Genomic DNA, 72,089 nt, shown 5'->3' on the forward strand with positions numbered 1-72,089 from the left:
GAACACCACCGCGTTCAGCGACGACTTCGCGTAGGCATGTGCGTGTCTGTCTGTCTCTCTCCCCCCGTCTCTCTCTCTCTACATCCCCCCCTCCCGTATCATCTCCCATTCACAGAGATCGTCGCTCTTTCGTGACACCGCCATCTGTGAGCGCACGTCGCCCTCTGATGGCGCCTGCTGGACTTTCATTTCCAAGTGGAGCGAAGTTATAGTAGTTGGTTTTTACCCTTTCAACTGGTACAAAAACTGACACCTTTATACCAGGCATCATGTTTGCAATAACCATAACACAAGCAGTCAAAATGCAAACAAAAAGAAACAACTCTGATAATGATATGCACTGTCCTTGAAGTTGATTGGTCCACACCCGAGACAGCTTTTACTTAGAGCCTAGTCTCTATTGGTGTTGGACCAGATGACGCCAAAAGGCGTACAACTCAGAGACAGCGCACTATCAGAGTATTGAGAGCTCGGGGTAAGCATTTACACTCTGAGACATCCTTACCACTGGTAAAGGAGGTCTCATAGTGGAGCGAAGTTATCACGCATGTTGTGGTTCATCGTCATCGTCGTACATGGGTGTATTTATCGCTGCTGGGATAGAGTTGCCACCTGTCCGGGCAATCATTAACCTCCTAATTCAAATTAAGTGTAAGCTAGTGCTGTGTGATCCATTTACAACTATCACAATGATTTGCAATGCCCCTGTTGTATATGTTGGTTATCAAAATTTGTTATGTTGTATGCGTGCGTGGGTGAAATTATTATGTTGTATATGTGGGTTATGAATATTCAGTGAAAATAATAATAATTAAATGAAATTTGGCCAAATGTGTAATTATCCGGAAATATGTTAATTTATGTAATTACGCACATTTTAATTATGCCAATTCGAGAGGTAATCGTATTAATTATGCGAGTGGGTGTAATTATGATAATGCAAGTCGTTATGATAACCAGACCCCGCCTCGGTGATGAGGGTGGGTTATCGATCGGAATAAGGCAATTAATCGTATGCAGTTATGCAGGTGTGGTGTAAGTATGCAAGATTAACTTAGATTAACTCGGCATCGTTGTCTAGGTTCGTCTCATTCTCGCTTTAACATTCCCAGAGTGTGTATTCGTGGTTATATTTTAGGTCCCCGATTCACCCCGTTATCGCTTTAACATTTACTGAGTATGTGTTAGTGTGTTTATTAAGGTCACCAAGTTCAGATCTCAACGCAGAAGCAGATCTTATGCATAGATTTCAGGAAAGAATCACACAACCACTTCTGTATTGATCAATTTATTACTAATTCAACCTTAACTATGATATAGTATGCGAACTCTCAATCCCGGAACGTCAACACGGCATCAATACAGTATCATCAACGATTGTCTGATTTCACTTTGACAACGGCACATGGATCCCGCATAACGCGATGGTTGTTAGTGAGAGAGAGAGTCGTTAAATATGCAAACACTATGCTAAGAAAACCTTAACGTTAATGAATGATTATACTCAATATTGTTCACGCAGTACCGCACTCCTTATTGATCATACGCAACCCTTATGACGTTGTTAGCACCTTGGGTCACGGGACAGTTGAATATTCTGTAGAGGATGCGAGTACGTGCGGCGATTATGACTGAAAGATACTTGAAAGATTATACGGCGATAAACAAAACACAATCAAAAACAGTTATTATTCTTAAAGGCATCAATCTCAACAGATACATCGGCAGGTTATCTGACAACAGAACGGCTCGGAGTAAGGGCCTGCGACGGTGCTCCTTTTCCGAAGATCGTTATCTTATACCAAGTTTACTAATTGGGGACCAGATCACCTGATAAGGATCCGGTGGGCCACCACTCCCCACGTGAGCGTGGCTCGGCAGAAGGAGGTGCCAAGAATCAGTTCGTATTGATGGATCTGTTGGGAATTTATGCGATTAAGAGTACAGCCCACTAAATATTAAAGATAAAAATTACGAATACTCTTATAAACGACGGATGGCCATCACTCGGTCTCGTTGTGATGCCTTCCCAGCCACGGATGGCTTATGGGTTCGAGTGTGTTTGAGTGGTAAGAGTTGTCTTGAATAGTCAGTGTTCGGAGTCGATTCTTTACGTCAAACAGACGCCTGGTGGTCGTGTGGTGAGGGGGCGGTGCGCGTCATACGTATCAGTCGCTCCCCTGTCACCGTGGGGAACTGGTTCGGATGCCCGTTGATACGCTGTCGCAGTTCGGAACCCGGTCGGTAGGTGGCGCCCACAACTCGCTCGCAGCGTGCAGTGTTGTCGTCGACTAGGGTGTGCACGGAGCCTCGTCGCCAAACCGCGACCCTCACCACTCCGGCGGCAGCAGAGACCTCCGACTCGGCAGAGGTTGACCCACGCAGGCCGAGTTGAGCTGTCAAGCGGGTCTTGCCCGCCTGCAGAGGAGATGGGGAGCCGCTTGAGTCGAGCCCCGAGAGCCGGCTTTGGTAAGCCGATCGAACTCGGCTGAGTCCCAGACGAGCTGAAGATGAGTCGAGCCGACCCGCTGGTCGCACTCGCTCCTGAGCCGACCCACCCGGTCGAGCTCGCTCCTGAGCCGACCCGCTGGTCGCACCCCCCACGTGAGCCGACCCGCTGGTCGCACTAATTTCCAATGCTCAGGATCCTTTCCTTTATGCCGAAAAATCCCCCTGGATCCCGCCCACAAGGCGGGGCTTCTTTCGATTTTTGCTGTGTCAGGATCTGTCCGTAGGCAGGTGTGTCCATGTGTGTGTCCGTACGTCCGTATGTCCTTGTGTGCATCATTCACGGTATATTCCGTTGTCACCCTCCCTCCATAAAACCCACGAGCAAACAATCAGATGTTACAAATTGCCTCGAAGTCGTCTCTCTGTCTGGGTGCAATATTATCTCTTGTCTGGCCTTCTTCATGAACCCAAAACACAGACGTTACAAATCGTCTCATAGGCGTCTTTGTTCGTGTTGCACAACCTGGAGGGAGGGGCAACACTCTCTCCGACCCGGCGCACAAAGAAATGGTTAAGAAGTTTTAAATTAACATTTGTCCCTTACTATTTCACAGTTATGATTCTGTATGTAACCTAAGGTCTGTCGTTTCCCATCGTGGTGCTTGACTCAAGTGGAGGTGTTTCCCCGAGCGTATACACACTCCTATCCCGCGCTGCGGGGATACAAAGACGGCCGGGATCTCCCTTTCTCTCCGACCCTGGGTTTAACATCGTTTTTTTTTATTATGTATTTATTTCGACCTGGTGGTGATTCATCCCGTTATCCTGGCTTTTCCATAAGTTTTACTTTTGTCTTTTCATGCATATGCTTATTACTATTAATTTATTTCCGATATCTTAGGTTAAGGGGTAAGTTTCTTGATCCTAGGAATTCGTATTCCTTGGTGTCTGCATGGTTATATAAGCGGAATATAGTTTACGATGAATAGCGTTAACATTGATGTTATGTACGATATTATGTATTGTGATGTCTTTAACTTAACTTGTTTGTCAGGGCTTTACTGACACGAAGTTGCATTCCATAGCCCCGCAGTCTTTGCCCCACCCTATCTCTGCTCGCCGTGGTTGTTGCTGTCCAGCTGACGCCGTTAACTCAAGGCCTCATTAATTTCCGTCACTCCTTGTGTGTGAGGGCGGTTGAACCTTGGAGTCAGTTCTGGTTTTTGTCTGCCTGCTTCTTCTTGTGTCCCCTGACCCCGGAAGTTATTATTTCTACTTTTATGGCCTGTCGAAGCCCGACTCGCTGTTGCTGGGCTGGTCGTTCCCGGCTTTTTGCTTACGTTTGCAGTTCGCCGTGCTCTTAATTTCCTTCCCTCTTCAACCTTATATCGACTATTCGCTCCTGTCTGGGTGTGATTCAATTTTAACTTAGGAAGGTTCTGATTGTCATATGCTTCGGGTCGAGTTGTATAGAAAGTATTAAAGTATGGAAATAACATTTCATATTGACTTAATGATGGTGATGGTTCAGTAGGCGTAACTTGTGGCCTGGTTTAATTGGAGTGGGTGTAAATATCAATAACTTTAGCCTACCCTGTTGTTAAATTCCGACTTTAACGTTACTTTAATAGCAATACAGAATAATTGAGCTTTTTGTCTTAACTAGGCGAACGCGAACTTCTGGTGACCCCCGCAGCCTTGTTGTTCAGCTGGGTCTGCCTCCTTGAGAGATATACACCACTCTTATTCTTGTCTCACTGTGGCCACCCAACCTTCTGCTCTGGGAGTGTTATTCCTAATTTCAGGTCAAAGGCCCCCTCACGTTCAGACGTGCAGGGTTGTTTAAATCAGCTCCCTCCCCTGTGCACACAGCCTTGAGCTGACCCACTTATTTTCGTTCCCTCAGCTGCAGGAGGACAAGGCGTACTTCTACCTCCCCCCCTGTGTGCACGTGTTCCAACTAGCTCGGAATCCCTAAACACACAATCAGTGATGATTCCTGGCTTTCTGTGGTTGTGATTTAGACAAAGGCGCCTCTGTTTCTTCCATTGCCTTTGAGTCGACACTGCCCTATTATTTGCCCATGTGCTGAGGTCATAGAATTCGTTTTGACTTCAGTAATATTAACATTCAGTATTGGATTAGCAAATGGCAATGGTTCATTGATGTAGCTCGCAGCCTGGTCTCCAATTTGAGCGAGCGCGAGGATCGATACTTTAGCCTACTCTGTTGTTGAATTTCGAATTTTGACGTTACTTTAAAACCATGCAGGATGGTTGGGCTTTTTGCCTTAACTATGTCTGGCTGACACTCCCACTGTCTCTGCCGCCTGCACGGGTGACATGTGCCCGTTCATCAGGCCTTATCTTTCCTTGAATCAAGGTTGCAAATTCTGCCATCCTAGCCCTCCTCCAGTTCATTACTTAACAACACCTGGTGTTTTGCAGTTTGCTGCGCTTTTGGTGTGTTTCATTCATTAAAAACAAGTAAAAGATAATATATAAAAATCATCAAATATTATTAATCTCAATTTTGGAAGAAGGGTTAGTATACAACACCCCTCTATCTTAGTAATAGCGGATTTAATTTTCAGCTTTGTCAAGATCGGCCTCTGTGGATGAGGAGGCTCGTGAAGGACGCTGCTACTGGGCAGTTGGAGGATAGTCGCCCTCCCGCAACAGCGGAGGAGCGACGCTCACAACAACGGATGGCGCACCGGGCAGATAAAACGCAGCACGTTGGCACAGTGGTGAGCACAGGTGGTGCATCTGCCAGTCACCTCAGTCAGTCAACATATACCCTGGGTCAGTCTCGTAACCTCCTGCACAGAACGTGGCACAGCAGTCAACCCGTGACACCTGGGGTCTGTCCTGCGACCTCCGGCCAGCAGCCAGCCTTCGACACTTCACGTGGCCTCAAGGTGCACCTAGCCTGGCACAAGCACCACAATGAAGTCACCGCTGCTGTTGTGTTTGGTTTCCCGGATGTCCCCCCCCCCACATCTCGGGGAGGGGGAGAGGGGTGGGGGCGGGAGAGGGGCGGGGCGGGAGAGGGGAGGGGAGGGGCGGGGGGGGGGATGGGCGGAGAGAGGGCGGAGAGGGGGAGAGGGGTGGGGGCGGGAGAGGGGCGGGCGGGAGAGGGGAGGGGAGGGGCGGGGGAGGGGAGGGGAGGGGCGGGAGAGGAGGCGGGAGAGGGGAGGGGAGGGGCGGGAGAGGGGGTAAAGAGGGAGGGGGGGATGGACGGGAGAGGGGGCGGGAGAGGGGGGGGGCGGTGCTTTCAAATAAATTTTAGATTTTCTCTTTCGCCTGTAGTTTTTGTACAACAACCTTGAACTCATTAAATTAATAAAAAAAGAACAATAATACTTTGCGTTGCGTCTTTTCTCTTATTCTCTGAGACACGGCAATGACGAGAGCCCATCTTGGCTGGGGAAGTTGGATGGCGACGCACGTGGCACTGTGACCCAGCAGCACTGTCGACTGAGAGTTTATCTCAATTGTTACACGGATGATGATGATGATGGTTGTGATCCCGATTAGCCAGTAGCATAGCTTGTTTTTTTTGTTGTTGTACACGAGGAGATCGTGGTGCTGCGTGAGTTACAGCAGCAGGGACAACAACAACAACCACAAGCAGGTATAACACATGACGTTTCGGGCGCAACACAAGCGCCCGTCATCAGGTGGGACGGACGCTTGTGTTGCGCTCGAAACGTCGTAATTTATTTATTTTATACCTACGTGACTTTACCGAAAGAACCAAATAGTATGGATTCCTGCAGTCACGAAAGCTTCAAATCAAGATTGGAACAACAGACAGGTCGATATTTCAGAGAATGAGTACAGCAGCGGCTTTGAGCGATGCTGCACCACTAGCACGCGGGATGTTTAGCGGTCGCAAGGGAACATACGCGCGAATAAAAAAAACATCGTAGCCGAGGGTTGTGGGATCACAGCACGGATGCTGCTGCTGCTGCTGTAAAACTCCCTCCCCGTGAGTGGATGTCGAGGGGAGGTGTCGCACCCCCCTGGCTCGCCAGGAGAAGGCGACGCAGCAAAGTGTGGACTCATCTCCATCTGCTTTGGGTCTTTCGGTAAAGTCACGTAGATAGGTAATACAATCACGACGTTTCGGAGGCAACACAAGTCTCCGTCATCAGGTGGGACCGTCACAAACAGATTTGCTGCATCAATTAATTTAATTTAATTTTTTAACCTACGTGACTTTACCGAAAAAACTAAGAGTATGAATCCTTGCAGTCACGAAAGCTTCAAATATAGAATCACGTAGATAGGTTCAAAGAAAATAACAAAAAACTACTACGTTTCGATCGCAACGCAAGCGAAACCTCGTAGTTTTTTTTGTTATTTTGTTATTTTCTTTGAAGCTATCTCCGTGACTTTACCGAAAGACCCAAAGAATATGAATCCCTGCAGTCACGAAAGCTTTAGGTCAAGATTTAATCTCCATCTGTTTTATTTTCCATCTGCACGGGGATCGAGTGTTGCCCCTTCACGCAAGGCGTTGCTTCTCCCCGGGTGCTCTCTACCACGTGATATAAAGACAATAAAATACAAAATATGTAATTGAATTTTTTTACCTACGTGACTTTACCGAAAGAACTAAGAGTATGAATCCTTGCAGTCACGAAAGCTTCAAATCTAGACGAAAAAAATACAATAAACCCATCGTTCAAATACACCCATCGTTCGTTAATTGGCAGAAAACATCTTAACATATACAATGCAATGTAGCAGCCCCAGGAGCCTCCTGAATAAGAGTCAGACGAATCAGCGTGGCTCCTGTAGATTCATAATAATAAAAACAATTTATATCACTGAAGACCAAGTCCATAGCGCCGCCTTGTGGAAGGCTCGGGGCACTTCTTGTTTTCAACAGCAAATTGTCCAGCTGTGGATTGACCAGAGATGATGGTGGCGGTAATGATGTAGAAGTGGACAAATTATGTCGGTGATGCTGCTGCTGCTGCTGATGTTGCTGCGTTGGCAGTGGCGAATACGCACAGCAAACAGTAACAACTCAACACGCTCACCAATGACACGGTGGCCTTGAATAGAAACACAAACACATGACAGTACGTGTGTCATGGGCAATGGGCTTTCTTCATAGCAAATACAAATGAAGAAGGGGCATTGCCCGAAACGTCGCCCATTGTATATTTGCGCTTTTAAGGTCGTGTTATTCAGACGAATGTGTTGAACGCTGTTGCTGTTAATTACGACGCAGAAGTGGCCAGTTTCGTCGAGGAGGAAAGCGGATCAAACCCGGCGACAACCCGCCACGCCATGCAGGAGATACCATTCGACACGTACGGAGTCCACATCACCCTCTTGGCGCGCATGCTGTGCTCGCCAAGATGACACCAAGATGACACCAACATGACACCAACATGACACCAACATGACACCGAGATGACACCAATCGACGTTCCTTGGACACATCACGCCAGCAGGGTTGTGGTGGCTGTGTAAGCCCGGAACGCGACGCGTTCCATACAGAGCATCGCCGACAGATGCTGCCTTCCTAATGACGCGTGCCATCAATTGCCGACTGTGGCGCATGTCACCAGCTAATTGGACCCCGCCAGAGAGACGGATTCGCGATTTGCGGTTTGGCTTCTTGACCCAACCACAGCAAGGGCGCGGTGTTGTACTCCACAATGAAAACACTAAATATTTGTTTATTTTTTATTTTACCGGGTAAGGCCCAATGAGCTATTCTATGTCTTTTGTTTTGCAGAAGCGACCTGGCCACAAATGATAGCTCAACGAAGTGGGCTTGTCGTGTGGACAATGTATAGCAGCCAAATACTCTAAATGCGTGGTGTTGCTTCTAAATGTCGAGGAAAAACCGGAGGACCGGGGTAAAGATTCACTCGATCATGCGGAGAGAGAGGACACGGAAACTCCAAATATACAGCAGGCGTCAGGGTCGGGATCGACGCCATGATGCTGATGATAATGATGATTCGCAGAATAATCACAAGAACAACATAATTGCACATAATGATGCTACATGGCAGCGATTATTCACAGTAGTCAAATTTTGCTGATGATGAAGATGCAGCCAAATTAGTAATGATTACTTTGCACGAAATTACCCCTTGGTGCAAGTGGAGGTAATTATTTAACAATAATCACCAACTCCCTCTTCTAGAGGGGCTCTATAGAACTCCGTCGAGTGGAGGTCCCTTCGGCCAGTGGTGGCGACAGCAAAGCAATTGCAGTGGCTGCGCCTTTGCCAGATTTACAGAGTCTTCATCAACAGCAGAGGGCAGCAACACCACACGATACATTACACGCTCCCAAAGAGAAGGGGACAAAAAACGTACGGGCAGACCTCGCTTAGCGCGACCCCGTAGAACGCTGATTCATTATAGTGCTCTTTTTTCCTGGCATATTTTTATTCATTATTAAAATGAGAAAGTTAAAATCTACAAAGCGCTTATGAGTGCGAACACTCAGCAGCACTTGTAGAGAAACCCCACCATCCCCCATCATTCGCTCAGCCAATGAGAGCGACTTACACTCTCAGCCAACCAGATCCCCCTGCCCGCGATTCAATTATCACGATAACAGGCGACGTTTCGGGCAATGATCCTTCTTCAGAGCAGATGGAGAGACGACCAATAATTATTATGTAAAATGCAGCTTCCTCTATCCCTCTCTCCCGTGTGCCTCCCCCTCTCTCGTTTCCTCTCTCTCTGCCTTACTCCCTTCTGTCTAAGCAAGCATTAAGCCTCTCTCTTCCTCCAAAAGCCCCTCACCCCGAGGCCCACCCCCTGAGCCCCCCCCCCACACCATCCACCAACTTCTCCTACGTCCCCCCCCCACCCCACACTCGGCGTGCTTGGTGAAGCATTCTCCCCCACCACCTTCCCCCATTGAGCGGCGTGGCGTGCGCAAGGCGGTCTTTATCCAGCAGTGGAGAAGCTAAAGGACCGCTGTAAGATACGCAAGGTGCTAATGCGGGGGGGGGGGGACAAGTTGCAGATTCGGAGCCGCACTCGGCTCTTGAAGGAGCTGCGTTCGTGAACGTTGCGGATCTTGTTTTATTCTTACCGAATCCGAACAAAATTGCTCGATTCGTCGTTTGGGCTGTCGACCCCTGCCTGGTCTATTGCCCTGTGTTCTATGTTCGTTGTATTTGTCCTCGGTTGTTTTGTTTTCTGCCTCGTTTGTTTTTTGCATTAAAAGTCTGCCTCGTTTTTATTGTTGGGTCGTCTTGCTCACTCGCTTTGCATCCGCAGTCTCGTACGTTCCCTCTCGTTTGTGATTTTACTCCGCTGTCTATTGTCTGTCTCACTGCCTTTTGTTTGTCTCGCTGCCTAGTGTCTGTCTCGCTGTCTATTGTTCGTCTCACTGCCTATTGTCTGTCTCGCTGCCTATTGTCTGCATCTTACTCTCTCTCCCTCTTGTCTCGTTACGTTCCGTCTCGTTCCTTCCCTTAAGCCCGACGGTCAATGTTGGCATTTGTCTAACGGGACGAGCAGACGGAACACAGCTCTCTGGCACGGACAGCGTGCAATGCCACACTACCGCGGCCTGCCGGCAACGATAATGCGGTGAAGCTTTTTGAAGTTCCCTTCAAACGCATGTTAATTGGAAACAAACCCGGCGATCTGTTTGGCGTTTTTTTTCTACAATAAAAGCTTTTTTTATTTTATTTGACGCAGCAGCAAATGCAATGTCGCAGCACGAACAAAAGGCAAAGTTCCCCCGTGTAGCGCCTGCGGGCTTGTCAGGGGCAAGTGCCGCTAGCCGAGTAGCACCGCGGACGACGGCCCGCACGGCGCACGAGGAGCTGGGTGGCCAGCACCACGCCCTCGACCGCCTTTGTCTCCCCAGTGGCGATGTGCGCTACTACGATGTGCGCTACGCACAGCGCCAGGTGCTCACTCATAAGGCGCTCGTTTGAGGTCGAGTCGACCGAGTGCGAGGCCGATCATCGGCTCAGATGAACGTCATTGGTCTCGTGTCGTAGTCTGACCGTCGCCCGAAACGTCGCCTGTTTAATATACAGAAACTTTATGTAGAGAAATGTTTTCTATTAAGACCACGGTTTTATTGACGCACGTATTGAACGTTGAGTGACCCGCGGTCAGGGTAACGTGTCGATCTACCCGTAACGCACCCGTGTATTTATTAGTTTATTGGCGTCTGAATGCGCGGGTGGTTAAGTCCAGAGATATTAACGAGCGAGCGGCGAGCACCGCCTATGAAACGGCGTTGTTTTAGGAGGCGCTACGAACCCGCTCCCGTTGTATCTCTCTTTCTCTCCTTATAAGCTGCGATGTTCTGACCGGCTTGCGTTTAGGCTACGTTTAGATCATCGATCAATCGCTGCCAGAATCTCGCAGCGGCTTGAGGCCCAGCCATCGAACAAAGACGGCTGTCACCGCATCGCGCGCAATTCGCACGCGCTTCTGCGGCCGTCTGGAACGTTCTCCCTTGCGATATTAGGGAGCTACTGGAGCTGGGTGCGATTTTTAAATCGTCTAGATTGACGAACTGATTTCTTTAGAACTGCTTTGTGTGTGCTTTGTTTGTTGTCCTTCCCCAGCACCTCCGAGTAGCACGGCTGGCTACGTAAGCTGCGACGTTGAGTTAAACGCACCCACAAGAGGCAAGAAAACACAACGCATACAGACACACAAACGTCCATTCCTCCTCTGGGCGGCCCGGCGCGTCACCGCGACAGGCCGCTTGCAAAGCTGCGCGTGACGGATGTGAAATCAAGTGGAGTGGAATTACAGCCGCGAATGTTGCAGCACCCATTGCTGCGGTTATAATTTAATAATCTCCGACTCGTCGTGAGTGCACGCACGGGTCGCTGCGCGATGCATACATTATCATTCAATCTCACACGAGCGGCTGATGGTGTGCAAGCGGAGGTTAAAAATACACTTCCACTGACGCCATTAAGACTTCTATAATAAACGGATGGAATGACAAAGGTCCCCCGGATAGCCTTCGGCAAACTGTTGGGGCAAGTGCTGTAAAGCGCGCAGCAGCCGTGAAGGCCGGAGCGGCACACGAGGGTGTGGGTGGCCAGCACCACGCCCGACCGCCTTTGTCTCCCCGGTGCTGATCTTTACACATCGAGTCGACCTAGGCAAGCCCCAGGAATGTTTCAGATAATCGGCATTGCTGTTGGTGGCCGCGAGCGGGAATCGAACTTGGAAGTATGGTGCCCCGAGTGCTGGGTAGGATTCTTGCAATGCAGCACCGTGAGAGGTGGCCGCGGCTTGGATCTGGGGGGGGGGGGAGTGGGGGGCAAGGCCTTCGTCATCCAGCAGTGGAGTGACCATGGCTGACTGGCGGTGGATGCGGTGTGGCAGGGCATTCATAACGGGAGCGTCTCGTCGACCGTGACTCGATCCGATCGCCACACGCCCTGGGGTCGCATCCACGCTGCTTACCGCGACATGCGAGACTCAAAGCATTGCCCTGTCGTCAATTGGCTTGTTCAACTGTTGCTGGTGGGTGGCGGTGGGTGGTGGTGGTGGTGGGTGGGAGGTGGTTGTTGGTGGTGGTTTATGGTGCATGGTGGTGGTGGTGGGTGGTTGGTGGTGGTTTATGATGCATGGTGGTGATGGTGGTGGGTGGTGGTGGTGGTGGTGGGTGGGAGGTTGTTGGTGGTGGTGGTTTATGGTGCATGGTGGTGGTGGGTGGTGGAGGTGGTTGGGCCTAGTTACAATCATTGCGGACGATTGTAATGTGTTTTGTTCGAACTGATACGGCGGTGTGGAGTGAAATGACACTACCTGTGTTAGTTACTTAGTGGTGGTGAGTGGTGAGGGTATGGCGGCGGTGGTGAGTGGTGGTGGTAAGTGGTGGTGTGAGAGTCATGGACGTGTGGTGGTGAGCGTGGTGGTGAATGTGCTGGTGAGAGTGTGGTGGTGGCAGTGAGTGTGGTGGTGGTGGTGAGAGTGTGGTGGTGGCAGTGAGTGTGGTGGTGGTGGTGGTGAGAGTGTGGTGGTGGCAGTGAGTGTGGTGGTGGTATGCGTGGTGGTGGTGGTTACCACGTGGAGTCTCCCCACGTCTACCTGCATTTGTATTCTCACCGAGTGAACATTCTTAAACAAAGAGCACATCTCCCCAAGAAAGCACAAAGGTGGCGGGAGGAAGCTCCCTCCCCCTCTCCCTCCATCCCCTCTGTCCTGCCCTCCCTCCCTCTCTACAGTATATCGCAGCTTGGGCTATCTACGACAGGACCGATGCGTGGACGGGTTTTCAGAAAGCGAAATTTAAGACGCGCCGGACGCCCCGATTCCGAACTAGGGGGTTGGGGGGGGGTAGGAGTGGAACGTCGGTGGGGGTCGAGGCCTCAAATTAGCTCCATTGTCGCCTCGGGCATTGGCAGCAACACCCGCGTCAACAGCAGCGCCGCTCATGAAATGTGAAGCTTTTTTTGAAATAGTGCCCAAAACAAAATGACCAAAAAATTGGATTTCTCCGGTAGGTATGAATACATAAACAATATTGGGGACTCGATGGAGGGGGGCGGGGGACTAGGTTGCGGGGGGGAGGGGGGGGGGCTTCCCCCGTCGCCTCCCCCCCTGGATGTGCCAACTGGTACGAGGGCACTGAGAGTCAAACGTCTCCTAGGGGTCAATGCAAACGTGCGGCAAGAAGATATAGGCACACAGAGACCAATAGACTTACATAGAGACCCATACACTTACATAGAGACCCGTAGACTTACATGGAGACCCATACACTTACATAGAGACTCATAGACTTACATGGAGACCCATACACTTATATAGAGACCCATAGACTTACATAGAGACCCATAGACTTACATAGAGACCCATAGACTTACATAGAAACCCATACACTTACATAGATACCCATACACTTACATAGATACCCATACACTTACATAGAGACCCATAGACTTACATGGAGACCCATACACTTACATAGAGACACATAGACTTACATAGAGACCCATAGACTTACATAGAGACCCATAGACTTACATAGATACCCATACACTTACATAGAGACCCATAGACTTACATAGAAACCCATACACTTACATAGAGACCCATATAATTACACGGAGACCCAAACACTTACATAGATACCCATAGAATTACACGGAGACCCATAGGCTTGCACAGAGACCCGTAGACTTAGACAGAGATCCATAGACTTACATAGAGACATAGAAACCTCTAGACGCAGACAGAGACCCACAGTATTACACAGAGACCAATAGACTTACGTAGAGACCCATATACGAAGTGGGGGGGAGGGTGGGGCTGAAAAATCATACACCACTGATGGGTGATGTTAGCCATGAGCGGGTTTGTCTGATGCGCTAAGCACTGCGCCACCGCTCCATCCAAATGCCTCTCTAACGCGAGCGTTGTTACTCGAAGTTGCCAATGCGACGGAAACACGGAATTCGCGCGCCGACCACCGCGAGACATTTGAGTGTGAAACCCGTTTTTAGGGGGAAGAGAAAGTATAAAACGTGAAACTAATTTGGAGGGCCATTGCGTGGTTAGAATATTACAGCGGCCTAGTTTATCGATCGCCACGTGATGATTAGCCGGTGGCGGGTCGCTTCGAAGTGGAATACTTGACGCGGTCTGCGGAGGCCGATTTGTTGCAACGTGTTGACCCCTCCCATACGGGACATCTGCCACAAAGAGCTTTACAGCTCATCGGATTCCTCCTGCAGTAAACGTAAATGTTCTGATTTATTCTGATTGTTCTCCGTTGAGTTGTTGGGGGGGTTCAATAAGCTCCGCTTTTTATTTCATTATTTATTCATAGGCACTCCTGCGGCGGAGATTTACGACGTTCAGGTGCTGGACGTAGCCTCCCCCCCCGCACACGCAGCATGCACCTCACACAGTCGTGCATCACGTTTGGGTTTGGTGATCGATACTCGGGCTGTGAGACAGGCCACGTACCCAGCCAGCTATCCAGTCGGATAGCTAGACAGAGAGCCAGTCAGCTGTGTAGTGAGATAGCTAGACAGAGAGCCAGTCAGCTGTGTAGTGAGATAGCTAGACACAGAGCCAGCCAGCTGTGTAGTGAGATAGCTAGACAGAGAGCCAGTCAGCTGTGTAGTGAGATAGCTAGACACAGAGCCAGCCAGCTGGGTAGTGAGATAGCTAGACACAGAGCCAGCCAGCTGGGTAGTGAGATAGCTAGACACAGAGCCAGCCAGCTGTGTAGTGAGATAGCTAGACACAGAGCCAGCCAGCTGGGTAGTGAGATAGCTAGACACAGAGCCAGCCAGCTGGGTAGTGAGATAGCTAGACACAGAGCCAGCCAGCTGGGTAGTGAGATAGCTAGACACAGAGCCAGCCAGCTGTGTAGTGAGATAGCTAGACACAGAGCCAGTCAGCTGTGTAGTGAGATAGCTAGACACAGAGCCAGCCAGCTGGGTAGTGAGATAGCTAGACACAGAGCCAGCCAGCTGTGTAGTGAGATAGCTAGACAGAGAGCCAGTCAGCTGTGTAGTGAGATAGCTAGACACAGAGCCAGCCAGCTGGGTAGTGAGATAGCTAGACACAGAGCCAGCCAGCTGGGTAGTGAGATAGCTAGACACAGAGCCAGCCAGCTGTGTAGTGAGATAGCTAGACACAGAGCCAGCCAGCTGGGTAGTGAGATAGCTAGACACAGAGCCAGCCAGCTGGGTAGTGAGATAGCTAGACACAGAGCCAGCCAGCTGGGTAGTGAGATAGCTAGACACAGAGCCAGCCAGCTGTGTAGTGAGATAGCTAGACACAGAGCCAGTCAGCTGTGTAGTGAGATAGCTAGACAGAGAGCCAGTCAGCTGTGTAGTGAGATAGCTAGACACAGAGCCAGCCAGCTGTGTAGTGAGATAGCTAGACAGAGAGCCAGTCAGCTGTGTAGTGAGATAGCTAGACACAGAGCCAGCCAGCTGGGTAGTGAGATAGCTAGACACAGAGCCAGCCAGCTGGGTAGTGAGATAGCTAGACACAGAGCCAGCCAGCTGTGTAGTGAGATAGCTAGACACAGAGCCAGCCAGCTGGGTAGTGAGATAGCTAGACACAGAGCCAGCCAGCTGGGTAGTGAGATAGCTAGACACAGAGCCAGCCAGCTGGGTAGTGAGATAGCTAGACACAGAGCCAGCCAGCTGTGTAGTGAGATAGCTAGACACAGAGCCAGTCAGCTGTGTAGTGAGATAGCTAGACACAGAGCCAGCCAGCTGGGTAGTGAGATAGCTAGACACAGAGCCAGCCAGCTGTGTAGTGAGATAGCTAGACAGAGAGCCAGTCAGCTGTGTAGTGAGATAGCTAGACACAGAGCCAGCCAGCTGGGTAGTGAGATAGCTAGACACAGAGCCAGCCAGCTGGGTAGTGAGATAGCTAGACACAGAGCCAGCCAGCTGTGTAGTGAGATAGCTAGACACAGAGCCAGCCAGCTGGGTAGTGAGATAGCTAGACACAGAGCCAGCCAGCTGGGTAGTGAGATAGCTAGACACAGAGCCAGCCAGCTGGGTAGTGAGATAGCTAGACACAGAGCCAGCCAGCTGTGTAGTGAGATAGCTAGACACAGAGCCAGTCAGCTGTGTAGTGAGATAGCTAGACAGAGAGCCAGTCAGCTGCGTAGTGAGATAGCTAGACACAGAGCCAGTCAGCTGCGTAGTGAGATAGCTAGACAGAGAGCCAGTCAGCTGCGTAGTGAGATAGCTAGACACAGAGCCAGTCAGCTGTGTAGTGAGATAGCTAGACACAGAGCCAGCCTGCTGTGTAGTGAGATAGCTAGACACAGAGCCAGTCAGCTGCGTAGTGAGATAGCTAGACAGAGAGCCAGTCAGCTGCGTAGTGAGATAGCTAGACACAGAGCCAGTCAGCTGTGTAGTGAGATAGCTAGACACAGAGCCAGTCAGCTGTGTAGTGAGATAGCTAGACACAGAGCCAGTCAGCTGTGTAGTGAGATAGCTAGACACAGAGCCAGTCAGCTGGGTAGTGAGATAGCTAGACACAGAGCCAGCCTGCTGTGTAGTGAGATAGCTAGACACAGAGCCAGTCAGCTGTGTAGTGAGATAGCTAGACACAGAGCCAGCCAGCTGGGTAGTGAGATAGCTAGACACAGAGCCAGCCAGCTGGGTAGTGAGATAGCTAGACACAGAGCCAGTCAGCTGTGTAGTGAGATAGCTAGACACAGAGCCAGCCAGCTGGGTAGTGAGATAGCTAGACACAGAGCCAGCCAGCTGGGTAGTGAGATAGCTAGACACAGAGCCAGCCAGCTGTGTAGTGAGATAGCTAGACACAGAGCCAGTCAGCTGTGTAGTGAGATAGCTAGACACAGAGCCAGCCAGCTGTGTAGTGAGATAGCTAGACACAGAGCCAGCCAGCTGTGTAGTGAGATAGCTAGACACAGAGCCAGCCTGCTGTGTAGTGAGATAGCTAGACATAGAAGCAGTCAGCTGTGTAGTGAGATAGCTAGACACAGAGCCAGTCAGCTGCGTAGTGAGATAGCTAGACAGAGAGCCAGTCAGCTGTGTAGTGAGATAGCTAGACAGAGAGCCAGTCAGCTGTGTAGTGAGATAGCTAGACACAGAGCCAGTCAGCTGCGTAGTGAGATAGCTAGACAGAAAGCTAGTCAGCTGTGTAGTGAGATAGCTAGACACAGAGCCAGTCAGCTGTGTAGTGAGATAGCTAGACACAGAGCCAGCCAGCTGGGTTGTGAGATAGCTAGACATAGAAGCAGTCAGCTGTGTAGTGAGATAGCTAGACACAGAGCCAGTCAGCTGCGTAGTGAGATAGCTAGACAGAGAGCCAGTCAGCTGTGTAGTGAGATAGCTAGACAGAGAGCCAGTCAGCTGTGTAGTGAGATAGCTAGACACAGAGCCAGTCAGCTGTGTAGTGAGATAGTTAGACACAGAGCCAGCCAGCTGTGTAGTGAGATAGTTAGACACAGAGCCAGCCAGCTGTGTAGTGAGATAGTTAGACACAGAACCAGCCAGCTGTGTAGTGAGATAGCTAGACACAGAGCCAGCCAGCTGTGTAGTGAGATAGCTAGACACAGAACCAGCCAGCTGTGTAGTGAGATAGCTAGACAGAGAGCCAGTCAGCTGTGTAGTGAGATAGCTAGAGACAGAGCCAGTCAGCTGCGTAGTGAGATAGCTAGACAGAGAGCCAGTCAGCTGTGTAGTGAGATAGCTAGACAGAGAGCCAGTCAGCGGTGTAGTGAGATAGCTAGACACAGAGCCAGCCAGCTGGGTAGTGAGATAGTTAGACACAGAGCCAGCCAGCTGTGTAGTGAGATAGTTAGACACAGAGCCAGCCAGCTGTGTAGTGAGATAGTTAGACACAGAACCAGCCAGCTGTGTAGTGAGATAGCTAGACACAGAGCCAGCCAGCTGTGTAGTGAGATAGCTAGACACAGAGCCAGCCAGCTGTGTAGTGAGATAGCTAGACACAGAGCCAGCCAGCTGGGTAGTGAGATAGCTAGACACAGAGCCAGCCTGCTGTGTAGTGAGATAGCTAGACACAGAGCCAACCAGCTTGGTAGTGAGATATCTAGACACAGAGCCAGCCAGCTGGGTAGTGAGATAGTTAGACACAGAGCCAGCCAGCTGGGTAGTGAGATAACTAGACACAGAGCCAGCCAGCTGGTTAGTGAGATAGCTAGACACAGAGCCAGCCAGCTGTGTAGTGAGATAGCTAGACACAGAGCCAGCCAGCTGGGTAGTGAGATAGTTAGACACAGAGCCAGCCAGCTGGGTAGTGAGATAACTAGACACAGAGCCAGCCAGCTGGGTAGTGAGATAGCTAGACACAAAGCCAGCCAGCTGTGTAGTGAGATAGCTAGACACAGAGCCAGCCAGCTGGGTAGTGAGATAGCTAGACACAGAGCCAGCCAGCTGGGTAGTGAGATAGCTAGACACAGAGCCAGCCAGCTGTGTAGTGAGATAGCTAGACACAGAGCCAGCCAGCTGGGTAGTGAGATAGCTAGACACAGAGCCAGCCAGCTGGGTAGTGAGATAGCTAGACACAGAGCCAGCCAGCTGTGTAGTGAGATAGCTAGACACAGAGCAAGCCAGCTGTGTAGTGAGATAGTTAGACACAGAGCCAGCCAGCTGGGTAGTGAGATAGCTAGACACAGAGCCAGCCAGCTGTGTAGTGAGATAGCTAGACACAGAGCCAGCCAGCTGGGTAGTGAGATAGTTAGACACAGAGCCAGCCAGCTGGGTAGTGAGATAGCTAGACACAGAGCCAGCCAGCTGTGTAGTGAGATAGCTAGACACAGAGCAAGCCAGTTGTGTAGTGAGATAGTTAGACACAGAGCCAGCCAGCTGGGTAGTGAGATAGCTAGACACAGAGCCAGCCAGCTGTGTAGTGAGATAGCTAGACACAGAGCCAGTCAGCTGTGTAGTGAGATAGCTAGACACAGAGCCAGTCAGCTGTGTAGTGAGATAGCTAGACACAGAGCCAGCCAGCTGGGTAGTGAGATAACTAGACACAGAGCCAGCCAGCTGGGTTGTGAGATAGCTAGACACAGAGCCAGTCAGCTGTGTAGTGAGATAGCTAGACACAGAGCCAGCCAGCTGGGTAGTGAGATAGCTAGACACAGAGCCAGCCAGCTGGGTAGTGAGATAGCTAGACAGAGAGCCAGCCTGCTGTGTAGTGAGATAGCTAGACATAGAAGCAGTCAGCTGTGTAGTGAGATAGCTAGACACAGAGCCAGTCAGCTGCGTAGTGAGATAGCTAGACAGAGAGCCAGTCAGCTGTGTAGTGAGATAGCTAGACACAGAGCCAGTCAGCTGCGTAGTGAGATAGCTAGACAGAGAGCCAGTCAGCTGTGTAGTGAGATAGCTAGACAGAGAGCCAGTCAGCTGTGTAGTGAGATAGCTAGACACAGAGCCAGTCAGCTGCGTAGTGAGATAGCTAGACAGAGAGCCAGTCAGCTGTGTAGTGAGATAGCTAGACAGAGAGCCAGTCAGCTGTGTAGTGAGATAGCTAGATACAGAGCCAGCCAGCTGTGTAGTGAGATAGCTAGACACAGAGCCAGTCAGCTGTGTAGTGAGATAGTTAGACACAGAGCCAGCCAGCTGGGTAGTGAGATAGTTAGACACAGAGCCAGCCAGCTGTGTAGTGAGATAGTTAGACACAGAGCCAGCCAGCTGTGTAGTGAGATAGCTAGACACAGAGCCAACCAGCTGTGTAGTGAGATAGCTAGACACAGAGCCAGCCAGCTGTGTAGTGAGATAGCTAGACACAGAGCCAGCCAGCTGTGTAGTGAGATAGCTAGACACAGAGCCAGCCTGCTGTGTAGTGAGATAGCTAGACACAGAGCCAACCAGCTTGCTAGTGAGATAGCTAGACATAGAGCCAGCCAGCTGGGTTGTGAGATAGCTAGACACAGAGCCAGCCAGCTGTGTAGTGAGATAGCTAGACACAGAGCCAGCCAGCTGTGTAGTGAGATAGCTAGACACAGAGCCAGCCTGCTGGGTTGTGAGATAGCTAGACACAGAGCCAGCCTGCTGGGTTGTGAGATAGCTAGACACAGAGCCAGCCAGCTGGGTAGTGAGATAGCTAGACACAGAGCCAGCCAGCTGGGTTGTGAGATAGTTAGACACAGAGCCAGCCTGCTGGGTTGTGAGATAGCTAGACACAGAGCCAGCCAGCTGGGTTGTGAGATAGCTAGACACAGAGCCAGCCTGCTGGGTTGTGAGATAGCTAGACACAGAGCCAGCCAGCTGGGTAGTGAGATAGCTAGACACAGAGCCAGCCAGCTGGGTTGTGAGATAGCTAGACACAGAGCCAGCCAGCTGGGTAGTGAGATAGCTAGACACAGAGCCAGCCAGCTGGGTAGTGAGATAGCTAGACACAGAGCCAGCCAGCTGTGTAGTGAGATAGCTAGACACAGAGCCAGCCAGCTGTGTAGTGAGATAGTTAGACACAGAGCCAGCCAGCTGGGTAGTGAGATAGCTAGACACAGAGCCAGCCAGCTGTGTAGTGAGATAGTTAGACACAGAGCCAGCCAGCTGGGTAGTGAGATAGCTAGACACAGAGCCAGCCAGCTGTGTAGTGAGATAGCTAGACACAGAGCAAGCCAGCTGTGTAGTGAGATAGTTAGACACAGAGCCAGCCAGCTGGGTAGTGAGATAGCTAGACACAGAGCCAGCCAGCTGTGTAGTGAGATAGCTAGACACAGAGCCAGCCAGCTGTGTAGTGAGATAGCTAGACACAGAGCCAGCCAGCTGGGTAGTGAGATAGCTAGACACAGAGCCAGCCAGCTGTGTAGTGAGATAGCTAGACACAGAGCCAGCCAGCTGTGTAGTGAGATAGCTAGACACAGAGCCAGCCAGCTGGGTAGTGAGATAGCTAGACACAGAGCCAGCCAGCTGTGTAGTGAGATAGCTAGACATAGAGTCGGCCAGCTGGGTAGTCAGCTTACTAGACATATAGCTAACCAGCAAGCCAATCGGCTAACTGGACCCATCTCCAGCGCACTAACCTATTGGCAATCTAGACACATAGCCAGCCAGATGGCTCGTCAAGCAGCCAGTTAGTGCTCCAGCTAGATATTCAACCAGCCAGCTAACTTGTTAACCAGCCAGTGAGCCAGCCCACGATCCAGCCAATGAATCAGTCAGGCGACTGGTGGATCAGGTAGCCATCCAGGTGTCCACCGAGCAAGTCAAACTTCAAAACGCCAGCTGACCAGCCAATCAGACTAGTCAACAAGCAGCCATCAATATAACCCTCTCACTCAGCCAGCTATATACAACGCCGCCCCAGCAGCGAGACACGCACTCGCTCGCGCATCCACCCACCAACAAAATCTTCCACCCACTCGGCCATCATATCCCACCCACGCAGACACTCAGCGCACCCCGTCCTCTCGCTCCTCTCCCTCCCACCCTCCTCTCCCCATATCCTCACTCTCCCGCATCTATTCTCCCCCTCTCCCCCCTCTCTCGCATCCCTCCCTCTCTCTCTCTCCCTTTCCGCTACACTCGCTCACGCCGCTCATCATTACTCGACGTTCAGACGCCGAGAAGAGGCAGCGTCTGTCGGTCACGGGAAGACGTTCAACCGAGAAGAGAAGACCCGGGCAGTTATCCAGCCGTCCACCCGCCCATCGCTACCCACCCTCCCACCCGCATACCTACTAGGCTGACCGTATTCCTACCAGGCTGAGCGTATTCCTGCTCGCCTGCCCACCCACCTGCTGCCCGCCTGCTCAACTATCTTAACAACAACCTTCCTATTTCACCCAACTACCCAGACCACCTACCTGGCCTCCTGCCCACCTACCCGCCCATCCATCTACCTACCTGCCCACCTACCTGCCCACCTACCTGCCCACCTGTCTGCCCACCCGCTCAACCGGTAGCCCATCTCAGTGCCCTCCCTCCCAACTAATTCATCCACCCGCCAAACTACCTGCCCAACTACCCTTGCCCATCCACCTAGGACTGCCGTTCACTCAACTGCCTGCCCACCTGCTCGTCCACCTGCCCGCCCCGTCGCAGAGGCGTGAAGGCGACGCCGCCGCCGGGAGGAGAGCCACTCGAGTGGGAGACGACCCGAGTCCGGATCCTTCTCCACAGCGAGCCGCGCGTTATTGGTATGGCGTGCACGTGTGTGTGGGCACGTGCGGGCTCGCGCGTGTGCGTCGTGTGTGAGAGTTGTGTGTGTGCGTGTGGCTGTGTATACGCAGCTGGTGGCGCGCTGCGCTACGAACCCGGCGACCCCGAGTTTGCTTCCGTGACCGATTATTTGAACCGGTCATGGGCCACGTCTAGGTCGAATCAGCCTTAAATTAGTACCTGGTGCGGTGTTTAAACATCGCCACTAGTGAGACAAAGACGGCCGGGCGTGGTGCTGGCCATCCACCTCCTCGTGTGCCGTGCCGGCCTTCATGGGTGCTCGCGAACAGCTCTTGCCCCAACAGTCTGCTAACAGCTATATGGGGAGTCTTTGTCTTTGTGTGTTAATATGTCTTTGTATGACGTGCACGTTTGTGCGTGGGCACGTGTGTTTATGTGTGTGGGTGCGTGGATGTATACTTGGATGTGTGTGTAATATATGAAAGTGTGTGGTGGTGTGTGTGTGAAAAGGTATTGGTATTGCATGCACGTGTGCGTGGGCGCATTGTGATTGCGTGTGGGTGGGCGTGTGGGCATGCGTGACGATGTGTGAGTGTGGATGTGTGTGGGTGTATGTGTTGTGAGAGTGTGGGTGGGCGTGTGGGCATGCGTGACGATGAGTGAGTGTGGATGTGTGTGGGTGTATGTGTTGTGAGAGTGTGGGTGGGCGTGTGGGCATGCGTGACGATGAGTGAGTGTGGATGTGTGTGGGTGTATGTGTTGTGAGAGTGTGGGTGGGCGTGTGGGCATGCGTGACGATGAGTGAGTGTGGATGTGTGTGGGTGTATGTGTTGTGAGAGTGTGGGTGGGCGTGTGGGCATGCGTGACGATGAGTGAGTGTGGATGTGTGTGGGTGTATGTGTTGTGAGAGTGTGGGTGGGCGTGTGGGCATGCGTGACGATGAGTGAGTGTGGATGTGTGTGGGTGTATGTGTTGTGAGAGTGTGGGTGGGCGTGTGGGCATGCGTGACGATGAGTGAGTGTGGATGTGTGTGGGTGTATGTGTTGTGAGAGTGTGGGTGGGCGTGTGGGCATGCGTGACGATGAGTGAGTGTGGATGTGTGTGGGTGTATGTGTTGTGAGAGTGTGGGTGGGCGTGTGGGCATGCGTGACGATGAGTGAGTGTGTATGTGTGTGGGTGTATGTGTTGTGAGAGTGTGGGTGGGCGTGTGGGCATGCGTGACGATGTGTGAGTGTGGATGTGTGTGGGTGTATGTGTTGTGAGAGTGTGGGTGGGCGTGTGGGCATGCGTGACGATGAGTGAGTGTGGATGTGTGTGGGTGTATGTGTTGTGAGAGTGTGGGTGGGCGTGTGGGCATGCGTGACGATGTGTGAGTGTGGATGTGTGTGGGTGTATGTGTTGTGAGAGTGTGGGTGGGCGTGTGGGCATGCGTGACGATGAGTGAGTGTGGATGTATGTGGGTGTATGTGTTGTGAGTGTATGGGTGTGTGGAGCGGCAGCTTCTGTTCGGTAGGATAAATAAGTGGGCTAATCATGCGCAGCACGGACTGGGGGGAAGAGATTGACTGATGCGGTACAGGAGGATGTGGAGCTGATTTGACTTGCCGATGACTTGTAGCAGCAGTGTCAAGATCGCCCTCTGTGAAGGAGGATCGTGAATGACGCTCCTGGGGAGTTGGAGGCAATCGCCCTCCAGCCACAACGGAGGGCTGAGGAGCGACGCTCACAACAACGAGCAGCAGAGCGCAGGACGGCTAAGGCTTAGAGAGTTGGCACAGTGCTAGGCACAGGTGGTGCATCTGTCAGTCATATCCGAGAGTTATCCCATGGCTTCTGGGTCTGTCCCGTGACCTGCTGCTGGCGAGCTTTCGACAGTTCACGTGGCCTCAAAGTGCACTTAGCCTGCCACAAGCGCCGTGGTGACGTTGCGGCAACTTCGTGGCGGACGGCACTTGCTCCTCCGTGGTTACGTGTGAGTGTGTATGGGTATCGGTGAGTGCGTGTGGATATGTGGCTATACGTGTATGTGGTTCTATCTGAGTGTGTGTGTGATTGTCTGTATGGATAGGGCGGTAGTGGAGAGCTTAGCGCGCTACGCTACGAACCCGGCGACCCGACTTCGAATTCCGCGCACGGCAAACATCGGTGACGATTATCTGAATCGATCCTGGGTCTTTCCTAGGTTGACTCAGCCTTAAACAAGTCTCTGGTGTGGTGTGTATAACATCAGCACTGCGGAGACAAAGGCGACCAGGCGTGGTGCTCCCCATACCATCCCCTCGAGTGCCGTGACAACAGCACTTGCCCCAACAGTTTGCTAAAGGCTATACGGGGTGGGGGGAGTCTTTGTATATATGGGCGATATCGAGTGCGTGTGTGGAAGACTGAGATAGCGTGCGTGTGCACATGAGAGATTGTGTGCGCGCGTGAGAGAGAGAGAGTTTGTTAGTGGGGAGCGGTCGTGCGGTTAGCGTGCTGGTATTACAAACCTGGCGAACCGGGTTCAATTCCCGCTCACGGCCAACACCGGTGACGATTTTCCGAACCGTTCCTGAGCCTCCCCTAGGTCGACTCAGCCTCTAATGAGTATATGTAAACATCGCCACTAGGGATACAAATGCGGCCGGGCGTGGTGTTGGCTACCCACCCCTTCGTGTGTCGTGCCGGCCTTCATAGGAGCTCGCTAACAGCACTTGCCCCTACATTCTGTTCAGGCTATACGGGGGATCTTTATCTTTTTGTTTTTGTTAGCGGGGAGCGGTAGTGTAGCGGTTAGCGCGCCGCGCTACGAACCTGGCGACCCCGCTCAAGGCCAACACCACTGACGATTATCTGACCTCCCCTAGGTCGACTCAGCCTCAAATTAGTTCCTAGTGCGGTGTGTAAAAAACATCTCCACTGGGGAGACAAAGGCGCTCGGGCGCGGTGCTGGCCACCCCACTCCCTTGTGTACCTTGGCGGCCTTCACAGGTGCTCGCTAACAGCACTGGCCTCAACAGTCTGTGAAAGGCGTTGTTAGCGGGGAGCGGTAGTGTAATGTATGCCACCCGCCGTTGTGGAGGGCTTCATTGAGCAGTGGAATCATCGTCGTCGTCATCTGGGGAAGGTGGGGGAGGGGGCGCAGGGATTAGAGCTCACAAGTTTAATCTCTGTCTGGGGTGCACTTGGAACGTAATCCTTCTATAATACCAATTAATAATACATTGTAAAACGATATAACGACATGCAAATCTTATATTAATATTGATACAGTGATACGATTATGAGCTGGTGGTTATTATTCACGACTGTGAATGCGGTGCTCTTATGAACTTAACCGGGATTTTAACCCGCTGGCTTTCGCGTGCCGGCCTTCATAGGTGCGATCGATGTTATTCACGATAGAGTTTGTTTTGATTGGGGGGTGAGATCGCCTCCATGTAAAACGTCTCGTACAACCCTCCTCCACCCGACACAGCCAATCCGTGAGGTGTGTCACATGAGCAGAACGTGGCAATGGGTCGCAACTTCAGCACCACCGGTGTGCTGGAAAGCAAAGCCACGACGCACAACATTCCTTCCCTGGAATTGCCATCCAGAGAAGTCGCCGGTTTCGATCTCTGGGCGCGGCAGTCGATGACAACAGCCCCCCCACCGCCCCCCCCCTCCACCGCCTCGCTCCACGCAGCAGTAGACACAGCCAATTATTAAGGTCTGTCACGTAAACAAAATGTGCCAATTAGTTACTACTCAATGGGCTCAGTAAGTCAGTGCGGTGGGGAGAAGTGTGGGTGGCTTCCACACGTTCCAAGACGCTCTGCCACGAGCGCTGGAAGAGTCAGCCGAGCAGCATCGAAGGAGCGAGCGCATCTCTCCATCGCTTCCCTTCCCCCACGGGCATTGGCGCGAGCAAAGAAAGTGCAGGGTTGCGCCTTTGCCTTCGTCAGCTTAAGATATTTAATAAAAAAAAATTTGCAACGTTATTACTTTTTTCATTTCGTTTCAGCAACATTTTTTCGCCTTTAGCGCATTATGGAAAAATTCGCTTGGCGGAGTCCAAAATACGCGCGTGTCTCCGTAAACTGCAGCAGCAAGCAAATTACGTGGCTATATAATTTATTAGCGCGTGTTCAAAGTTAAAAGTCAAACGTTCATTATATAGTTTTATAGTCTTCGCAAACAATATATTATGGATTGCAAAGTGTTTTTATATTCCCAGCAACCATTTCACGTTGGGTGAACGTTGCATCAAAGGTTCCAACCGCTCGCCAACACTGGCAGACAGTTGCCACGTTTACACGGTAGTCATATTTTCAAGACCGCAGATCCATTCAGCGTTCACGTGGCACCAATGATCTGCAGTGCTACTTGGAGCATCTGGATGGCTATAGCGTTAAACATTAACACAATTACGAGCATCTGATTGGCTGCCATGGTGATCAATAGCTCTACTTCGAGCATCTGATTGGCTGTCGTGGCGACAGCCAAAGAACTAAGAGTATGAATCCTTGCAGTCACGAAAGCTTCAAATTTAGAATTAACATCATCTGATTGTCCAATCACATCCTCGTAACTGTTCCTCCACCTCCTCTGTCGTCATCATCGTCGTCATCGTCGTCGTCATTGTGACGTTGCACAGGCAGCGCCCGCCATGAGCGTGTGCAGCAGAGGCAGCGGCCGCCGGCGCAGCAGCAGCAGCAGCGTCAAGAACATCAACGGCGCCGTCGACGCGGGCGACGCGGGCAGTGACGGCGGCGGTGGCGGCGGGAACCCCTCGGCCGAGCCGTCCGAGTGCAACGAGGCGTTCCCCCGCTCCGCCTACCGCGACGTCTGCCTCAACATCGGCGGCGTGCGCTTCAGTCTCGACGGCGACCTCCTCTACCGCTTTGCCGACACGCGGCTGGCGCAGCTGTCGCGCTCGACGGATGCCGACGAGCGCCGGCGGCTGTGCGACGACTTCGACCCGCGCGCAAACGGCAGCGAGTTCTACTTCGACCGCGACCCCGAGGTGTTCCGCACCATCATCGACCTCTTCTACGACGGCGAGATCCACATGAACAAGGGCGTGTGCCCGCTCTGCTTCAAGGGCGAGCTCGAGTTCTGGAAGATCGACGCCGCCTTCCTCGACGACTGCTGCAAAAGCTCGTGCGTCGAGAAGGAGGAGGAACTCGACGAGATCGCGCGCCGGGTCCAGCTCATCCTCGAGGACCAGGGCCACGCGGGCGAGAGCGCCGCCACGCGCGTACGCAAGGGCCTCTGGATGCTCATGGAGAAGCCCTACTCGTCGCTGTTGGCGCGCCTGCTCGCCATCGTGTCGTTCGCCCTCGTCGTCATCTCCTCCGTCGTGCTCTGCCTCAGCACCATCCCCGAGATGCAGACGGTGGACGCCGCCGGGCGCCACGTGGAGCACCCGACGCTCAACGTCATCGAGACGGTGTGCATCGTATGGTTCACCCTCGAGTACCTGCTGCGCCTGCTCGCCGCTCCGCACAAGCTGCGCTTCGCCGTCTCCTTCATGAACGTCATCGACGTGCTCGCCGTGATGCCCTACTACATCGGCATGGCGCTCACCGACTTGGGCGAGGACGCCAACGGCCTCTCCAACATGCAGCAGGCCATCCAGGCGCTACGCATCATGCGCATCGCGCGCATCTTCAAGCTCGCGCGCCACTCGAGCGGACTGCAGATGCTCACGTACGCGCTCAAGGGCAGTTTCCGCGAGCTCAACATGCTGCTCTTCTACCTGGCCGTGGGCATCTTTCTCTTCTCGGCGCTGGGCTACACGGTGGAGCAGTACCACCCGGAGACGCTGTTCACCAGCATCCCGCACTCATTCTGGTGGGCCATCATCACCATGACCACGGTGGGCTACGGCGACATCTACCCCAAGACCAACCTCGGCAAGCTGAACGCCGCCATCAGCTTCCTGTGCGGGATCCTGGCCATAGCCCTGCCCATCCACCCCATCATCAACAACTTTGTGCGCTACTACAACAAGCAGAGGGTGCTGGACACGGCCGTCAAACATCAGCTGGACCGCATGGCTATGGGAGATCTGCTCAACTTTCCAGACAACATGAACGCGGTGGGAGAGTGCGGTGGTGGTGGTGCTGGTGGTGCTGGTGGTGGTTCTGTACGCGGTAAAGTGGTGAGCAAAGTTCACTCGTCGACCCCGCTGCTGAAACCGTCTCAGCACCAGCGATCCGTGAATCGCAACGTATGTTGAAGTGTCACGTCGGGATCATGGACAAGGTCTGATCGGCTGTCTCTCAGTCTCTCTCTCGCTGTTAATCTTTCTCTCTCTCTCTCTACCCATCTCTCTCTCTCTCTCGTTTATCTTCCGACACGTCCGTCACACTTCACCGATGAATGTTTTGTTCGCTACGGCGAGACGGATACATGTCTGGTGTCCGATTCAGAGTTTCCAGGGTACTGGACGTGCCAAAGTAAAATATAACACGATCCACAGAAGCAGCAGCAGCAGCGAGAAATCATCACGACCGCTGAGGATATCCACCAAGTCTCATGCGAGTGTCGTGATTTGAAGTGCCACTCGGCAGTTTGGAGATCAATCTCTTGGGGGGTCGAATGTATTTTCTGTTGGTGTTTATTATTAATAATGTTACTTTTTTTCCAGGGGATGGGGGCGTATTTGTATTAATGATAGCCGTGTAATTACAACAACGACGATGATGAATACGATGACGATGCTGATTATGATTTCGTCGGTCCCTCCGGGTTCGGAGGGCGATGTACGTTGAACTTCTTTCGCACCGTACGTAGCCAACCGTGCGAATCGGTGGGTGCGGGAGATGCACACAGCCGGTGGCTTTTGAGGTGGCCGGGCTGTCCAATTGTTGAACCACAGAGCTTTGGGTATTGGAGGGGGGGAGGGGGGCACGCAAACCCAAGTGGAAGTTGGATCCACAGTGCCGGGTTGGCTTCCTCCTGCTCTAGATTTGAAGCTTTCGTGACTGCAAGGATTCATACTCTTAGTTCTTTCGGTAAAGTCACGTAGGTAAAAAATGAAATTAAAATTAATAAAAAAAATAACGACGTTTGGGAGGCAACACAGTATATAAGGTCGTACATCTTGGGACTTCTCTCCACTTGATACAGATTTTTTGCTGTGACAGTTTTACCTGAAGACGGAAGCTTGTGTTGCCTCCGAAACGTCGTGATTTTTTATTTTTTTATTTTGTATTAATTTTAATTTCATTTTTTACCTACGTGACTTTACCGAAAGAACTAGGAGTATATATTCCTCCTGCTCACCATCGGACCATTGTTCTGCCGATGCACGGCCTACAGCGGCCAATCAGAGAACGCGTCAGAAGTAGAGGGGCGTGGCTTCATCCAGCAGTGGATAGACAATGGCTGCCGGTGGTGACGGTGTTGGTGTGGCCGGATGACACGATATTTAGATGGCACGAGCCGGTTGGAAAGCTCAAATGTCAGAATCAGCAGTCTCTCTCACACACGCACACGTGTTAAACACCGATTTGTGTTGATCGCATTTGTATACTCTGTATGATTAGTCATCTTCCGAGGTTTTCGTCACGCGATGTTTATGATATCGTGAGAGTGGAATTAATTGACCGGCGGTGATAGTTGTGTGTGTGTGTGTTCGTGTGTGTGCGCGTGTATGTGTATATATATGGAGGAGTGGTGGCGCAGTGGTTAGCGCGCTAAGGTACGAACCAACTGCGCGACCAATATCAATTGGCCCATATCTGAACACCGGTCTTGGGCATCTTCTAGGTCGACTCGACCTTAGGACATTAGAGTAGCCTCATGCGGTGTGTCGCAAACATCAGGAGCGGGGAGACAACAGCGGCCAGGCGCGATGTTGACCACCCCAACCCTTCTTGTGAAGTTCCGGCCTTCCATAGGTGCTGCTCACTAACAGCACTTGCCCCAACAGCCTGATAAAATATATACGGGGGGGGGGGGTCGTTGTCATTGTACATATCAACAGCGCAAATGGCAATCGAACACACGAACATTCAGTGAAGACAATTAAGGAACACAACACCAACAGCACAAGCGATATAACGTTGTTCGAATGTTTGTGCAGCTGTGAATCGGACTCCTCTCTCTCCTCCTCTGCCAGCCCACCCACCCACCCCCTGCCTGGCTCTCGCCTCCATCTCGATGTCACGGTGTGTGCTCTCCCTCGCACTCTCCCACCCGTCGATCCTCTCTCTCTCTCTCTCCCGAGCCGCTCTGGTCGCGCTCCCCACGTCTCTCATCTCGCCGGGCCCGCAGCACAAACCGCTCTACCTCATTCCACTGCTCGCCTCGTGCTGCCGTAATTCTGGAACACCTCCTCCTACTCTCACCTCTCGCCTCATCTCCCCCTCCTCGTCCTCCTCCCCCCTCCTCCTCCTCCCCCTTCTCCTCCCTGCCGTCCTCCTCCATCCTCCCCCCTCCTGCTCCCCCCTCCTTCTCACCCCTCCTCCTTCCTCCCCCCCCTCCATCCGGTCCCCCTCCCCCCTCCTACCCTCTCCCTCCTCCTCTCTCCCGTCCTCCTCCATCCTCCTCTCTCATCCTCCTCCCCCCCTCTACCCCCTCCACCTCTCATCCTCCCCCCCCTCCTCCTCCCTCTTCCCCCACATCCTCCTGCTCCACTGCTAACTTCTGCAACTCATTATCCTGCTGCACATTCTCGACCCCGCTCCCCCGTGCTCATGGCGCCTCCCGTGTCTTCCGACTTGATCAAAAGTCTCCGCTTATTTCTTTTTGTTTGTCTCGGCATCATTGCGTCACGATGGCGTCTCGCGGCAAGCGCTCATCCCGATGACCGGGACGCGTGTTGTGACGCCGCTTCCAGGAGCAGCTTTCAATAAAAGTTCGACGACAGAAGCGCGAACATCCTCCCTGTGCGTATCCTTTACACCGTTAACGATCCTAATGCTTCTCATCATAATCACGACGATTGTCGGATGTACACTCCCGTTATCACAAGGCAGAAACATCCCTCTGGGGTTTGATCTTTCCACCGAAGCTCACGGTCCACCCTAAATCGCATCCCAGTGCACAGACCGTGGCAGCAGATGCGGACACCTGATGCACGAATGGAAAGTGTAAAACCCTCCGGTAGTAGCGGTGCGACTGTGGTCATACAGAACAGACCGTAACGGCGTGTGACGACGCAATGCCCCGGGCCACAACTACGCAGAAGGAGACATCACAGCGGTTATCTGGGCTTGGCCGCCTTCGATGTGAAATTGAAGTCGTAGCTCTGCATCGACATCAACAGCCGTACGGAAGAAGAGGAAGAGGATAACACAACGCTGCATATTACATCGTAACAAAATATCATGACATCTTTCTTAACAATCGTCGTCATCATCATCATCATCAATCACGATCTGTCCACGGCTGGGTGAAAGTCGCTATCTCACGGTATAGCGATCCTACAATCCGTCTACCTCCAGCACACGAACCGATTCCACAGCAAGATGTTACTTTGACTTTGGGCACGATCGGTATCATTTTTGACCTGTGGCGAAACGACCAGTACACATTACGGCCGTCGCAAACAGCTTGCCTGCATCATGAACATAACCACCGATTCGCACTGTTGGCTAAGTACGGTGGGAACAAATGTCAACGTACTATTACTATTCACTATTTTCTTTAAATTTAATTTTGCCAGGTGAGGCCCACTGAGCTATGAAGCTTTTTTTCAGAAGCGGCCAAAATGTTTTATCTCAACGAAAGTGGCTCATCACCGTGTTGAAATTCATAGCAGCCAAATACTCTAAACGCGTGATGTTGAGGAGAAACCCGGATGACCCGGAGAAAAATCCACGCGGGGGGAGAGAGAGAGACACGCAAACTCCAAATATACAGCAGGCGTCCGGGTTAGTATCGAACCCACAACCTCTTGTATATCAGGCGAGGTTGTTAACATCTCGCCAGCGCGGCATCCCTGCCATACCATCAGCATAAGCACAGGAACGCGACCACAATCAACAGACCACCCACCACTGCACGTAACGCCACCAACTTAATCAGCACCACCACCACCACCACCACACCTCCTTATCTATCACCCATGAATGAGAAGCATTCCCTCTCGACCCGTGCAGATAAAAGCCCCGTCCAGCACTGCCTGCGGTACGTTGCTGCCGCTCCGCGATTTCAATCAGACCGGAGCAAATTAATTCGCGTGCCGTTAATTGCGAGTGGAAGAAGCTGCTGCTGCTTCCGTGGAGCGGAGCGGTTTCAACAAGCCGTCAAAACCAGTGCAAGCAAGGAGCCTCCACGTCGTGTGGGGAATCCTCTGAACCTGGCCCGGCCTCCCCGAGGTCGACACAATACACGCAAAGATAACAACAATGACCCCGCCCCTATCGACATCACGCATGCCCACACGCCCACCCACACGCAACCACAATGTGCCCAAGCACACGTGTACGCAATACCAATACCTTTACACACACACACACCACCATACACTTTCATATATTACACACACATCCAAGTATACACCCACGCACCCACACACATAACCACACGTGCCCACGCACACACGTGCACGTCATACAAAGACATATTAACACACAAAGACAAAGACTCCCCGTATAGCTGTTAGCAGACTCTCGGGGCAAGTGCTGTTAGCGAGCACCCATGAAGACCGGAACGGGTGGCCAGCACCACGCCTGGCCGCCTTTGTCTCCCTAATGGCGATGTTTACACACCGCACCAGGTACTCGTTCGAGGCTGAGACGACCTAGGGGAGGCCCAGGACCGGTTCAGATAATCGTCACTGGTGTTGGCCGTGAGCGGGAATAGAACTCGGGTCACCTGGTTCGTAGCGCAGCGTAGCGGTGAGCGCTACGCACCAACACACACTCCATCACTTTACCAATTTTTGCACTGGGCCGATAATGTTTTCATGTCGTGGGTGAAAATCTTTTCGAACAGGATTCGTGATGCCGCTATTTATTTCTGCACTTATGCATTTGCCGGCTGGTTATTTCATTTATTTAGACATGGAGCTAATGCTGTTTTTTCCCCCATTATTATCATCAGGCTGCCGCACGCTCGCCTCACCGCGACCCCGCGACGATTAGAGTGGAGTGGAGATGGAGTGTGATATTTACACCCCGAACCAACTAAGTCACGTGTGCGTGGTGGTGGTGATGGGGAGGCGGTGGTGCAGCGGTTAGCACGCTGCGCTACGAACCCGACGGCCCGGGTTCGATTCACGGCCACCAACCCCAGTGACGAATTTCTGAATCGGTCCTGGGCCTCCCGCGAGGTCGACTCAGCCTCAAATGAGTACCTGGTGCAGTGGTGTGTAAACACCGGCAATAGGAAGACAAAGGCGGCCGGGCGTGGTACTGGACACCCCTACTCCCTCGTGTGCCGTGTCGTAGTAGGCCACTGCAGTGCGAGCGTCTTCAACTCCACCGACTCTCCCTGTTGAAGCCGTCTCGTCGTGGACAACAGACCTCGACATTGGCATCGAGCTTCTGAACGTACTGAGATTCGCAGTGTCAGTCTATGGGCAATGTTAGTCTATGGGCAGTGTTAGTGTATGGGCAATGTTAGTATATGGGCAATGTTAGTCTATGGGCAATGTTAGTCTATGGGCAATGTTAGTATATGGGCAATGTTAGTCTGTGGGCAATGTTAGTCTATGGGCAATGTTAGTCTAAGGGTAATGTTAGTATATGACAATGTTAGTCTATGGACAATGTTAGTCTATGCGCAATGTTAGTCTATGGGCAATGTTAGTCTATGACAATGTTAGTCTATGGGCAATGTTAGTCTATGGGCAATGCTAGACTAAGGAACATACACCTGTAGAGTCTGCGCCCCTTCAACGGAGGAGGGAGATGAACAGCAAAAAATGCCACGAACCCTCCTCTCTCTCTCTCTGCTAAAGTCCAGCAGCATCAGCATTAGACCTTGGGCATCTTTCATCGAGCTCGTGAACCAGCAGCCCGCTTGCTGAATAGAATATTCGCTGAAAAACTCCCCCCAAGCCTCTCCCCTCTCCACCCTCCCCGCTCCCCCAATAAAATCGCTAACTGCTGTTGCCGCGTCCCATTAAAATGCGAGCGAGTCAATGAGATCCGCATGACGTTCGCTCGGACAATGCTCGTGACGCGAGGGGGAGAAGGGATCGGCGCTTCTGCTGCTGCTGCTGTGTGATCTATATTAAGGTGTCAAGCACGAGAGTGACAACACCAACCACGGGGTACGGTTACGGGGCAACAGAGAGCAGAGGGGCAGGAGGACAGGGGTGGGGAGTGGCATTGGAGTCCATGCCCTTGAATGTCCAGCGGCCAAAATTAGCGTCAAGAAAGAAAGAAAAAGAAAATAAACCTGCCGAGGTTGTTCGTCCGCTGCGTTGCAGAATTCGAGGCCACTTGCACTCGATACACGTGCGGTGGAGACAGTGACACTGCAATCGACACACGTGCGGTGGAGCCAGTGACATCGTCACACGTGCGAGTGGGCAGCTCATCCACCTGACCCTCGTCAGACACTCATCATCCCTTCTGGACATCTGTGAGAAAAAGCTTCATAGCTCATCAGACTCCTCCAGTATGAATACAGATTCTGATTCTGACACTCGCCACTCATCAATTCACCAGCCCACCACCGCCTCATCGTGCGTTAGCGACTCGCCTGACACTCACCGCGCATCGCTTTACGTTGAGTTTCGTCCCGGACGATGGGGTCATGGGGGGGAGATTTGGTCTCAAGTGGGCTGGTGGCGGGGGACGGTGATGACCTTTGAACCCTTCGTCGAAAAATAATAAAACTCAACACGTGCGTCAATAACGCTGTGCGTGCGTGTGTCCGTGCAGTCTCTCGCTCTGTGTTCTCGCGAACAGCACTTGTCTCAGCTGCCTGTCAGAGGCTATACGGGGGGCCTTTGTGTGTGTGTGTGTGTGTGTCGGTGGGTGCAGTAGTTGTAGCGGTGAGCGCTACGAAACCGGCGACCCGAGTTCGTACTCCGGCTCACGGCCAACACCGGTGACTATTATCTGAACTGGTCTTGAAACCCTCCCCGAGGTCGACTGAGCCTCAAATTGAGTGCTTGGTGCGGTGTGTAAACATCGCCACTAGGGATACAAAGGTGGCCGGGCGTGGTGCTGGCCACCCACTCCTTTGTGTGCCGTGTCCGCCTTCATTGGATCTCGCTGACGGCACTTGTCCCCACAGCCTGTTGGAGGCTATACGGGGATTCTTTGTGCGTGTTTTTGTGACGGATGTAAGAAGCTAAATTATAAATGTGCGTGGGCAGCGTGAATCCCCGCTGAAGCACGGAGCGACAGATACAAGTCGTGCCGCTCCCTCCCCCTCACTCTCCACCTACCTCTCTCTCTCTTTCTCACTCTCCTCTTCTCTCCCCTACCTCTTCATCTCTCTCTCGCAGTCTCTTCCCTCATCTCCCCTACCTCCTCTCTCTGTTCCCCCCAAACCCCTCTCGCTTTTCCCTTCTCTCCCCTCTCTCTCCCCTATATCCGTCTTCAACCTCCCCCTTCACCACACCTCTCCGCTCCCCTGCCCAAGTTGAGAGCAAGCGACAGGCGAGGTGGTGGTGACGACATCCACCGCTCAGTTGGGTCAAAAGCACGAGCCAAGGAATGATTTAAACGACGCGACACAAGCAGCGGCTTTCACATTACATTGGAACAAAATCAAGTTTTGCTTGCTGGCTGGCTGGCAGTGTCGCAACGTCGGCCGTGTAGAGGTGAAAGAGCAGTCAGAGCGCATCCCTCGCGGCGCTCCACAAAGGGCGACTCGTCCGCGTGAGCCGCTTCAAGCCAATTGAACGTTTCGTTTGTCACACGTGAAGAAAATCCCGTGCAGCCAGTTACCCAGCTAGCTTCGGTGGCGAACGCCCCGCGGCAGCCACGACCACACAGAGAGCCATCGCCGTTGTCGTGGTGGTGCTCGTGGTGGTGGTGGAGAGCTATCGTTGTTGTTGTGGTCGTGGTGGTGTTGGTGGTGGAGAGCTATCGTCGTTGTTGTGGTCGTGATGGTGGTGGTGGTGGAGAGCTATCGTTGTTGTTGTTGTGGTGGTGGTGGTGGTGGAGAGCTATAGTCGTTGTTGTGGTCGTGGTGGTGGTGGTGGTGGAGAGCTATCGTTGTTGTTGTGGTGGTGGTGGTGGTGGTGGTGGAGAGCTATCGTAGTTGTTGTGGTCGTGGTGGTGGTGGAGAGCTATCGTTGTTGTTGTGGTCGTGGAGAGCTATCATCGTTGTCGTTGTTGTGGTCGTGGTGGTGGTGGTGGTGCTGGTGGTGGAGGTGCTGGTGGTGGAGAGCTATCATCGTTGTCGTTGTTGTGGTCGTAGGTGGTGGTGGAGAGGAGTCTCGTTCAGCGGCCAGCCAGCAAACTCGAGGCTATAGATTTTTTAAAATATCACCCTCGGAGGTGGAAAATTTAACGTGCCCTCCTCCCTACCTCCCCCCCCCCCCGGGGCATCTCATTGGTCTCAAGCCCCGAGGGACTTTTGCCTGTTAATTATTAACACTCGCGGGTAATTGAAAACAGATTTCGAGGTAATTAGATCTGAAATGCATTTGCACCATCGCGGTGATGAATGATGCTCGCGCACATTGAGACGTTGCCTCTTGTGAAGCGATGATGATGATGCTGATGCGATCTAAACATGATGATGATGACGCTGGTTCAGCTGATGATGGTCATGTTCTGCATGTAATTATGATAGTCCTCTGTATGCAATGATGATAGTTAATTACGCTGAAGCTGCTGCTGATGGTGATGATGATGGTAATCACGATGACAAAGATGCTTTCCGCATGTGATCATGATGGCGCTCTGTGCCCTGCTGCTGCTGCTGCTGACGACGGTGATGATGATGGTGATGGGGAACGAATCGAGTTTGCTCTATTTGTGTTCTTGAAAATGTGGAGACGCAGAGCGGAGTTTGACTCGCGCACAGCGACACGCCGGTTCACGTCGGGGGTGCGCTCGTGAATGGTGCGACGACGGATATCGAAACGACGTCCATCGAAGCGACTTACGGGGAAGTCGAGGGTGGTGGAGGTGAAGGTTGCTATGGCGACGGATAACGATAGAAGGGACGCGTGACGCGTTCAGCGACGCACGTGTGGGGTCGAGGCGACGTAACTCGGGTCGTGGTGTTCGTAACAAAGTGGCGACGTATTTGCGAAGCGACGTAAAATGTGGAGGCGTATATCGGGGTATTACAGTACTTACTCTTAGTTCTTTCGGTAAAGTCACGTAGGTAAAAAAATTAATTAAAATTAATAAAGATAAAAATAAAATAAAAATCACGAGTTTCGGAGGCAGCAAATCTGACTGTGACGGTCTCACCTGATGACAGAGACTTGTGTTGCTTCCGAAACGTCCTGATTTTTATTTTATTTTTATCTTAATTAATTTTAATTTCATTTTTTACCTACGTGACTTTACCGATAGAACTAAGAGTATTAATCCTTGCAGTCACGAAAGCTTCAAATCTAGAATTACAGTACTTGTGTATATGATTGACAGGGGGAAGGTATCCCATCTCATTGAAGGTAAAATTACAATTATATAGGGGCAGCATTGTGGCCCAGTGGTGTATCGCCACGGCCGAATTCATCAAATGCCCTGGGAAAAGACAGCGTTTGGGGGAAAACATTAATGAACATGAGCACCCCTCTTTAAAGGAGGAGCTGGATGTATTCCTTCAGAAGATGACGCGTGGTTAGAGAAACCGCATAGGCACGCACACGCACGCGCGCACGCCACACCACAACACAGAATCTGACAGCGCTTCGAGCTTCGTTAATGATACGACCAGAACACGAATGGTGACCCTAGCCCCCCCCCCTCCCCCCCAACACTAAATCATTATACAATTACTCTCTGACCTCTTGAGCTCGATCCCGACATTGTCTAAGCGTCGCGTCGTCATTGGATGCGGGACCTACTACTACCACCAGGATTACTGTTGCAGTGACATTCACTTGTCCAGGACTCGATATACCATCAACCACACTTTGTTTTACGACTACCACCACACAGCAGGGGAAAACAACACGCACACCCACTCACTCACTGAATCACCCACTCACTCAACCCCACACTCAATCACTCAGTCACCCACACACTCACTCAACCACTCAAAATCCCACTCACCCACTCACTCACACCTTCACCCATCCATTCATTCACCCACCTACACACCCATTCACCTACTCACCCACCCACACAGTCACTCAACCCCACACTCAATCTTCCAGTTACCCACCCACCCACACACTCACTCAATCACCCACTCACTTATCCACACACTCACTCGATCACTCACTCACTCCCCCACACACTCACTCGATCACCCACCCACTCACTCACTCCCCCACACACTCACTCGATCACTCACTCACTCAATCTCCCACACACTCACTCAATCACCCACCCACTCACTCACTCCCCCACACGCTCACTCGATCACCCACTCACTCACTCAATCTCCCACACACTCACTCAATCACCCACCCACCCACACACTCACTCAATCACTCACTCACTCACTCCCCTACACACTCACTCGATCACCCACTCACTCACTCCCCCACACACTCACTCGATCACCCACTCACTCACCCACCCACTCACTCACTCCCCCACACACTCGATCACCCACTCACTCACTCCCCCACACACTCACTCAATCACCCACTCACCACACTGCTTCTCCTCTCGCACTGCTCTACTGTTAAATTCCTTTCCATGGCCCTTTTCCCCCAAGTATTTGTAACGACAACAACAACTTCGCACCACTGTGTGAGTGCTGATTGCTGCTGATCGCGTGGCGTATTCGACCTTCGGAGCTTTGCTCAGACTCTGTGCGTGAGAGCACAAACCAGCCCTCTCTCTCTCCATGTCACCCACCACTCCACCCGCTCGCTTTGCCTCCATCGCATGACATTGTTTTGTTATTCTGCATCTGCTAATCAGCGAATCATTAAGTCCGCGAGACTAATTGGGAACGGTAACGCGCGTTAATTGCCTCTGTCGCTCGGACTGACGCTTCTGAGTGGAGGTTGAACCCCCTGCTCCCCCCGCTGCCCCCGCCCCCCCCCCCCCCCCGAATGAGTCGAGATCCAAGGTCAGACAGTTTAGAGCACGCACGGTCCAACTTGACAGGAGAGCGTGTCAACAACAACAACAACCACCGGGTAAAGGCGCGGCCCTGCAATTGCGCACTCGCTCCCACTGCTGGAGGGACGACCTCCACCTGGAGAGAGCTCTTAGGGAGTTGCTCCAGAGGGAATCATTGACCTAAGCGTCCAGGCTGGGCAGGGAGTTACCCACATTGTACTCCCACCACACGCGATCTGATGTCCTTCCCAAGCACCTCCGATCGGCACGGTTGGATTTCATACGGTGCGAAAGAAGTTCAACGTTCGTACGCACCTGCGGCGGACCCCTTAACAACTGCCGGGTGGCCAGATGCGATGTCGGCAGCTCAGCGGCGTTGCTTCGAACAAAGCGTGCCACCGCCGATGAGACACTGCGTGTCGAAACCGGTCCACGGTGTCGCTTCTCTTGAAACGATGCTGCTGAATCGATGCGTAAAACAAAATATATTTCAGTAGTAGTAGGTTTTTACCCTTTAAACTGGTATAAAAACTGACACCTTTTGGTACCAGTTTAAAGGGTAAAAACCTACTACTATATTTTGCCACTGGTAAAAGAGGTCTCATAGTGTAAAATATATTTCATTTTATTTTGTACGTGGAGAGATGAATGTGTTTGAAGGGAGACGCGTCGTACGCTTTATTTGTTTTCGGATTCATATCTCCCCCACCACCACCACACCGACGCACGCAATTAGCCGTCCACGCTTCGCTTCGGAGGGCTCGCTCTTAGCGCCGGCTTGCTCAGGCGCCCGCAGTGGAGACCAAGAGAGGCGGGTAGATAGGGTTGAGGAGGAGGAGGATGAAGAGGATGCAGCATTCAATTTCTAACGTTAAAAGTCGTTATCGTCATCAAAGACAAATACAACGATACCCCGTATAGCCTTCACATGCTAGTCGCGAGCACTTATGAAGGCCGGCACGGCACACGAGGGGGCAGGCGGCCAGCACCACGCCCGGGCCGCCTTTGTCTCCCCAAGCGGCGATATTTACACACCGCACTCGATACTCATTTGAGGCTGAGTCGACCTAGGTGAGGCTCAACACCGGTGTTTGTTGGTGGCCGTGAATCGAACTCGTCTCGTCGGGTTCGTAGCGCAGCGTAGCCCGAACCGCTACCCACGATCGTTTCCCGTCGTCACCGTCTCCTCCACCACGCACGCGCGAATTCGTTGGTCTGGGATGTAAATGCCACGGTCGATCTCCCTCGAGTCTAATCCTCGCCGCGTTGCGGTGATGCGAGCGTGCAGCGGCGTGATAATAGTAAGAAAAAAAACAGCTTTAGCTCCATAGCTAAATAAATGAATAAAATTACGAGCCGGCAATGCGTAAGTGCAGAATGAAATAAATATATCAGGAATCCTGTCCGTAAGGCTTTTCACTCACCACGGTGAAAATAAAAACATTATCGGCACAGTGCACAGTTTGGTAAAGTGATGGTGAGTGTGTGTGTGTGTTCGTGTGTCACGTAATATATTATGGAGAGCGGTGGTGCAGCGGTTGGCGCTACACTGCGCTATGAATCCGGCTACCCCAGTTCGATTCCCGCTCACGGCCAACACCAATGACGATTATTTAAATTGGTCCTGGGCCTCTCCTAGGTTGACTCAGCCTCAACTGACTAACTGGTGCGGTGTGTAAACATCGTAGCTTAAAATTCACGAGCTGGTTAATTGCTATTAATAGCATTTATATATTTTTTTATGTAAAATAGTCTATGCCTTCGACAAGGTGTTAGCTAGCCTGCTGTGGACGTGACACATTGTTTTGAGTTTGGCTACGAGTCAGGCATGTTCAATTAGCATCACGCTAATGCGGTGTATCTGAAATACTGCGGTTTGTAGATAATATATATACTTTAACACAGACACACAAAACAGGAATATTATTTCAGCTAAATTTTATATTTTAAAAATGCTCATTAGTCAATTAAGACTCCCGATCTAGATAATCGTTGCATACATTTATATAAAAATACATCCTGGTGATGCTGCTGCGTTGGCAGTGGTGCACAAGCACTGAACAACGAAATTCATCATCGCTTTCATCATCATCATCATCATCCAACACCACCACGGTGTGCGTGAGGCCAGCTACTTCAGAGTACCTGGCCTCTCTATTTACATTGCATGAAAAAGGGCCATTGCCCAAAAAGTCACATGTTTTATATATATGTATTTCCTTTTAAGGTCACTGATTAACGTGTTGAGTGTTTTTTTTTTGCCTATGCAATTATGTATCTCTAAATATACATGCGGGAATTGAACTTAAATGGAGGAATTTACAGTGGCAGTGTGCTAACCATTGCACCACCGCTCTACAACTTGCATAGACCACCAGCCATGATCTCTCCACTGCTGGCTATAGGCCTTGTCACGCTCTCGACAATCCGTCCGACTTTTGAGCTGATGATGACGACGATGGCCGTAGGTTGAGACAAACCATGGAACGGTCTCCACAGACGGCGCGTTTATCATTACTTTTGCTTGTCTCCGTGCTCTCAGCTGGCTACCCATCGCCAGTAGGGTCACATACAAGACCGCCTGCCTCTGCCACAACGCCTTCATATCCGCCTGCCCGCCGTACATTTCTTCATTATTGACAACTTGCAGCTCAGCACACGGCTGATGCCTGCGCAGCGCGACTCACGACCTCTTGATACCAAGATCCAGGATGGTCATCGTGTCTATGCGCCGCTTCTCGGTGGCAGCCCCAACATTCTGGAACGATATCCCTCTGCACATTCGCAGCATCACCTCAATCGCCTCCTTCAAGAGACACTTAAAAACTCACCTCTACAACCACGTGCTTTCGAGCGACTCTGAGCTTGGCTCCGCGCCTCTGAGTTGCGGCCACAACGACTGCAAATTTGCGCGCGTTACAAATTGAACTGTTGTTATTGTTGTTGATGGTTAATGCAGTCGACCGCAGTAATTACCAGGGCGTCCTGCAGGTTTCCAACCGCGCAGCCTCTGCAACAAGCTGTGAACACCCTGCCGCTGGCGGGGACACGTGGACACCGCTCTCCACGCTGGATTCATCACTCGCCTGGTGGTGCTCAAAGCTTAACGACGATCTTCTTGGTTCTTTCGGTAAAGTCACGTAGAATGGAAATAATAAAATAAAAAAAATATAACGTAATAAAATAATTTTATTATGTTTTATTTTTTATTAATAATATTAATTAAACATAATAAAATAATTGTATTAAGTTTCATTTGTATTATTTTATTATTTCCCTTCTACGTGACTTTGCCGTAAGAACCAAGAAGATGAATCCCTGCAGTCACGAAAGCTTTAAATAGAAAGATAACGACGATTTTGAAAGTGATTATGATGGTTAATACATAAAATAAAAGGAATGATGGAATTCACAGTGATTGTGATGACGATGATGATGTGAAATGATGATGATGATGTTGATCTGCAATGGAGGGAAGGAAATGCAGGGAGACTGCCTCTATCCTTACACAACATCTGTGCCCGGCGCTTGGCATCTGGCTGCGATAGGAGGAGGAGGAGGCGTAAGATCGCAAATCAAATCGCGCGCGAACGCAAAGTGACGTCCCGCTTCGCTGACTGAGCGGTCCCTGGGAATTCTGATGCAAAATAAGGCGAGATTATCGCAGTTTGGCCGTTGCTCCAACTCCCCCCCCTTGTCTCTTACCGGAGCTCCGCGACAAACACTGGAACACGTGGCGACTGTGAGTCTACGGGTCTCTGTGTGTGAGTCTGCGGGTCTCTGTGTGTGAGTAATGCTATCTGCGTGAGTCTCCGGGTCTCTCTGTGTGAGTCTACGGGTCTCTGTGTGGGTCTATGGGTCTCTTTGTGTGAGTCTATAGGTCTCTCTGTGTGAATTTATTGGTCGCTGTGTTAGTCTGCGGGTCTCTGCGTGAGTCTACGGGTCTCTGTGTGTGAGTCTACGGGTCTCTGTGTGTGAGTCTACGGGTCTCTATGGGAGTCTGTGGGTCTCTGTGTGAGTCTACGGATCTCTGTGTGAGTCTATAGGTCTCTCTGTGTGAATTTATTGGTCGCTGTGTTAGTCTGCGGGTCTCTGCGTGAGTCTACGGGTCTCTGTGTGTGAGTCTACGGGTCTCTATGTGTGAGTCTACGAGTCTCTATGGAAGCCTGTGGGTATCTATGTAAGTCTACGGGTCTCTGTGTGAGTTTATGGGTCTCTCTGTGTGAATTTATTGGTCTCTGTGTTAGTCTGTGGGTCTCTGTGTGAGTCTATGGGTCTCACTTGGGGAGACAAATGCGGCCGGGGGTGGTGCTTCCAACTGACCCCATCGTCTGTCGCTCTGGCCTTCACAGCTGCTCACGAACATCAATTGCCCCTACAGAATCTTCTTGGTTCTTGCGGTAAAGTCACGTAGAAGGGAAATAATAAAATAATAAAAATTAAATATAATAAAATAATTCTCACGACGTTTCGGCCACAACGCAAGCAGCCGTCCTCAGGTGAAGAACAGGTCTGAAGGAAAGACAGCGTCTGAATGACGCTGTCTTTATTTTATTATGTTTTATTAATTGTTTTATTTTATTATTTTATTATTTCCCTTATACGTGACTTTACCGAAAGAACCAAGAAGATGAATCCCTGCAGTCACGAAAGCTTTAAATCGAAACCTACAGAGTCTATTGAGGCTGCAGGGGGGGAACTTTGTCTATGAAGAGAGAGAGAGAGGGAGAGAGAGAGGCGTCTATCTGTGATGGTGACGTGGATTTCGGCGAGGCTGGCTTACAACCTCGACCTCGATTTACCGCTGCCAATCAAATTGCTATCCCCGTACGACAGAAGGAGAGCGAGATTTACATTTTTCACCGCATTGTTCCCGCCGACCTGGCAAGATGGGTTATATATTTATTTATTTCCCCTAAGTCACAGAGCCACTCGCAATATCCAGACCATGAATTTACACCCGATATTTGTTTTTGTCGTGTTTTTTTTTTTCTGGGCGATCGGGGAAAGGATATGAAAAATGATTTGTAGGGTAACGAGACTGTGTCCCTATGTTGAAAGCAAGAGCCTCCTGTGTTGTTGAGGCCAGAGATACAATGAGATTCGTGACGGGAGGTGATGAGTGGTGTGTTTTCTTTTAACCAAAACCCTTACCAGACCTTGTCCAAGAGTCATCGCAAGATGACGTGTAGATAAATCGCCCGAACATAGTTTATTCAACATCGCACTCGACTCTGCCTCTCATCTCACTCCACGCGCTCTCCCACCTCTCCCCTCTCATCTCACTCTACTCCTCTCCACGCACTCTCCTACCTCTCCCCTCTCATCTCACTCTACTCCCCTCCACACACTCTCCTACCTCTTCCCTCTCATCTCACTCTACTCCCCTCCACGCACTCTCCTACCTCTCCCCTCTCATCTCACTCTACTCCCCTCCACGCAATCTCCTACCTCTCCCCTCTCATCTCACTCTACTCCCCTCCACGCACTCTCCTACCTCTCCCCTCCCATCTCACTCTAATCCCCTCCACACACTCTCCTACCTCTCCCCTCCCATCTCACTCTAATCCCCTCCACACACTCTCCTACCTCTCCCCTCCCATCTCACTCTACTCCCCTCCACACACTCTCCTACCTCTCCCCTCTCATCTCACTCTAATCCCCTCCACGCACTCTCCTACCTCTCCACTCTCATCTCACTCTACTCACCACCACCCACTCTCCTACCTTTCCACTCTCATCTCACTCTACTCCCCTCCACACACTCTCCTACCTCTCCCCTCTCATCTCACTTTACTCCCCTCCACGCACTCTCCTACCTCTCCCCTCTCATCTCACTCTACTCCCCTCCACACACTCTCCTACCTCTCCCCTCCCATCTCACTCTAATCCCCTCCACACACTCTCCTACCTCTCCCCTCCCATCTCACTCTACTCCCGTCCACACACTCTCCTACCTCTCCCCTCTCATCTCACTCTACTCCCCTCCACACACTCTCCTACCTCTCCCCTCTCATCTCACTCTAATCCCCTCCACGCACTCTCCTACCTCTCCCCTCTCATCTCACTCTACTCCCCTCCACGCACTCTCCTACCTCTCCCCTCCCATCTCACTCTAAACCCCTCCACACACTCTCCTACCTCTCCCCTCCCATCTCACTCTAAACCCCTCCACACACTCTCCTACCTCTCCCCTCTCATCTCACTCTACTCCCCATCCACGCACTCTCCTACCTCTCCCCTCCCATCTCACTCTACTCCCCTCCACACACTCTCCTACCTCAGCCCTCTCATCTCACTCTACTCCCCTCCACGCGCTCTCGTATGAGCACTTTCTCACTCTGGCATGGCCATTATGCACCCCCTGGGGCATTCAAACCATTTGTCATCGTGCCGTGCGCAACATCAATGAAATCCCGCTGTGAATACCGGGCGACTTTGTAAATAGTGTGTTCATTCTTGATTCATTGCAACGTGGACATATCATTACCATCATCATCATTATCATGACCAGAGCCTATCCGCTGCTGGATGAAGGTCTCCCAAGCCGATGCAGTCAGCTCAGGGCTCGGCAACCTGCTGCTACAGAGCCGCATGTGTCGCTCTTTCAGGGACTGATTCTAGACGCTATTCATTAAGGAGCGCCGTCTCGTTCTCGCGGTGCATTTCGGCTCTTAATTATTTTGTTCAGTGAATTCACGACGAACAAAAGAAAAAGCACTCTGCTCATTATTTTGATTCGTCGAACCCCCTCATGTAGCTCCTGCACGCGAGATCGTTTCAATCGCTCCATCTCCGCGTTGGACGTTACCCGACAGACACAGAATATAATATAGACCCATTGTGAACTTCGTTGGCGTTACCGGGTCACGTGGCTCAGTGGCAGAGCGAGCGGCTCACGTTTGGGGGGTGTTTGACTCAGCCCACCATCTCTTCAGGGTCGATAAAATCAGTGCCGCTTTGTTGGTGAAAGTCAACAGCGGCCGACGCCCTTGCCGTCGGAACGTGGAATGTCTCACCACCTGGCTCAGGGCTATAGATGGAAGATATGGAATGCGCGTGACAATATCCACGGTGACAACTCTGGCAATTTGAAAGCACTCGCCATGAAAATAAAACAGAAGAGCGAGCCATGATGATAGGAATTCTAAACAAGTCTTGTGACCCAGATAATCAAATCAAACGACGATTGGGCAGCTCAGATGCAAATGATCCGAACACACGCGCGTCGCTGCGTGTTCCATCCACGATCGGCGTGGGAGGAGGGGGGAACAGATGCTTCACTTATATATTTAATTCCGGATCGTTCCAGCAGTTGCTTGAGTCATGCCGATGATAATGGGGTGTACGTTGCAGGGCAAGGAGGGTGGGTGGGAATGTGCGAGCAGGTGGAGGGTGCTACTAATAATGATGACGATGATGACGATGCTTCTGCTGCTGCTGCTGCTGAGAATCTGGACAGCAGTTGTCTCGTTCAATGACGAAGCCGGAACAGAGCCTACAATGGCGAGAGTCTAACTTCCTCGCCTGGTGTACAGGAGGCCGTGGGTTCGATGCCCAGTCTGACGCTTAAAGCGACGGCACAAGCCCAGCGTGGGTTTCCACGTTTTTTTGCCAGAAGACGCATGCCATCAATCGTGACGCGCAGCAGACGGCCTTGCATATCCGAGCCCGAGCGTACAGCGGACTCAGCCGCAGCCTGAGAGCAGCATCGGCGAAAAAAATAAAACCGCATATATATACACACACACGCGACACCGAATCCGACTGCCACCGTTTCAAAGATGTAAAATAACCCCCCCCCCCCCCCCCGGTTAAATTGACGTCACGCGATCGCTCGTTACACAAACCACACACACAGCCAGCAACATTCTCCTCCTCCTCGCCCCCCGCTGGAGGATGTGGCTGTCTATCAGGGGCTGATCTTTAGAGGGAAACAACACGGGGTCACGAGTGTCCCCTTTTGGCGCGTGCGAGATTGGCAGACGTGCACCGGCGTGCGGCAACGTCGCTCTGCAAATCTCGGTTTGAAGGGGCAGCAACTACAACAACAAACTGGGAAAATTAATTGCTCATGCGGTAAATGCTATATTGGACAGACGGGACGTAACATTAGCGTAAGTTTTGTTGCCAGATAGAAGGGTAAAAAAACAATTATCATATTTTTTTTACTGGCAAATGAGGTTCCAATGGTGTAAATGCTTACCCCGAGCTCTCATACTCTGATGGTGCATTGCTTTTGAGTTGTGCGCCTTTTGGCGTCATCTGGTTCAACCCATGTGAGACTAGGCTCTAAGGAAAGCTGTCTCGGGTGTAGACCAATCAACTTCAAGGACAGTGCATATATTATCAGAGTTGTGTTTTTTTTGCATTATGACTGCAGGTATTGTGGTCTATGTAAACATGACTCCTTGTAAAAAGGTGTCAGTTTTGTCGCCAGATAGAAGGGTAAAAAAACAATTATCATTAGCGTAAGACTAAAAGAACGCCAAATAAATATTAAATTCTCTCAAACACAACTGTCGGCAGTGGCAGAACATGCTTTCCAATAAGGCAACTCAATTGATTTCGATTACGTTGAGGTGTTGTGTTAAACTAATTATTACTGGCCAAGACTAATTCGAGAATCCATTGAAATTGAGAGAAATACAAATAATTGTAACCGCTCTGATATCTACAGGCTTGTGCATCCTGAAAGCGTATTATTAAGTAATACATCTTACATAGTACAATTCCTTTCAGGGGGAAACACACCCAATTTACTGAATGCTAACGTAGTTTATAATTACAATACCCCCCCCCCTCTCCTCCGCCTCTGATCTCTGCACCTGATGGGTTCAGTGATGACGTCGTCACCCTGCTGATCTATTAAGACCGGTAGCAGGTGGCAGGGCTTCACTATTCTGGCAAATCGCCCGATGATGCTGGATGTAATTATCAGCGAAACGTCGTACTAACTCAAATTGTAAATGTTGTGGATTTACTCTCCAACACATCGGTGGGCTGAAGTAGTTAACATTTTGTTTACTTGACAAATCCCGTACTGATTGGCCGTGTCGGGTGGTGGAGGGTTTCGACACATTTATACTTAGGCGATCTAACCCAAAAACCTTTATTATGAAAAACAAAGAGAGATAGGATACAAAATGTTGCGACGCATATCGCGTTAATTATTAAGTTAATAATTGTGTAAATAATAATATTAATGCGAAATAAAAAAAAGTATTGGGTCAATGAGGAATGATGTGGCTGCCTTGGTCTCATCATCATCAGAATCATCATCATAATCATCATCAGAATCTTCATCATAATCAGTAGCAGCAGTATAATCATCACCATCAATGGAAGCAATTAATGACGATTTTTTCTTGTCACGTGTTTTTTTTTTCGTTATTTACGTATTAATTAATTTTTATTGCTAAGTGTTGGGTTTTTTTGTACTATCTGTGTAAACGACCGGCTACTTGATGTTGCAGCGTTGTGGAATGGCAAATGCATGAATAACGCTCAATTTAACTTGACATTATTATTAAAACGCAATACAGTTTGAGTTGCTGTAGCGAACATAAATAACCAACATAATTAAACATTTACTCCGGAACTTATATTCACGACGATGGGAAATAGTTTTGCGACAAACTTAGGCCTGCATCTAGCAGAGAGTGTCCTTGCAGTTCCACTTGAATTGTGATTTTGAATGCCCTCAAATTGCCAACTCCAGAGACAATGCCGCATTGGCATTGTCGCACAACCACAAGTAACAAACTCAACGCATCCGTAAATAACAACACCGTCGCCTTAAAATACAAATATGTAAATAAGCGACGTTTCTGGCAATGGCCCTCTCTAGTATGTAAGAATAAATGTACTTTTTAAAGCCACAGTGTTATGGACAAATGCGTTGAGTTGTATTTATGTCACTACACAGAAACGCTGCGCGTTCCATTCCACATCGTACGCGTTGTGTTTTTTTGTGTGGCTGTCAACTCGTTTTTTTTTTATTACAACAAAATCCAGCGGGTGACTTTGACCAAAATCACACGGAATGCGTCCCATCTCGTCCCATCTCGAGCGCCGAAGAGATTCAAACCTCCGACAGCATGCGGACAGGTGGACGCCAGGTACAACAGGTGCTCAGCAAAGTCACATAACGGCCCCGAAGGCCTCCACCACCACCACCACCCACCACCAACCACCACCACCACCAACCACCACCAACCACCACCACCATCCACCACCACTACCAACCACCACCAACCACCACCACCAACCACCACCTACCACCAATCACCACCACCACCAACCACCACCACCAACCACCAACCACCACCAACCACCACCACCACCACCAACCACCACCACCACCAACCACCACCACCACCAACCACCACCACCCACCACCAACCACCATCTCCACCCACCACCACCATCACCACCCACCAACATCAACAACCACCACCACCACCAACCACCATCACCACAAACCACCACCACCAACCACCACCACTACCAACCATCACCACCACCAACCACCACCACCCACCACCAACCACCATCTCCACCCACCACCACCATCACCACCCACCAACATCAACAACCACCAATCACCACCACCGATCCTTACCTGCACCACGAGAGCAAACAAACACGACGTGCCGTGACAATGGAAGCTTGCCAAGGCATTGTTGATTCGTTACGTCTCACTCGACAATTTTCATCAATGTCCCCAGGCGTACAAACACTTAATGACTCGGTTGCACCTGACACGCTGACAACTGCGACATTCGTTACTTATACCGCAGTCGCGTCGAGTCTGTCTTCATCAGCGAAATGCCGTCATTACTGCTCATCTCTCGTCCCAGCAGCGGAAGGGAATTCCTCATTTCCATGGCAGGTGCGAGTTAGTTGATAAGTGTAGCGCGCTGCTTATAAACGTTTGTAGAGCCGTACGAGTTAGCGTGTGGCGCGGTGCGCCCGGAGACCTGGGTTCTAACCCCGGCCCACGGCTAACATCAGTGGCGAGCGAAATGCAAAAACTGAACCCACACCGACAAAAGCGATGAAGTATGGTCAAACAACACCCATAGCTGACACAGAACGGGGCGCTGGAGGCCTTGACTAAGCAGTGGATTGTTCAAACAGCTGAACGCGACAACACACATAGTTTTTAAGTAACCGTATTTGTTGTTGTGTATTTGTTGATGTTGTTGTTGTTGTTCATCTGTCGGTGTTGTAGCAAGTGATGACACACGCAGGGCAGCCCCTTTAACCCGGGCTTTAAGAGCCGCGAGTGGTGAATACAGCGCACGGCTGGGCTGTCGTGCCGACCGCGCCTCCGTCACGAGACGTTTCGGCATCAGCTCCATCTGCGGTGGTGTCAGCAGAAGCCAGCGGTGGCATCTCGGAGACGGTGGCGACTCGCAACAAAAACATAGTGTGAACTTCGCAAACTCGAAAAGGGATGCACGTTGCACACACACACGCCCTGTTGTATGCTTGAAGTTTGCGCGTCTCTCTCTACCCGTGGTCGCGTGGATTTTTCTCCGGGTCGTCCGATGTTTTTTCCCTCCACATTTAAAATCAACATCGCTCGCTTAGAATATTTGTATGCTGTCACCTTTTCCACGTGAACACATTCCTGCGGAGGGAGCTGGTAGGAACGTTGGGTTGCTCGGTCAATGGCCAGGGTCAACGGCGGCGTGGTGTATTCCGCAAATTTGCCCGACTGTGAGGGAGGGGACAAGCCGGCGTGAGTAGGTTAAACGTTGAGTTGTATAAGGGCACCACGGGCTGACCAGCCCCTCCCCACCCAGCCCCACCCCTCCCACCGCCCACCCAGCCCCACCCTCCCCACCCAGCCCCTCCCCACCCTCCCCACCCAGCCCCTCCCCACCCTCCCCACCCAGCCCCTCCCCACAATACCTTCCCCACCCAACCCCTCCCCACCCTCCCCACCCAGCCCCTCCCCACCCAGCCCCTCCCCACCCTCCCCTCGCCACCCAGGCCCACCTTCCCCACCCAGCCCCACCCTCTCCACCCTCCCCACCCAGCCTCTCCCCACCCAGCCCCTCCCCACCCTCCCCTCCCCACCCAGCCCCACCCTCCCCACCCAGCCCCACCCTCTCCACCCTCCCCACCCAGCCTCTCCCTACACGACGGACGGACACAATAATCCCCTGTGGGCTGGTGTAACCAGGAGGTTCCTACCAGTATAAGACAATTCGTGATAAGACACTTCGTTGAGCTATCGTTTGTGAGAGCCGGGCTGCTTCTGTAAAAGAGATCTATATAGCTTCGTGTGCACGCATACCCTTTGGTTCTTTCGGTAAAATCGCGTGGGTAGAAATAAAATAAAACAAATCACGACGTTTCGATCGCAACAGAAGCAATCTTCATGCGGGTGAGACAACCACAGCAAGAGCACTGCTGAAAGCTTCGTGTGTATTCATTGGGTCTTTCGGTAAAGCCACGTAGATAAGAAAGACCCAAAGAATATGAATTCCTGCAGTCACGAAAGCTTTAAGTCAAGATGTAGCTTAGTGTGCCTTATCTGGTAAAGTAAAAAATAATCGTTAAAATTGTTCAACTGCCGCGCCGTGAAATCGAATATAACCGACGACCTCTGGGAACGCAAGTCCAACATGCTCATCGTTACACCACCCGCACACTCGTGCATTCGCCCTTGCTCGTTGTCAATGTCAGTATTATGTTTGCATATCCAGGAAATACTCACACCGAGTCTCTAGAGTTTATTCAAGGAGGGTCCTGCCAAGTTTTCGCAGAAGTGCGGTGGAGGAGGAGTGAAGCTGCTGCTCCTGCTGCTGCTGCTGTGTAATCCCAACTGAGTAATGAGCTGCTTGTCATCGTTCAGTATTGGGATGTTCTTGCCGACACCGGTGAAGAGTGAAAACGCAAGAACACGCCGCGTGCACGCCTCGCCTTGCCACAGAGGGTGTCACGCGAAAAGGCAACTGTGTCCCTTCCCTCCTTCATTCTTTCATTTATTGTGTCACTTCCACGCACAATTTGTCCGCGGCTTGACAATGCCATGAAACCAACTGTCAACGCGCCTCCGCTGCCGGCTGGAGGTGGCAACCTCCCGTAGCTGTGTGACAATTACCAATTGCACTCCTCCGGTACGGAGACCTTGGTCTAAACTGATTGCGAGTGGCTGTGTGACCTTTGTCTGTGTGTGCGCGTTTGGGTTGTAGGGGAGAGGTAGTCGGAGCGGTTCGCGCGCTGATCTATGATCGCGGCGACACCCGAGGCTTATCTGAACCGGTACTGGACTTCCTCGAGGTTTACTCGGCCTCAATTTAATACCTGGTCTGGTGTGTAGTAAAACACTGGGGAGACAAAGGCGGCCGGCCATTGTGCTTGCCACCCAGCCACCCACCCACCCACTCGTGTGCCGTTCCGGCCTTTGTACAAGCAAACTCTTGCGCCCGGTTCGACATGAAGTGTGAGGATTACTGGAACTGTGAATTACTTGAAACAATGCTGGTAAACTGCAAGATTATTATAAACTACGACTCTTTTATTGTAGGAGGTAAAGCCCACGGAGCGAGGAGCTCTTTTGCAAAGGCGGCCCGGGCAGACGTGATGAAAGCTCACAATCATCACAGGTGGGAATGCTTAGTGGCAGCCAAATTATGTAAACGCGTGTTGATTCTGAATGTGGAGGAGGAGGAGGGTGAAACCGGAGGAACTCGGGGAACCATCAACGCGACCACAACGTGGACTCCAAACATGCAACAGGAATCTCCAGGGTCCCATCGCGGTTGGTTGGTGAATCTATTTGTTTTTTTTATTATTTATGAATGATTAATTTGTATTATTTTGTACTCTCTGGTTCTTTCGGTAAAGTCACGTAGATAGAAAATAATAATAAAAGAAAACACGACGTTTCGGTCGCAACACAAGCGGCCGTTTTCAGGTGAGAAAAATTATCTGCTGCTGTGGCTTTATATATAGGCACGGGGGGGGGGGGGTGCTGAAGAGTTTGGCTGTCGCAGTTCACAGGGGAGAGGAGGGGAGGGCTTGTGGCGTGCATGGACGGGTGGGGCTCGAGAAATTAGCAAGTAAATGGACTTGTAGTACATGTAGTAATCGAACAACAAGACATACGGGTGGATGAGTGAAAATCATAGCAGTTAAGACTTAACTTGGTTTTTCACATTCTTCCAATGATTGCTCAATCTGAATAAATTTTCTCGATTAAAGTTGTCTCTGTGTGTGTATATCTGGATGGCTTCGTGAACAAATCTCTGACGGTGGCCCCGAGGGTACGAAGTGGCTTATCACGTGCAAATGTTGATTTTAAATATTGAGGGAAAACCCAGAGGACCCGGAGAAAAATCCACGCGACCACGGGGAGAGAGAGAGAGACACGCAAACTCCAAATATACAGGCGACAAGGTCCGAAACGAACCCACGACGTCCTGCATACCAGGCGAGATAGTAAACATCTCGCTACCGTGTTCACAACGTCTCACGAATACAACAACAACAGCAGCAGCCACAGCAACAACAACAACACGCTGTGCAATGAAACAGCAGTTACTGCAATTACAATTTCATTCTCTCTTTAACCCCCCTCCCCGACATCCTCCCGCTACCCCCAAGGCGGGGAAGGCGAGCCGGGGGGGGGCAGGCACCCCCCCGTACACGGGCAATTGGCGCCCCGACTTTCCCCGAAGATTAAAATCCATTACGCGCCGGGCTTGCCCGTGGTGATTTTGTATAGCGGGGAAAATAAAATAAAAAAAACGTACAAATATATATAAAACGTTATTTTTTTTTTATATACACGGCGGTCGTGAAACATTTAAGAGGTCAGCAAACGACAAGCGATGGCAGTGTTTATATTTCTTTGTGCGTGCGCGTGTGGCTGTTGTATTTGTTGTAACAATGTTAGCCGTGATGCCTGTTATTCCTCACAAGGGTCAGACGCGCGGACCGTGAGAAATGAAATGGCACCACCGATGCTGCCTCACGCTGCACGACTTATCGACTTCTCCCGATGACAGGACGCCCCCGTCTCTATCTCTCTCACACCATTGTAATTTTTGTTAAATCGAAAGTTGGGGGGGGGGGGGTGCGTCTTATAATCCGGTAGTAGTGTGCGTGCATTTGTGTGTGTGACCCGTGTTCGATTCGCGTTCACGGCCATCACCAGTGAGGGATGTCTGAACCGCTCCTGGGCCTCCTCTAGATCGACTCGGCCTCAAATTAGTACCTGGTGCGGTGTGTAAACAGCGCCACCAGGATGACAAAGGCGGTCGGGCGTGGTGCTGGCCACCCACGCCCTCGTGTACCGTGCCGGCCTTCACAGGTACCCGCTAACAGCACTTGCCCTAAACGTCTGCTATGGCTATACGGGGGATCTGTAGTGTAGTGGTTTGCGCATTGCGCTACCAACCCAGCGACCCGAGTTGGATTCGCCCTTCCAGCCAACATCAATGACGAATATCTGAATCGATCGTGGGCATCCCCTAGGTCGACTCAGTCTCAAATGAATACACGGTGCGGTGTGTAACCATCGATACTGGTTGGATCAAGGCAGTCGGGCGTGGTGCTATCCACACTCGTGTGCAGTGTCGGCCTAAATAGCTACTCGCTAACAGCACCTGCCCCAACGGTCTGTCAAATACCATATGGATCATGTTCGTCTCGTTTGTGTGTGTCTGTCAAGTCAGTGTGTGTGTGTTAGTCAGTGTGTATGTGTTAGTGGGGAGCGGTAGTGTAGCGGTTAGCGCGCTGCGATATGCACATGGCAACCCGGGTTCAATTCCCGCTCACGGCCAACACCAGTGACGATTATCTGAACCGGTCCTGGGCCTCCCCTAGGTCGACTCAGCCTTAAAGGAGTACCTGGTGCGGTGTGTAAACATCGCCACTGGGGAGACAAAGGCGGTCGGGCGTGGTGCTGGCCACCCACCCTCTCGTGTGCCGTTCCAGCCTTCATAGGTGCTCGCTAACAGCACTTGCCCTTACAGTCTGTTAAGGCTATACGGGGGATCTTTGTGTATGTGTTAGTCAGTGTGTGTGTGTTAGTCAGTGTGTGTTAGTCAGTGTGTGCGTGTGTGTGTGTGTCAGTCAGTGTGTGTGTGTGCTGGGAAGAAAACAAAACAGTGGGTATCACAGGTGATGTATCTGGAAGTCATCTCAGTCAGTCAACTCATGGAGCCTGGGTCTGACCCGTGACCTCCTGTCAGCAGAGAGCCTTCGACACTTTACGCAAAGTGCACATGGCCTGGCACACGCGCTGTGGTGATGCCACTTAGCGGCAAATGGTAGCTGCTGTGTGACCTTTAAACTTTATTGGCACAAGGAACAGGTTTGAGGCATGTCTTACTTTTCGGAGCGTCCCATAAACCAGAGAACATGGTTATGTTTAGTACTGTGTATGTATCAGGCTCTGAGTGATCGGGTGATGTAAATTCTAATGATGCTCTAGAAGCGATTGAGAGTTTAATGTAAATGCAAATGATGCTCTAGAATTGCTAGATAATTGAGTGATAGTTATTCTAATGATATTTTAGAAGGGCTAGAGAACTGAGTGATGGCATTTTTATGATGCTCTAGCAGGGCGAGAGAATTGAGTGATGGACATTCTAATGATGTATTACATATTCCAAGGAAAATATGTAAAAATAACAAAAGTATGACACTCAAGGTTGATTAATCGCACATAAATCACTCGCTACGCTAATTTATTTAAAGCAATGCACGTTTTTTCCTATCTTTAGTTGTGCGGCAAAGTCATAAATGCTTCATCTGTTCTGTTCGTTTCTCGATCCGCTTGTCCTGGTGAGGCTCGCGGCGGCAGCGTGGTGAGTAGCGGCGGTCCACACCTCCCTTCCCCTGGCGACAGACTCCAGCACAACATTACTACACACTATACACTAATACACTATACACTACTATACACTATACTGCTATACACGACACTATACACTACTATACAATATACACTACTACACTATACACTACACTACTATACACTACACTATACACTACACTACTATACACTATACACTACTACACTCTTCACTACTACACTATACACCACTACACTATACACTACACTATACACTACTACACTACTACACTATACACCGTTACACTATACACTACACTACTATACACTATACACTACTAAACACTACACTACTATACACTACACTACTATACACTACACTATATACTACTACACTATACACTACTAGAGAGAGAGATACAACACAGAACCAGAGACATATAGACAGACATATAAGCAGAGAGATATCACAGAGATACGTAGATAGAGACACATACATAGGCACATAGAGAAACCACGCCTCTGTGTCGAGGCCTTAAATAGCATTCTCAGGAAGAACGTAATCAACCAGGTAGGGTGTTGACTGTTATGTTATCCGACTCTCTGTGTTGTATTACATTACATTTCTAAGTATACTAGATTTGTGTTTCTATTTCATTTATACCTGATGATGATTGCTTGTGTTGCAATCGAAACGTCGTATGCTAGTATTTAATTTATTATTAAATCCTTTATATTAAGTTCGCTTGCTTGCTTGCGTGCTTGCGTGCTTGCTTGCTTGCTTACGACCGTGCAAATCTTTCGGTCGTTGTTTAACCCACTTCCCGTGATCCAATCGAGCTGACATTTTGCACACATACTCGTTGTGCGAGACAATTAATGTTCGGTGAAAATTTTTTTCCAAAATTTTACACTGTTTAGGGAAAACAAATTAAATATTTAATTACCAATTGCTTAATACTGGCAGACAATCATCTGACCCATAGGTGGCAGCCATCTCAAGCCAGAGGACGAGAGGACTCTAGCCGCAACGCATATAAAGGATTTATAGTGAAAAACTTTGTTTTTACGGGTTATACTTATTTTCTCTTTATACGTCACTTTACCGAAAGAAACAAAGAGTCATTCCTGCAGTCACGAAAGCTCCAAATTAAATACGAGTGCCTAAGGCCTGTGTTAGCCTGACTGTGAATCTGGCCCTGCCTCCGACACGTGGCATCCTCAGGCAGTCGCCCATCCAATTACGAACCAAGCTCGACCCTGCACAGCTGTAGAGATCGCACTGTCGTGTACGTTCAGGGAGGGGGGGGGCGAGGAGAGGGATTTGGACTTGCTGAGGTTAAACGGTTCGGTTCATAATCGTTCTCCGTTGGAAGAGATTGGCTCAATTTTTTTTCTTGTTTCATCATATACTCTCTCTGCATGGCAAATAGACACGCACACCAATTTACATTCATTCGTTTATTTTTTTTTTATACAAACGTCTTGTAGCGCAGAGCCCTCGCATAATGAAATGAAACCCATTTGACGGTGTGGCAAATAAAACGCAACGGCTTTCTCTGGGAACACTGGCTTACACACTTTTTTATTTTAGAAGGGAAAAAGTAAATATTTACACCGATAATTGTCTGTCGTCTCGTCGTTCTACCGCTGGGTAAAGTCTTCCCACGCGTTATTTGCCATCGGGGGTTGATGATGCTGATAATAACGAGTTGTGTTCAGACAATTACAGACACGGCCACAGTCGTGTATGAGAAGCTCACAAATCCGTGAAAGAATCTGGACACAATCTCATTGGTGAGCTCGTCGGGCAGGCAAGGCTGCGTTGGCTGGATCATGTACCCCGCATGCCCAGCCACCGCATCCCCAAACAGGTTTTTTCGGTCGGAAATAGGGGACTAAACGGACGCGGCACGGCCTAGAGAAGAGATGGAACGATGTGGTACGAGATGATATGGAGTGGAATTGACTTGCCAATGACCGATACCAGCGGTGTCAGGATCGGCCTCTGTGGAGGAGACTCGTGAAAGATTGGGCGGTTGGAGGCAGTCGCCCTCCAGCAACAACGGAGGGCAGAGAAGCGACGCTCACAACAATGAGCGGAGCGCCGGGCGGATAAAACGCAGCGATTTTGCAGTAGGGGGCACAGGTGGTGCATCTGCCAGTTATCTCAGTCAGTCGTCCCATGGCACCACGGACTGTCCAGTGACCTCCTGCCAGCGGGCGTTCGACACTTCACGTGGCCTTAACGTGCACATAGCCTGGCACAAGCGATGTGGTGGCATCACCACAACTTAGTGGCGAATGGCGGCTGTTGTTAGTTTGTTGTTCCTGGCTCGCCAGAAATGAATCCCAAATCCGACGGCGAGGATGTGGGATGATGATTTATGTATGTTGGGGAAATTGTTTCGCACCGTAAGCAGCCAACCGTGCCATTGATGTTCGCGTGAGGATGATGTTCGCGTGTTTGTAATGTTCGTGTGATGTTGATATTCGTGTGAGGATGATGATAATGATGATGTTCATGTGAGGATGATGAGCGTCTGCCCGTTCCTTCTCCTAGAGCTCCAGGTGTGACAGCAGCGTGAAGTGACGACAACCACCTACTCAGCTACCCACCCACCTACCCACCCACCCACCTACCCACCCACCCGAGCCCCCCACACCCCTCACAGCCCCCCACCGCCGCCACACATCTCGTGTGTAGCTCACGAGCACCGCGACACAGACTCCAGCTGCTCTCGAGCCCTCCGCGGAGGCGCGCGCTCGACATGATTCATGTCGCGCACTCCGTTGCTTTATGAGCGAGTTTCACACAAATCCAACAGCAGCTGCGGTTGTTGTTGTTGATGAATTACACGCGCAACCCGCCGGGCCGCGGTGAGGGCAGGAAGCAGCACGGCAAAAAGGGGGGCTCGTCGACCCATCGACACCACGACCACCCCACATGTCCACCACTAACTACCTGCCCCCCCCCCCCAACCCCAAACCACCCCCCTGTCGTCTTAACAAACTGTTGGGGCAAGTGCTGTTAGCGAGTAGCACCGATGAAGGTTAGCACTACGCCCGACCGCCTTTGTCTGCCTGGTGTTTACTGCTACACACCGCACCGGGTACTCATTTGAGGCTGAGTCGACCTAGGGGAGGCCCAGGACCGGTTCAGGAAAATCCTCACTGGTGTCGGCTGCGGGACGGGGATCGAACCAGGCTGCCCCCTATCGCCATCCACCTCGCCACCCCTCTACCACAGAGCGGTATATGAATGGGTTCACCATGCACTGGTAGGTTACACGCGCGGTGGGGTAAAGTGTGGGGACTTCCAGCTTGCTTCTTCTTTTATTCTTCTTTTTCTTCCCCGAGACGTCTGGCCGGCGTGGAAGAGAAGGCCACGGCACATCGTCTCGCTCTATTCCGCCGGCAGTGTCGTGAGCAGGACATTGCGGTGGCTGCACATCTACCCCCCCCCCCCCGTCATTACTACGACTCGGGCTTTAGAATGCGAGTTGTAGCCGCCCGCGTGCCTGCTGTTTGCGATTCTAGATTTGAAGCTTTCGTGACTGCAAGGATTCATACGCTTAGGTTTTTTTCGGTAAAGTCACGTAGGGAAAATAAATAATAAAATATATATAATAGAAATAATAATAGAAATACAATTATAAATCACGACGTTTCGGAGGCAACACAAGTCTTCGTCATCAGGTGGGACCGTTTTTTTTATTTTTACCTACGTGACTTGACCGAAAAAACCCGTGTGCCTGCTGTTTGCGATGTCGAATTTAAGGAGCTCCCCGCTTGGATTTGTAATTTTGGGGCCGGTTTGGCGAATTAAGAAAAAAAAGGTGTCAGTTTTGTTGCCAGATAGAAGGGTAAAAAACCAATTATCATATTCTTTACTGGCAAATGAGGTTCCAATGGAAATAAGAATGGTTTATTTTTTTATGGGCGGGTGGTGTTTGGGGGGGCTGCGAGATGGGAGGGAGGGGGGGCTGAAGTGGCACGAGCAGGCGATGAAACGGTGAAGTGAGAAATAGGCCCCCCCAGTATTATTTGTTCAGCCTCCAGCGCCTCGGACCGCGTTCGTATTAATTTGCCCACAAGCCTGGCTCGGGCCGCTGCTCGGTTCGAAGCGTCAACGCTTGATGCATCGCTGTGCGGAGTGTTGACAATGCACGGCGGTGACGGCCCTGACACCGCCGCGTTCCACGTGGTTGTACTGCCGCCGCCGCCGCCGCCGCCGCCGCCGCCGCCGCCGCCGCCGCCGCCGCCGCCGCCGCCGCCGCCGCCGCCGCCGCCGCCGCCGCCGCTGCTGCTCTATGGATCTCTAATTCGCTGTCGGGTTGTAGCGCGTGTCGTCCTACACGATGATTTCGATAATTACTTGCGAGCTGCACGCCCTTCGGACGTGTCCGTCCGTCCCTATGTCCCTCCGGACGTGAAAGCCAGCCAGTAAAACGTAGTGTTGTTTTCTAATATAGTATGATAATGCTATTGCCCAAGCTCTGCGTTCCTCTATATATTAAGGTGTTATCGGGCAATTAACGAGTGTTTCCATGTGGGAGAAAAACCGGAGCGTTCATGAAAAAAAAAACACTTGTGCGAGGGGGAAACACTCTATCCCATGCAGGTGGAACAGGTGGAGAGTCCCACGTTAACTCTGCCGCCTCCGCCTGGCAAGCCACGGCGTGGTGCCTCCTCCTCGACGCATTGCGGCAAGGGAGTTTCACAACATTTGTGCGATCCACCGACCCTCTCGTGGCAGAGGGAACACGTCTGAGGGAGGACAGAACAACAACCACGGAGATGGAGCGATGACATCAGCTCGCGCGCAGCCGCTGTGTGAATCCACCCGGCATCGTTCGAGCGGCCGCGAGAAACGGCTCCGGCTTACGGAGATCATCATCCAGCTGCGGATAGATCATGGCCGATGAGGATTATTGAGGATGGAAAAAATCGGAGCAGCACGGATGTGCGAGCGGTCCTCGCAGTTGGAGACAATGGGGGGAGGAGGAGGAAGTGGCGTGGGGGTGTGGGGGGTGCCGTGATGGTGGTGGAAGAGCCTTGGGGGTTAGCGCTACGCTGCGCTATGAACCCGGCGACGCGAATTCGATCCCCGCTCACGGCCACCTACACCGGTGACGATTATCTGAATCGGTATTGGGCCTCCCCTAGGTCGACTCAGCCTCAAATGACTACCTGGTGCGGTGTGTAAACATCACCGATGGGGAGACAAAGGCGGCCGTGCGTGGTGTTGGCCACCAAAATCCCCACGTGTGCCGTTCCGGCCTTCATGTGTTGCCACTCGCTAACAGCACTTGCCCCAACAGTCTCTTAAGGCTTCACGGGGAGGGGATCTTTTGCCTTTTGGGAGGGGGGGGGGGAATGCATTTGATATTGTGACATCGACGGCGAACAACAATACATCAAGCGGTCGGACAATCTCGCAGAATGAAAAATAAAATAAAAAAAATACCACGTGTGATGCGCCACTCTAACAATAATAATAATTTTCGATAGAAAGCTTTCGTGACTGCAGGGAAGAAGAATAATAATAATCATCAGCAGCATTCCCGCACAGACGCAGCCCCCCCCTCCCCCCGCGGAGCCCTGCCGCAGTGAATCAGCGAGCATCGCGGCCACGCGCGGCGCGTGCGGGAAGGGGGGGGGCAATCGATTATTTACGTGGCCCACTGCGCTCCACCACCACCACAATGCCCCCCCCACCACCTCACCTTATCCCTCCTCGCTCCTGCCTCTCAATGCCCCAGTGCCCCACGTTCTAAACAACAATCAAAACCCACGCGCACACAAACACGAAGATCCCACCCTCCCCGCAAAAACCTTCAGGGATTGCTGGGGCGAGTGCTGTTAGCGAGCGCCTATTAAGGCCGGCATCGGGTGGGTGGCTAGAGCCACGCCGGGCCGCCGTTTGCCTCCACGCGACCCTTGTTGGACACGGCGCAGTTATTCATTTTTTTTAGGCCGAGCCGACCTTGAGGAAGGCCCAGGACCGGTTCAGATAACCATCACCGGCGTTGGCCCTGAGCGGGGTTTTAACTCGGATACGTCTGCCCTGGGAGCAGTTGGCTGCGTCACTGCCCCACACAAGCACAAAGACAAAGATCTACCCCCGTATGGCCTTAAGAGACTGTAGGGGCAAGTGCTGTTAGCGAGCACCTATGAAGGCCGGCACGGCACACGAGGGGGCCGCCTTTGTCTCGCGGGTGGCGATATTTACGCATCGCACCAGGCACTCGTTTGACAAGCGCGCGCACACGCGCACACAGTCGAACAATCATCTCCCTCTCTCACTCTCTCACTCTCACACTCTCTCACACTCTCACTCTATCACACGCTCTCACTCTCTCTCTCATTCTCTCACTCTCTCACTCTCTCTTTCACTCTCTCTCTCACTCTATCACTCTCTCTCTCTCACACTCTCTCACTCTCTCTCTCCCCGCGGTTTACTGTGCAGCGCGTGTCGCGACTACGACGCCGTCCGTGAGAGCGCCTCTGAATGCTGATGAGCCGCAGCTCCGCGCAGTACGCTCCACACTCACAACAGGTGGGGGCGGGGGGGTCCATCCCACCCCCCCCTCGCCCCATCACCACAAGCAGAGAGCAGCCACTCTCTTCCCTCGACCGTGTGTGTGTTGTGTGTGCGTCGTGTGTGCGTTGTGTGTGCGCGTTGTGTGTGTGTGTTGTGTTTGTGTTGTGTTTGTGTTGTGTGTGCGCGTTGTGTGTGTGTTGTGTGTGTGTTGTGTGTGTGCGTTGTGTGTGCGTTGTGTATGTGCGTTGTGTGTGTGCGTTGTGTGTGCATTGTGTGTGTGCGTTGTGTGTGTGCGTTGTGTATGTGCGTTGTGCTGTGCGGAGCGAGCGGTGGTGCAGCGGTTAGCGCACACCGCGCTTACGAAGCGTGCAGAGAGCCGCGTTCGATTCCCGCTCTCGAGACTGTAGCAGTGACGAATATCTGAACTCGTCCTGGGCATCCCCTCGGTCGACTCGGCCTCAAACGAGTACCTGGTGGGGTGAGTAAACATCGCCACTGGGGAGACAAAGGCGGCCGAGCGTGGAGCTGGCCACCCACCCCCTCGTCTGCCGTGCCGACCTGCATAGGTGCTCACTAACGGCACTTGCCCCGGCAATCTGTAAAGGCTGTACGGTAAATATTTGTTCTTTGTGTGTCCACAAAAGTTAGATTCTAAGCCACAGCTAACATCGGTGGTGGAAAATGAGTCATGCACCGCTCCTGGGAATTTTCCCTCGATGGGTTCAGCCTCAAATAAGCGCCGGGAAGACAAAGACGGCCGGGTGTGATGCCACCCACGTGGTGCCCGCCGCACATTCAGTTCCGCTGCCCCAACAGGCTATGTAGGCTACACGGAGGGAGGGGGTGGGGGGGGAGCCTTTGTCTTTGTTCTGTGATCCAGGGGAAAATGTGACGAGCTGAAAGCTCTCTGCCATCAATGGAGTCCCCTCGCATCTTCCACATCCTCCAGCACTCAGAGCCCATCGATGCGTCTCTTACGCACGCAATGTTCGAGTCTGGCTTTATGAAGAATAACATGCTTTTATTATGAAAAAAAAAATCTAAACCTCTATCATTCTCAGTTCCGGCTGAAGATAGAGAACACAAGTCATTTCGCAACTACGTCGTCGTTTTATTATTAATACGATGACCCGATTTGTATCGCCTCATCCCCACACGTGCGTCGCTGACAGCGTCGTCCGTCCGTTCTCGTTATCCGTCGCCTCTCAGCCGTCGCCTCCACCACCACCACACAACCCCGCAAGTCGCTTCGATTGACGTCGTTTCGATATGCGTCGTCACACATTCAGGAACGCATTCCCGACGTAAGTCGATAAAAACGTGGCGCACACTCGCTTATCGCCGCCGTGTCTCTTTGCCGGTTGGAGTCTGAACAATTTCTTCAGCTATTTAATCTGATCTAATTTTTTATTTTTTTTTAGATAAGACCCACTGAGTTCTTCTTCTTGGTTCTTTCGGTAAAGTCACGTAGAAGGGAAATAATAAAAGAATAAAAATAAAACATAAAAAAAATTCTCACGACGTTTCGGCCAGAACGGCTGCTTGCGTTGTGGCCGTAACGTCGTGAGAATTATTTTATTATGTTTTATATTTATTATTTTATTACTTCCCTTCTACGTGACTTTACCGAAAGAACCAAGAAGATGAATCCCTGTCGTCACGAAAGCTTTAAATCGAAATTTAACCCACTGAGTTATGTAGCTCTTTTTCAGAAGCGACCTGGCCACAAATAATCGCTCTTCGAAGTGGCTTATCACGTGGAAATGCATCGCGGAACAAATAATCTAAACGCGAAGGGAAAAACCGGAGGACCCAGAGAAAGATCCACGAATCCACGGGGAGAGAGACACGCAGACTCCACATGTACAGGCGTCAGGGTTGGAATCGAACCCACGAAATCATCTCTACTCCCGAGGTCAAGGCTCTGTTCCTGGGGTGATCGGGATTTTGTCAGAGCAGTCTCCCAAACTTTGGAAAGCTGTGCCTTAGCTAACCAGTCAATCCGAGTCGTTATGAATATTTAAGTCTCTGTTGAACACTCCCCTCTTTAAATCGCCTCGTTGTGACCGTGCACCCTGCAGGCTTCTGTTCATTTCCTGGTTTCCCATGCACGGTGAGGGCGCTGGAGATGTACGGATGAAATGCGCCACTTTACAAATCTAAATTTATCTTCTTGGTTTTAACGGTAAAGTCACGTATAAGGAAAATAATAAAATAATAATAATGAAACATAATAAATAATTCTCACGACGTTTCGGCCACAACGCAAGCAGCCGTCTTCAGGTGGAGAACAGGTCTGTCGAGAAGGCAGAGTCTGAACGTTCTCCACCTGAAGACGGCTGCTTGCGTTGTGGCCGAAACGTCGTGAGAATTATTTTATTATGTTTTATTTTTATTATTTAATTATTTTTCTTCTACGTGACTTTACCGAAAGAACCAAGAAGATGAATCCCTGCAGTCACGAAAGCTTTAAATCTAAATTCATTATTAGTATTATCATAACAACAGTTGCGACGAAGAGCGTATTAATGATGGACGGTCAAGAAACACAGAAGCGACTCGAATATTCGCGGTTCCAGCGCCAATGAAGTCAGCACGCGTGCAGACGAATCGTCGTCTCGCTTGGGCCATGCGAGGTGACAACAGCTTGCTCTATTCAGCAGTGGATAGATCATGACTGATGGCTCAATCTTAATTTTGGAGCTTTCGTGACTGCAGGAATTATTATTTGATTATTTCGGTTAAGTCACGTCTAAAGATGAAATAATAAATTAAAATAATAGCACATTACGACGTTTCGATTGCAACACAAGCAATCATCATCAGGCATAAAAGAAATAGCAACAAAAATTTTACTAGAAAACTATAGACAGACATACAAGGGACCGTCACAGAAACGACCCCTCTCTTTGTGCCGATATGTGTCCTCTCTCTGTGTGTCCTTGTGATGTCTGTCTGCTTGTATGTCTGTCTATAGATTTCTAGTTAGATTTTGTTGCTATTTCTTTTATGCCTGATGATGATTGCTTGTGTTGCAATCGAAACGTCGTAATATGCTATTATTTTAATTTATTATTTTATCTTTAGACGTGACTTAACCGAAAGAACCAAAGAATAATGACTGATGGCGACAACGATCAACTGTTGTTGTTCCATACCCTGCCGACACGCTACGCAATGCTTCAGCATTACGCACGCTTCGTTTGTTTTGTTTCTGGGTTGCATTGATTTTTTTTCATTCACGCAATGATTTGTGCCCTTATCTGTTTATATCTGCAGTCCGCCTCTTGTATAAGGGGTAGCACGTCTCACATGGCCCTCTCTCGGCTATAAATAACGTCATTTATTTATTAATACATCTATATCACTGCTTGTTGTTGTTGTTTTTTAGCTGCTTGGCTGACTCGTTGAGTAAATTGATGGTTGAGTGAATGGTTGGTTGGTTGAGTGAATGGTTGGTTGAGTGGATAGTTGATTGAGTGAATGGTTGGTTGAGTGGAGAGTTGATTGCCTGGTTGAATGATTCGCTGGTTTTAATGGGTGGTAGTTGGTTGAGCGAATGGTTGGTTGGTTGATTGAGTGAATGGTTGGTTGAGTGGAGAGTTGATTGCCTGGTTGAATGATTCGCTGGTTTTAATGGGTGGTAGTTGGTTGAGCGAATGGTTGCGTTCGTGGTTCGTTGGTTGAATGAGGCGCAAGTTGAGTGAATGGTACATTTCCTAATTGAGTGAATGGTTGAGTCAGTGGTTGAGATTGTGGTTGGTTTAATGCATAGTTTTTCGAGTGAATGGATAGTTGGTTGAGTGAATCGTTGGTCGGTTGAATGAGTGGATGGTTGAGTGGATCGTTGGTTGCCTGGTGTAATTATTAGTTTGTTTTGATGGGTGGTAGTTGATTGAATGGTCGATTACCCGGTGGAGTAAATGCTCGTCCTGCCGGTTATGCAATTTACGTGTCAGCCAGTTGGAACGTTGAGTGCATGCATGGCAGGCTCGTCAGAATCCTCCAAAGTCAACTCGCCGTATTTTTAATTATCTCGTCGTAAACAATTGCATGAATGTACATATCGGCCGCAGGCGACACACGCAGGAGCAGTTGCTTTCACTCTGGTCAGTGAATATAACCATCAAACGGAAAAAAAATAAAATAAAATAAAAATTCCCGGGCCAAAACACGATGACGCGAATGCAATTACGTTGCAGGGATTTGAAAGAAAAAAAAAGTGCAAAGCTATGTGACACAGAATTCCTCATCTGAGTGCGTATTGATTAATTCATACAAGGTATTCATTTTTACAACACACTTACGCTGCGCGCGCGGGTGTCAACATGATGCATGGATTCCGCTTGAGTGATCCTCAAGACTGATGAAAGATCGTCTCAATCTTGTGGCAGAAAACACAGCCTTGCCTCTGTCATTCGCAGCAGCTGCTGCAGCAGGAGCAGCAGCAGCAGCAAGAGCAGCAGCAGCAGGAGCAGCAGCAGGAGCAGGAGCAGCAGCAGGAGCAGCAGCAGGAGCAGCAGCAGCAGCAGGAGCAGCAGCAGCAGGAGCAGCAGCAGCAGGAGCAGCAGCAGGAGCAGCAGCAGCAGGAGCAGCAGCAGCAGGAGCCGCAGTAGCAGCAGCAGGAACAGCAGCAGCAGCAGCAGCAGCAGCTGCGTTCACTCCGCACCGACCCCCAGAGGCCGCGGGTCTGTGGCCTGGCTCCGTGCCTCCGAGTCACCGTCATTTATGATGCCTGGGAAATATCGCCCAAATATGGCGGTGGAAGATCCTCTTCATCATATTAATATAAAAAGACGTCTCGACACTTACAGATTTGTCCTTTTTTGTTCGTTTACGAGGTAACTTCATTGACTCAACACTTTCGTCAGCAACACTTTGTCGAAGTCGTCTCGTGATCCTGTCTCAGAGCACGCGCGCGTTGGGAGAGGCCCCAAAGTTGCTTCCTTTCTGGCGTCTCGACGTGTGCTGTAAAAAAGGGCCGTTACCTGAAACGTCGCCTATTGTATATTTTCCCTTTAAAGGCCACACAGACACAGTGTCGTCATCGTCGTTGTCGTTGTTGTTGTTGATGACTGTGTTAAGGTCGATGTTGTTTGTGCTTTGAGCGACACTGGCAACGCTCCGATTCCCGTTATCGACGAGAAATTTGGCCAATCAGCCAAAAGCCAGGAGGGCCCTACTGAGATAAAGAAAAACAATTCCCCGAGAGACTCGGCGATGCAATCGGCGCGTGTGATCCTCGCCCACGTTACTCATCACGCACGTGTCACAGTGCACACAGCGCGCCCACACACAAAGACAAATACGCCCCCCCCTCCACCCCCTCCACAATGCCTTTGCATAATCTTGGGGCAAGTGCTATTAGCGAGCACCTAATATGAAAGCCGGCACGGCACACGAGGGGGTGGGTGTCCAGAACCACGCCCGGCCGCCTTTGTCTCCCCGGTGCCGATGTTCTTTTGAGGCTGAGTCGACCTTGGAGAATCCCAGGACCTGTTCAGATAAACGTCACCGATGTTGGTGGCCGTGAGCGGGAATCGAACTCGGGTCGACCGGATTGGTAGGATGGTGCGCTAACCGCTACGCTGCCGCTCCCCCACTCAGAATGTGATTGTTAAATGATTGCAACGTTTATTCCGATGTGTTTCATTATCGCAAGAACAATCATAGGCCTGACGTACAGAAGCGTGGACTTGCACACAGGGATGCATTGGCGTAGGTATTTCGAATTAAAGCTTTCGTGACTGCAGGGATTCATCTTTTTGGTTCTTTCGGTAAAGTCACATAGAAAGGAAATAATAAAATAATAAAAATAAAACATAATAAAATAATTCTCACTTATAAAAATAAAACATAATATAATTATTTTGTTAGGTTGTATTTTTATTATTTTATTATTTCCTTTCTACGTGGCTTTACCGAAAGAACCAAGAAGATGGCGTACGTGTGTTTGAATTCCTTTGCACCGTGCGGAGACAACCACGCATACATAGAGACCCGTAGAGCGACATAAAGATTCACAAGACGCACATAAAGAATGATTTAGCTGACATAGAGACCCGTAAACAAACATGAAGAGCAGTTTAACACGTAAGCGTTGGCGACCAATAATATCCCTAATATAGGTTTCTGGTCAATATAAATGCCTCGTTAAACCCGCCATCACCCGACACAGCCAATTAGTAAGGTTTGTCACGTAAATAAAACATGCCAATTCGTTACTAGTCCAGCACACCGGGGGTTTGCAGAGTAAGCCCACAACATTGGCATTGGGACCCGCACACTTTCATAGACGTCCACAGACTAACACAACATTCGCTTGCACACAGAGACCCTTGGGTTCACGTAGAAATGTGTGGACTTACATCGCGGGATTGCAAGAGATCGTGGAGCCTTGAGAAGGCCTTATACAGCAGCGGATTAACCATGGCTGATGATAATAATGATGATGATGTGTTGTTTGTAACAACAGCCACAAAATGTATGTGCAGCCAGAGTCAGATCTCTCCACTGCTGGTGTGATTTTTTTTGGACGGGGGGCGGTGGTTGAAATATCCGCACCTCCTGATTAGCACAGTGGGCTACGTACGGTGCGAAAGAAGTTCAACATGTCGATGTAAAGCTTTCGTGACTGCAGGGATTCATCTTCTTGGTTCTTTCGGTAAAGTCACGTAGAAGGGAAATAATAAAATAATAAAAATAAAACATCATAAAATACAATTCTGTGAGAATTGTATTTTATTATGTTTAATTTTAATTCTGCAGCCGCATCACAGGAGCTGATTCTATTCGCGCTGAGTCGACTTCGGACCATCTGTGAGCGTTCACAGCGAGAGCTCTCCAATGTATGAGGAATTTATTTAGATGTCGATCGTGATTTGAAGTTTTCGTGACTGCAGTAATTCATACTCGTTGGTTATTTCGGTAAAGTCACGTAGGTAGGAAAAATAAATAATAAATGACGCCGTTTCGATCGCAACACAAGCAATCGTCATCAGGTAGAAAGATACAGCCGTAGCACTGCTTGTTCAGCAGGTTAAATTAATTGCTTGTGTTACGATCGAAACGTTGTAATTTATTATTAATTATTCCTACCGACGTGACTTTATTTAGATGTATTCATTATTTTGTAGACACATTTCCATTGCAACTCTGACCCCCCCTCCCCCCATCACCACTCCTCCAAAAAAAAATGAAACCACACGGACAAAACAGCGACGAGTTATTTATCGAAACTACACCGATCATCAGCAGCAGCATCATCATCAGCATCATCATCAGCAGGCGACCCACAGAGGCGATGTGCGTGCCTCGTGTTTCGCTCGTTCGGCCATCGACCCCTCCCCCCGTGTTTGATCATCGCTCATTCACGCGGCGCTGGATAGATTTATTTTGATTGTGTAGATCGCAGCCCGCCCACGTGAACAATGGGGGAACAAGCCGGGCATTGTTAAATCATCTATTGTGGGTTTTTTTTTTTATCCCGCTGGGATGCGATCGTTATTTTTGTTTGGTGCGCGCTGACCCGGGTGAACGTCAGGTGGTGTGGGTCAGTGTTGACCAGACACCCACAACAAAGACAAAGATGACCCGTATAGCCTTGTCATTTTATGGGGCAAGTGCTGTTCGCGAGTAGCACCTTATGAAGGCCGGCACTGTGGCACACGAGGGGGTGAGTGGTCAGCACTACGCCCGGTTCGCCTTTGTCTCCCTGGTGGCGATGTTTACCCATCGCGCCAGGTACTCAATTGAGGCCGAGTTAACCTTGGGGAGGCCTAGGGCCGGTTCAGATAATCACTCGCTGGTGTTGGTGGCCGTGAGCGGGAATCGAACTCGGCTCGCCGGCTTCATAGCGCAGCGCACGAACCCCCTTCACCCCCCCCCCCCCCCCCCCGCTGTAATGAACAACAAACACCATCACATATTCTTAGGTTTTTTTCGGTAAAGAAACATAGGTAAAAATTAAAAGTAAAATAAAAATAAAATAAAAATCACGACGTTTCGGAAGCAACACAAGCTTCCGTCTTCAGGTGGAATAGTCACAGCACGATAGCTTGTGTTGCTTCCGAAACGTCGTGATTTTTATTTTATTTTACTTTTAATTTTTTTACCTACGTGACTTTACCGAAACAGCTAATCCGACTGTGACGGTTCCACCTGATGACGGAGACTTGTGTTGCCTCCGAAACGTCGTGATTTTTATTTTATTTTTTTATTAATTTTGATGTTTTACCTACGTGACTTTACCGAAAAAAAACCTAAGAATATTTACCGAAACAACCTAAGAATATGAATCCTTGCAGTCACGAAAGCTTCAAATCTAGAATTAAACACCATCACCATCCATCATGAGCGTTACGGTTACAGCCACCACCATGGGCACTTGAATCTGTTCCAATGAATTGGATTGCACTCTGCGCTCAGCCAGAATGCTTCGAGAAACTGTGCTGAGAGAGTATCCTGCGGTTCCACCGCCTCCCTCCCCTTCATTTCATTAAATTTAAACAAACTACATTAATTATTCTGGCCCATCACTTGACCACCCACAACGGAGCAGACACTGCCCACCGACCGCGCTCGTAGAATTTAAATTGCCGATGCTACGCATGTCTTTTGCAGCACAATAAAGACAAAGATCCCCCGTATAGCCTTCAACAGACTGCAGGGGCAAGTGCTGTTAGGGAGTAGCACCTATGAAGGCCCGAACGGCACACGAGAGGGTGGGTGGCCAACACCACGCTCGGCCGCCTTTGTCTCCCCAGCGGCGATGTTTACACACCGCACCAGGTACTCATTTGAGGCTGAGTTGACCTAGGGGAGGCCCAGCACCGGTTCAGATAATCGTCACTTCTGTTTGCCGTGAGCGGGAATCCAACTCGTGCAACGCTCACACGCACAAAGTGTATGAGAAAAAAGGCTCAGCCTTTGTGCATTATGCAAACTAATCCCCGTCAGTAGTTCCTGAGGAACTGCAGTGTGATCCTTTTGTCTTGCGTCTGCTGACAGTCATTTTATTTGCCAGAAAGGGTAAAACCTATTCTTATTTTGGCATACTTTGAAAAAAGTGGCGTTTTTTTCTATTTTTCTTGCTGTGGTTTTTACACCTGATGATTATTGTTTGTATTGCAGTCGAAACGTCGTGATAATTTTATTGTTTGATATTTTTATTATTTTATTGTTTTCCTTCTACGTGACTTTACCGAAAGAACCAAGAATATATATCTTAACACCTGTTTTATTGACAGAAAGGATAAAACCTCTTCTTATCTTTTCACAGTCATTTCACTGGTTTTTTTTTCTGCACGGAGAAGCACACTGCCTGTCTGCAGGGGACTACGAATCAGTAAGGAGGATCCTCAAATAAAGAAGATTAAACAAAATAAGGGCTTCATTTCCCTACCGCTAACAAACGCCCTCGTTGATGCGAGGCGGATCTACAAACCACCCAGAGGGGGCGACGGTGTGGGGGGTGAGCTGAAGCTTTTAATTAGAACCCAACATTCATAATAATACCACAAATATTTAAATATTTTTTCCCTCTTTAATATCAGTCACGTACCAATTTTCGGGGTCTCAAGGATGGGGGTGGGTGGGGGGG

At 50.6% G+C, this 72,089-nt stretch overlaps 1 protein-coding gene across 1 annotated transcript; it reads left to right on the forward strand.

Moving 5' to 3' along the window:
• The first annotated feature begins 21,460 nt into the window (after window positions 1-21,460).
• On the forward strand, window positions 21,461-34,986 carry LOC133349131 (potassium voltage-gated channel subfamily F member 1-like). Its single transcript, XM_061562343.1, has 2 exons — window positions 21,461-22,049; window positions 26,651-34,986. Exon 2 carries the CDS (start codon window positions 26,663-26,665, stop codon window positions 28,235-28,237), a length of 1,575 nt encoding a protein of 524 aa, XP_061418327.1. The 5' UTR covers window positions 21,461-22,049; window positions 26,651-26,662; the 3' UTR covers window positions 28,238-34,986.
• Window positions 34,987-72,089: the final 37,103 nt, after the last annotated feature.

This window comes from Lethenteron reissneri, chromosome 29 (genome assembly GCF_015708825.2).
Source record: "Lethenteron reissneri isolate LAM-NWPU_2019-01 chromosome 29, ASM1570882v1, whole genome shotgun sequence".
Taxonomy (NCBI): Eukaryota; Metazoa; Chordata; class Hyperoartia; order Petromyzontiformes; family Petromyzontidae; genus Lethenteron; species Lethenteron reissneri.

Bases quoted from the DNA above. Each gene is read 5' to 3' on its own strand.
- LOC133349131 (XM_061562343.1), top strand. From the start codon at position 26,663: ATGAGCGTGTGCAGCAGAGGCAGCGGCCGCCGGCGCAGCAGCAGCAGC.